Below are 60,948 nucleotides of genomic sequence, written 5' to 3' on the forward strand. Positions count from 1 at the left end.
ACCCTGTCTCGAAAAACCAAAAAAAAAAAAAAAAAAATTAATCATTTTATTCCAGGGTTGGAGAAATGGCTCAGGGGTTAAAAGCATTGGTCACTCTTCCAAAGGACCAAGGTCTGGTTCTCAGCACCCACACAGCAGCTCACAACCATCTATAACTACAATTCCAGGACATCTGCTGGCCACTTGTAGTCTCCAGACACCAGGCATATAAGTGGCACACAGATATACATGTAGACAAAATACTCATACACATAGAATAAAATTCTTTAAAATAAAATAAAAGTGCTATCTTTTCTTTACCATCCTAAGGGCCAGGTTTACTTAGGAGAAAAGCATTAGCTTGGCCCGACAGTGAGAAAGCCGTTCAGTGCTCTTTCTGGTACTGACTTACCTTGAACAGGGGCTCTAATTCTGAAAAGGAATCTTTTTGTATCAAATAAAACCAAACTGTCTTTGCAGACTTTCATGCCAGGGTGGAGCAAGGCAAGTGGTTTGCGTTCTGCCATATGGACATGACGAATGTAAGACCAGAATACGTTAACAGCCAAGAGGAAGGGCCAGGGAGGAGGCTTGGCATACAAAGTGCTTGCCTCCAAACCAGAAGCTCCAAGTTCAACTCCTTCAACTGTCCTCTGGCTTCCCCACATATGTGTTGTGACCTACACATATGCATGCACACGCATTAAATGTCTGAAGAGAAAAAACTGCTGGTAGCATGGCAGTGTGCTCCTTTAAACCAAACAGTAAGGGGATAGAAATGGGAGGAGTTCAAGGCCAGTCTTTGCTACACATTTGAAGCCCACTTGGACCTTAAACAAAACTAAAGTCACCTGTGGAAGTTCTAGGAAGCAGGCCATGGTCTGCTGTCAGCCTCACTGCCTTGAATAGTGAGTGTTCAACAGGCATGGACAGGAATCCATGATAGAAAGCCTAGGATATCACTTATAGATACTAAGGCTCTGCCTTAACCTGAAACTAAAATCTATATGTTCCTAAAGAGGAAACTACTATTAACTAGAAAAGTATGTAGCTAATAAGATGAGCAATTCTGCTTATGGGAACCCACTACAGTAAATGTCTATAAGATGTCGTTTATTTTAACAACTCACTGGAACCTATACAGCTGGGGAGCCACTGGCCTAGAAATGACAATTCTAAATTATGATTCTTTAAAATCACCTTTGTAAGGGCCATAATATCCAAAGGAGTTAAAGATTAGCATTTTAAATTTGGTTAATTAGTTAGTTTTTTAGGTGGGGTCTCACTATATAGCTCTGATTGGCCTGAACTCTCTGCTTTAACTCTGCAGTCCTCCTCCCTCTGACCCCCAAGTGGTGGAATTACAGGGTAGGCTACCACACCCAACCAAAAGGCTACTTTGTAAAGCCCTTCTCAGACTGAGACAAAGTGGAAGGCCTTCATAGTGTCTGCCCAAGCAGGAGCTTTACACATGTCTGACAGAACAGGTACCTCTCTGAAGAGTTTCCTATAACTTGAGATGGTAAGGCAGTGGCCCATTTCCAAGACACTCAAGCCATCTTACTTTAGCAACTGTGTTCCCTGCTGTACTGGCTAGTTTTGTGTCAACTTGACACAGCTGGAGTTATCACAGAGAAAGGAGCTTCAATTGAGGAAATGCCTCCATGAGATCCAACTGTAAGGCATTTTCTCAATTAGTGATCAAGGGGGAAAGGCCCCTTGTGGGTGATGCCATCCCTGGGCTGGTAGTCTTGGTTCTATAAGAGAGCAGGCTGGCCGGGCGTGGTGGCGCACGCCTTTAATCCCAGCACTTGGGAGGCAGAGGCAGGCGGATTTCTGAGTTCGAGGCCAGCCTGGTCTACAAAGTGAGTTCCAGGACAGCCAGGGCTACACAGAGAAACCCTGTCTCGAAAAACCAAAAAAAAAAAAAAAAAAAAAAAAAAAAAAGAGAGCAGGCTGAGCAAGTCAGGGGAAGCAAGCCAGTAAAGAGCATCCCTCCATGGCTTCTGCATCAGCTCCTGCTCCCTGACCTGCTTGAGTTCCAGACCTGAATTCCTTTGGTGATGAGCAGCAGTGTGGAATTGTAAGCCGAATAAACCCTTTCCTCCCCAACTTGCTTCTTGGTCATGATGTTTGTGCAGGAATAGAAACCCTGACTAAGACACCTGCTTCGAGAGAACAGCCTTAAATTAGACACAGTGAAGGGCACTAACAGCTGCCAGCACCGGCCAGCCCCTAAAATGGGAGAGGACAAGAGTACATGCACGTAGTCCCTGTGCCCTAAGTCTTTAAACTAGACCAGACAGGTCACTTTCATTAGATAATCTATGAACTTCCTTGGAAGCTGGGACAGGAATTACGACTTCAGGAGAGTATTTTATGCACTGCAAGCTTGTATCTTAGTAATTCCTGCCTTTAATTTATATGTAATAACCCTGAACTATGTAACTGCTAGGACTACCCTATTACCAAGCAGCCTTTACCTTCCAGTGTAATGGATCTGAAATCAAAGCACACACTCCACATGCCAGGAAACCTCCCCAAACCCAGGGGCATGGGATGAAGGAAACTATTGTAGACAGCCAGAGAGGAGAGGAGACCAAAGCTCCCCCAGCAATGCCATGCAAGGGTATTTGCTGCGAGGTCTCAGGACACCCCCACTTTCAGTTGTCAGAGTAGAGAGAAAGACAGGGTCCTTACCTGTGAACAGGGGGCTGAAGGAGACCGGGGAAAAGGCACTTTGAGTTCTTGTCAACCTGGGTTTCCTGGGGAAATGAACAGACATGCACTTACATCACTAGGACACGGATTCCAAACGTCCTGAACACAAAGCAAACCCTCTATTACAGACATTGGCAACGCTTCTGTACTAAAGCCTGAAATTGAAAGGAGAATGAAATAATTCAGGCAACTCTTTAAATAGATTTGGCTACTAAGCTCACCAGCCTCCACTAGTTGCCGTAACAATCCCGTGGTCCTGACATGCCCAGCGCAGAGGAGTCAAATACCGTGAGTGGTCATCACTCACTAAGTCGACTTCACGAGGACCACAGTTGCATGTAGAGTTGATCTTCATCTGAAAGCCAGCCAAAGGCTTCAGGCCTGAGCAGCTGCCAACCTGGAGCAAGGGCCTGTGCTCAGGACGGTTCCACAGGAGTCAGGAGCCAGGGAGCATAGCCTGGCTGGAGAAGGGCACTAAAGGATACGCTGCCATCTTCAATCACGAACACCTCTCTGCCCATGGCCCTGAAAGGTGAGCTTGGCCATGGCTAACAGGGTTGTCTTAGGGTAGCTCTGCCCCGCACCCAAGTATACCCTCCCCAGGTCCCGAGTCACACAGCTCGGCTTTCCCGTTCTCCAGAAACCACTTTCCACTACACACCAAGGTAACAACTTATCTGTTTCAAGCAGTTTTTCAACAAACAATGAAGAACAAAAGCTGCCAACACAGACTTTCCAGCCAGAAATGTGTTGAAACATGTTTTTATTCACCTCAAGATGACAAGGATCTTACTGAAGAGGTGGAAACAGGCTCATGCTCACAAAGGGTGAGGGTAAGTTCTGATGACTACATACATTTGTCAAAAATCAGTTAGGCCAGACTGGAGAGGTGGCTCAGCGGTTAAAAGCATGGGTTGCTCTTCCAGAGGTCCCGAGTTCAATTCCCAGCAACCATAAACCATATTTATGCTTTTTGTTTTGTTTGAAACAGAATTTCCCGAGGCCCAGGCTAGCCTCTAACCCACTCAGCAGCTGAAGATGATCATGGCCGTCTTTGCCTCCACCTCTCACGAAGTGGGACCGAGAGTCCCTGTTAGTAGGCCCGGATTTACATTTTTAACTGTTTTAGATGAAATTTCATTCACCTTAATTATGTGTAAGTGTCTGTGTGTGTCTGCACGTGTAAGTACAGGTATCACTGGAGGCCAGAGATGGCAGACGCCCTGGAGCTGGAGTTCCAGGGAATCATAATATTCCTGGTTGGGTGCTGGGAAGTGAACTTGGGTCATGTGCTCCTAACGCAAGCCATCTCTCCCACTCCAGCTTTATGTTTTAATATAGACGCCTGAGCTTCCCAAAACACAATTTCAAAACCAGACTAGGAGGAGTTTGGTCAGAAAGCTGGGAACTGGATGTGGCGCTGTGTACTTAGTCCCGGCTGGCACTTGGGAAACAGAAGCAGGACTACCTCCAGTTCAAGGTCTAGCCTGGGCTGCATAACAACACAACTCAAAAAGAAGAAAAAGGAAAAAAACAAAAACAAAAATAAAAAACCCATGCACCTTCAGTGACACAGAGACAGAAATCTGTGAGCCTAGTCTATAGAATGAGTCCCAGGCTGGCCACAGCTACAGAAACTCTGTCTCACAGAAAGAGATGAACCTCGGGCAGCTCCTTTCTAAGAGGTCTGACAATCCAACCTGAATACACCCACAGCGCACACAGCGGACATGGCCACATTCACAACAAGCTACAGCTACACATGGCCTCCATGCATAAAAGTTGCTCACGACCACAGCTTAGTGCCGACAGACAGCCCAGAGGAAAGTCATGCCCACTGGACATGAACTCAGAGCAGCTGAGCAGCTTCCAAGCTCAGTTTATTTGATAACTTGTGGGTACAACATTAAACTCAGCAAGTAGCAACCCAAAGCACTGGCCTTCAAAAGGTTCACACCTCAGCCATTTGGCAGTTTGCCTCTTCTCAAAGGAAACTGCATCACTCTGCCATCTGCCCGTGCGGGGACGAGTGTCCCCGTGCCAAGCTCTGAGGAAGGGCAGTAGCCAAGCACAGTCTTGCGGGGGCCTCTCACTAGAGCTCATCTTCTCTCCCACTCCCACCCCACCCCACCCCGGCATTTTAAAGAAGAAAAATCAGAGTTTCTAGGATCTAGAAAAAGAAAATCTGAATTTAAACCCAGGCCAAATCATCTGAAACTACTAGATGGTTTTTCTTGGCAAAGATGGCTGGCTTGATGCTAACAGGTGAAGGTAAAGCTGCAAGGGCTGCATGGCTGACAACAACTCTGTGTACCTCCCTCTTTCTCGGGGAGACTCTGCTTAACTGAAAGGCCAGCTTCTCCCTCAAGGACCCTGGGAGCACTGTGATGTCGGTCACTCCCTGACTACCTAGAAGTCTGTCTAAATGGCTGAGAAACAGAACAGTGCAGTAATGACACAGAACTGAGAGTGGCAGTGACCTGGGGACAAAACATGCTGGGGAAAGCAATGCTCAGCGTCCAGACAAAGTACAGATGATGCTGTGCCTACTTACTAAGCCTAATGGTGAGAGCCTGGGGGTGTATTTATTACTTTAGTACAGATACTTTCTATCCTCTTTAATATATAGTAAATATCTAGGATGATAACAACTCATTCCTAGGCTGGCAAGATGGCTCAGCGGTTAAGAGCACTGACTGCTCTTCCAGAGGTCCTGAGTTCAATTCCCAGCAACCACATGGTGGCTCATTACAACCATCTATAATGAGATCCGATGCTCTCTTCTGGTGTGTCTGAAGACAGCTATAGTGTACTCATATAAAATAAATAAATCTTTAAAAAATTAAAAAAAAAAAACCTCATTCCTGGGCTGGAGAGATAGCTCAGCGGTTAAGAGCACTGACTGCAGCCGGGCGTGGTGGTGCACGCCTTTAATCCCAGCACTTGGGAGGCAGAGGCAGGAGGATTTCGGAGTTCGAGGCCAGCCTGGTCTACAAAGTGAGTGCCAGGACAGCCAGGGCTATACAGAGAAACCCTGTCTCGAAAAACCAAAAAAAAAAAAAAAAAAAAAAAAAGAGCACTGACTGCTCTTCCAGAGGTCCTGAGTTCAAATCCCAGCAACCACATGGTGGCTCAGAACCGTCCGTAATAAGGCTCTCTACTGATGTGTCTGAAGACAGCTACAGTGTACTCACATAAATAAAATTAATAAATAAATCTTAAAAAAAAAAAAAAAACTTTGGGCTGGCGAAATGGTTCAGCAGGTAAGAGCACTGACTGCTCTTCCAAAGGTCTTTGAGTTCAAATCCCAGCAACCACAAGGTGGCTCACAACCACCCGTAATGAGATCTGACACTTTCTTCTGGTGTCTGAAGACAATTACAGTGTACTTATGTATAATAATAAATAAATCTTTAAAAAAAAAACCTCATTCCTAAATTACTTCGGACCCTCCTGCCTGATCTCCTCAGTGCTAGGGTTACAAGCACGTACCACAATACACATTATGAAGTGCAACATGCTTGGTTTATGAAGTGCTGGGGATTAAACTCAAGGCTTCATTCATTAAAGGTAAGCACTCTACCAACTAAGCTATGTACATCCAGGCCTCCAAATACACATATTTGGCAGTGCTGGGAATTTAACCCAGGGCTCTGAGCAATCTAGACAAGCACTCTACCAATTAAGCTACATCCCTAGCCCAAATGAACATTTCAAATTAACCCTCCCTACTATATTCATGAATTAGTAATAACGTCCCACATCAACTTGAAAAACACTGGGGTAAAAGTTAAAGTACTTTAACTTTGCCAGTGGGCCACTTTCATCTTAGAACAGACTTCCTGGAGAGGTAGGCTAAGAAGGGTTTGATAGGTTATGACTCAAGTCACTGGGACTTTACACAGAGGTCCTTTGAGTCAGTCATGTCACTGCCTGAACTGTAGGTAAGAGAACACCACTATCCATTTCCACTCTGCAAATTTTCTGCGTTGCAACAGATTAATGAGATAAATGGAGTTAGAAGTGATAGACTAAACAGAACAATAGCACATAGATGTAACCGCTGGCCAGTTTTCAAAGTCCTTGGAACCTAAAATACAAACAATACTGTATACCACTCCTATCCATAAATCCCTTTATCCCTAAAACTTACATGTATCCTTTCCTAAGGCACCTTCCAAACTATGATGCCCAAACACTAGTGCGGCTCCAAAACACCTTTGCCCCTGCTAAGGCACTCAGTGCCAAGTCAGGCAGCCTGTGCCATTTCCAGCACGTCACAGCCAGTGTCTGTTCATGTGCTACAGGCACAAAAACCATGTGTTCATTTTTACTTCCAATACACAGACATCTGTGCAGCAAGGTCAGATCCAAAACTCTGTTGTAAACCGACTACAAAACCGACAGAGGAGGAACTCCTGGGGAAAAGCCAAGGGCCACAGTCTAATCCAAAAACCTCAGGAATGACACTGGCAAGAATGTTAAAGGCACAAGAATCAACTGGATAGACAAAAAATTTAAAGCCAAGGAACTTATTCTGTGAGAGCTGACAACCACAAGCAGTGTGTAAGAAGATAGTTTGAAAGGCCAATAGAACATGAGACAAAAACCCAAACACAGCTTACCACATGACAGTATCACCTTGCTTTCAGCATGCCATGTCGTGACTCAAGACCCCTTTGAGTCTGGCTGAAACGTCCACACATGCCTGTGATTCCAGCACTTGGGAGGTGGAAGCAGGAGATTCAGTTCAAGACTAGCCTGGAGCATATCAGAGTAAGTCTGAAGCCATGCTGGGCTGTACAAGACCAGGCATAACGGTATACACATCTATAACCTCAGAGCTCAGGAAGCTGAGACAGGAAGATAACTTGGCTAGTCCAGACTGCATGGTAAGACGGTATCTCAAAAGGACTGGGTAGGGGGGTGGGGGTAGAAAAAGACAAGGGGCTAAGGATGTAAGGCTGGATCAGCTGTTACTTGCTGCTCCTTCCAGAGGATACGAGTTTGGTTCCAGCACCCAAGTTAGGCTCACAACTGCCTGAAATACCAGACCTACCTATGGGATCCAATGTCCTCGTCTAACCTCATCAGGCACCTACATATGTGTGCAAGGACATACAGACATACACATTTTAAATCTTGTTTAATAAAACCAAAAGTAAGAATAAAGAAATAAAATAACAGCCGGGCAGTGGTGGCGCATGCCTTTTATCCCAGCACTCGGGAGGCAGAGGCAGGCGGATTTCTGAGTTCGAGGCCAGCCTGGTCTACAAAGTGAATTCCAGGACAGTCAAGGCTACATAGAGAAACCCTGTCTCGAAAAACCAAAAAGAAAAAGAAAAAGAAATAAAATAACAGCAGTAAAACACACCCTTCCCCCCAGCCCCCAAGACCCAAAGAAACAGTAAGTTACTGCTGTCGGCCAAGTCTACCCACGACAGCAGGGCCCCAAACTCATGCCAAAGCAGCCTTACCATCCAGAATTGCACCTTTTTTCCCGCAAACAAATCAAAAATCACTACAGAACTACTTCCATTTCTCCACTGCACAACCATGGAGACGGCCAAGAACAGCCTCAACTGTCAAGCTCAGTAGACAAGCCCTGAGCAAGGCATCTATTCCCAACCGAGTGTGTATTATGTGATGACTCCACAGGGCAGATACGTGCGAGTCTCACCGACTCTGAAGGGAGACAATCAGCTCAACATATGTGAAACAGACAAGGGAACTCCACTGTTCTTCCTGAAATAGCAAAGTTATATATTATAGCCAGGCCGGCAGGCATGAAGCCCAGCTTTCTGAATTTTGACATATGTGTGGTACAAGGCCTCGCCCAGCTCGCAGGAACAGAAAGCTGATTAGCTGGCAGGCTCAATCCTCCTTCACTTTAGAGTTCTCAGAGTGAACTCATACTATTATTTTTTTAATAGAAGAAACATTTGAAACAGGATCTTTCTATGTATTTCTGGCTAGCCTGGAACTTGTTATATAGACCAAGCTGTCCTCCAACACAGAGATCTGCTCATCTCTGCCTCCTGGGTGATGGGATTAATGGTATGTGTACCACCATGTCCAGCTACATTTATTTATTTTTAAGAAATTGGGGCCTTTAATCCCAGCACTTGGGAGGCAGAGGCAGGCGGATTTCTGAGTTCAAGGCCAGCCTGGTCTACAGAGTGAGTTCCAGGACAGCCAGGGCTATACAGAGAAACCCTGTCTTGAAAACAAACAAACAAAAAAAAAGAAACTGGGGGTGGGTGCAGTCACGTGGAGGTCAGAGGTCAGTGCTCCCCTTCCATCACAGGAGTCGCAAACTGGCTCAGACTCAAGTCTTCAGCTTTGCAGCAAACACCTTTATCTGTTGATTTATCTTGCTGACCCTCATACTACTCTTTTGCTTTTAAAGATTTATAGTGTGTGTGTGTGTGTGTGTGTATGTGTATACATGTGTGTGTAGATGTGTATATATGTATGTGTGTGTGTGGATGTGTATACATGTGTGTGTGGATGTGTATACGTGTGTGTGTGTGTGTGTGTGTGTGTGTAGATGTGTATACATATGCCTACTGAGATCAAAAAAAGACATTTGATTTCCCTGAAGGTGGAGTTACAGATGGTCAGGAGCTACTGACCTGGATGCCCAATCTGTGTGGGGGGGAATCAAATGCTGGGCTTCTACAAGATCAGCAAGTGTTCACATCTTCTAAGCCATCTCCAGTCCCCCCCAGACCTCCTTACTACTCTTAGGACGTGTATAGCTAGGCAGTTCTACTTAAGAAACATCCACTGCTAAGCCTTTTGTTTTTTGTTTTGTTTTGTTTTTGTTGAGACAGGGTTTCTCTGTGTAGCCCTGGCTGTCCTGGAACTTACTCTGTAGACCAGGCTGGCCTCGAACTCCGAAATCCTCCTGCCTCTGCCTCCCAAGTGCTGGGATTAAAGGCGTGTGCCACCACTGCCTGGTCCACTGCTAAGCCTTATAAAAATGACTGTTAGGAACATCCCATCGAAATCGATAGCTGTGGGAACCACAAAGATGGGAAAGGTAGATGCTGAGCAGAGCAGAGAGAATTATGCCTAGAGGCTACCGTAAATGCCCCAAATTACATAGCAAAGACAGCAGAGCCCATAATTACCTTCAAGCAGCTCAGACACAGAAGCCTCTTAACTGGCAAAGGGCTGAGTCTCCTCAGAGCTTCAGGTGCCACCATTTAAAGCCAGAGACCAAGTGCAAACTCCAAGCCACTGCTCTTCCCAACATGAGAGGACATGCTTAGGAGACACAGATCTACAGAAATCACAACTACCCTGGCCAGACTTACCACAGTTCTCACAGCCTAGAGGCTGCCAGGAAGACTGGCACAGAGTAAGTGTGGAGAAGACAGCAAGCAGCACCAAGGCTCAGCACAGAAAAAAGACCCAATTCAATCTTAGAACTTCTCCTCCAAAAAGCATAAAATATTCCATACAGTTTTCACATCTTCCCTCTACTCCTGTAAGGACATGAACAGGACAAGTCACAGCTATCCCACTTCACAAATGAAAGGGGAGGACAAAGATGACAAGTCTGCCCTCCATACCACAGCTAATGCTCAACTTCCAGACAGAAAGAATCCAGACTTTCCTAATTCTCTATACAGCATGCTGCCTCCAAATAGCAGTCAACCAAAATGTTTACACACAGATACCTAGCTCTTCTCCAATCCATCCGAAAAAGCTCTTGGACCAAGAACTGTATTTCTTCACTGCCCTGAACAACGCGTCTTTGCAGAGGCGCAGCCTGATTTGCTCTGCAGCAGAAATCTGTATTGTGCTTAGAGTAAGGGTTGGTGACAGAGCAGCCAATGGCCATTAAATTCTGCTTCCAAGGCAAAACACCATACAATGGTATATGCCTTTTCCACTTCCTAATCTATTAGACGCAGCAGCTAATTTCACGCCACACCTCATACTTGTCGTCTTGGGAATCTTAGAGCAAGTCCTGGTCAATGTGGAACAAAGGCAAGACAAACCACAAGAAAATTATCAATCCATCCTATGCCATTATCCACAGCTCCAACCCTGCCCTCACCCTCAGCTAGTGCAAATTTCATCCACATTGGCAAGTGGAGCATCAAATACAGAACCTACCACTGTGGGGGATGGGGATTGTTTCAGTAACCACACACTTTTCAAGACCTAAGCTCTCAGCAGTAATTCATTCTCTCTCTCTCTCTCTCTCTCTCTCTCTCTCTCTCTCACACACACACACTAATAAAAACAGGCCCTACCTAAAGGGGTAGACACAGGGACAACAATCAAGGCAAGGATCTGGGTTTGGCCCATGACACAGATGTTCAGAAATGGCAACAAAGCCAAAATAAGCCCACACCTTTTATCTTGGAGAATTCAAGTTCCCTTGAAAATCCATGTCCAAGAATGGGTGGTTTGTGAACGAGGGTAAACTAGGAAGCTTTAAAAAAAAAAATAAAATTGGGCCCAGATATACTTATCTTTCAACATCCCCTACCCTCCAAGATTCTAGTGCTCAACAAAGTTATCAATGTATCTGCTCTTTGCGCTTGGTCTGTCACTGTCTGTATGTTTCAAGACTACATCACAGAAACCATACCAAGACCAATTTCAGTCAGGCACAGGGGCCGCAGGCCTGGTCCTTGGGAGGAGGTAGGAAGAAAGAGCAAGAGATCCAGACCAGTCTGCTACACAGTGAATTAAAAGCAAGCCTGATCAACATAATAAAAACCTTGTCTAACAAAAAAACTAAACAAAACAAAAGCCACCAATTCAAGTTTAAAACAGATTCAGAACTACAACTCACAAAGTTATACCACAAGGTAAGACTCATTCATGGCTGCAAAAGCTGACAGCTTTCTAAACTGACACTACAGAACTATGACAGTCAAAAGTCTAGCCACTTCTTAGAAATTCAGGGGAACAACTCACCATTTAGTTTGAAATTGCCATTAATTGGACTAGAAGTCACTGTGTATACCTCACCTAGAACTCTCACCTCCGTGTGAAAGTGAGAGAGTAAGAACAATGCCATTCAGAAAGTGGTCAGCACACAGGCTTTAGACAGCAAATATCCAGGAACAACCAGAATATTAAGAAGGGAGCTGCCCAGCTAATTGCTGGCCAGACTCCTCGGGCTATTTGCAAGCATGTACTTGCGAAGAGAGTGAAGGCAGGTGCACTGAGAGAACAAGCAAGATGATCAAGATAATAACAGGCAGGTGATTGACACCAGCTTTTCGGCCCCAAGGCCACACATTTCCAGCAACCTCCAGCAAAGGTAGTAATAACAGACATGGGAGGGGTGCTTAAAAAGTGGGGCCGGTACAAGGGATGGAAGGTGAGGCCGGGTTTCAGATCATTCCCAGCAAGAGATGCTAACCCACTGAGAAGTGTCACAGAGTGTGAACTCTCCGAGAGTTGAAAGCTGTTTCCACAATTAGCTCTGATCTAATGCGAGATGTCACCACCTTTAATCCCAAGTGTCTGCTTCCTCCTGAAGTCCACAGCTCGAGAACTAACAGTATCGTGTTGGCAGTAGGGGAAAACGAGGGAAATGAAACAAGAAATGGAACTTTGTCGCCTGCCCACCCCCAACCCCCAAGCCAATCTCACCTCCCCGAATCCAGCTCCCGGACCGCTGAGCCTCCCATGTCTGTCAGGCTCGCAGCTGAAGCTGCCAGATCTCCCGAAGGCCTCTTGCCGGTCCCATCCCCGCCGCCCGAGCCGCCGTTACAGCTCTTCGTGCGAAACAGGCGACTGAGGCGGATTTTGAAGGAGCCCTTCCGAGAAGGGCCTGCGAGGGGCCGGAGGGGCCCGGGAGGCGGCGGCGGTGGGGGAGGTTGCTGCTGCTGCTCCCCTCGGCTCAAGCGCCCTGGAGGGACCAAGTCCTGCAGCGGAAAGGGCACCGGGGGTAGTTCGGGACCCGGAGGCTGCAGAAGCAGCCGGCCACCCACTCCTCCTCCTCCACGGCCGGGGCTGCTGAGCTCCTCTTCCGAGCAGCTGTTAGTCTCCAGGCTCTCGGCCTCCGATTCCAAGCCTTCCAGAACCAGCAGCGCGTCGCTCGTCTCCGTCGGGTCCTCCCCGGCCTGCGGGGCGGCAGCAGGCGGCGGGGGTTGCGGCGGCGGCGGCTGCGGGGGACACGGGCACGGACAGCAGCCTCCGCCGGCAGTCTTGATCCCCGGCCCCGCCGGCTGTCCGAGCCCCAGGGCCGCCAGCTGCGCCTCTAGTCCAGCCACGGGACCCCAGGTCCGCTCGAGCGCCAAGCCCGGCGGGAGGGCCTTGGGATCCAGCGCGCAGCGGTGCCGGGGACACAGCAGTTCCGAGGGTCCTGGCTCCCGGGCCGCCTCCGCGTCCTCCTCCTCCGGCGGCCGCCCCACGTTGCGGAACACCATCAGCTGCGGCGGCCGGGCGCCCCGCGAGCCGGGCCGCGCGAGGAAGGGTGGTGGCGGCGACGGGCCATGGCCGTGGCCCGGGGGCGGCGGCGGCGGCGGCGGGCCTGGCTCGGGGGCGGCCTCTCCATAGCCGAGGAGGCGGCTCAGGACCCGGTACGAAGCGGCCGCCGCCGCCGCCTCACCGTCCCGGAGCTCGGCCCCCTGCATCGGGGTGGCGAAGGGAGGGCGGGCGGCTGGGAGCCGGGCTGGGTGGGGACTAGGCCGGGCCCCGCCGGAGCCCCGCCCGCCGCGGCCCCCGGAGCGACAGCGCTAACGGCCGCCGCGGCCTCTGCCTCATAGAGGGGGCGGGGGGGGGGGGGGCGCGCGGAGCCCAGCGCGAGCCCAGGCCGCGCGCTGCCGCCGAGGACCGCCCCGAGACGTCACTTCCTGTCCAGGGTCCGCCCCGTTCCCCTAGGGTACGCAAGCGTCGGTCTCCACTCTGCCTGACGTTTCTCTCGGCACTGGTAGCTATTGGCCGACCGCTGCATCTGGGGCCTCCGTGGTCTCCGGCACCGACCCCTGCTTTTTCACTTCCTGGGCGCCCGGGCCCTGTCCACCATCCTGTGTAGAGCAGTGCAGGCCTCGGGACCCGGGTCTGGACCTGGGAGAGGGTCGTGGACCTTGGCACTGTCTCGGGGTCTTGTCCTGTCCATGCTGCCTGGAGTGTGTGACCTTGGCCAAGTCATTTCATTACATCTGCATCCTCTTTCCTAGCATCCGATGAACTGTGGAATGACTACATGAAAATGGGTTGTAGAGCCTGAGGTGTGCTCTTCCGTGCCAAAACAACTGATTCTTTGAGAAGACAAGAGTGTGTATATAATTAGCATAATCTCATCATGAATTTGAAATGAAGAATGGATATACACAATTCCAAGAAATGAAGATATACAATAGCCAATTCTGTACGACTGATGGCCAAATACATCCTTCCACTGATTGTTGTCATAGTGTATGTCATGTTGAGGATAGAATCCAAGACGTGGCACGCTCTAAGCAACAATTCCATCACCAGACCTCATTCCCAGCCCTTCCCAAAATGAGGACAAGTGACCAAGGAGTGCAATTGTAACAAGAATTTTTACTAATATTTTCCTCTGTTGATGAAAGAGAACAGTGAAAAAGCAAAACCTGATCAAATCATCAATCATGGGGGCAACTTTGCTGAGTCAGAACTGGTTTCAGTGACGGGGAGAGTTTCTTCCAACCTTTTTGTGCCATTGCTAATGTAACGCCTACAGATAGATGTACAGGAGATGTAAATCAGAATCGCTCTCATAATCTCCATCACTTAAAAAGATGTATGTGTATGCATGCACATATGTGTGCAGAATCCAAGAAAGGGTATCAGATCCCCTAGAACTTAATTATTAGCTGTCGTAAGTCCCTGGACATGGGTGTTGAGAGCTGAGTTCTGACCCTCTGCAAGAGCCGAACAAGCCGTTATCTGCTGAGCTAGCTCTCTAGGCCCCTCCATCTCTTTCTTTCTTTCTTTCTTTCTTTCTTTCTTTCTTTCTTTCTTTCTTTCTTTCTTTCTTTCTAGACAGGGTTTCTCTGTGTGGTCCTGGCTGTCCTGGAACTCATTCTGTAGACTAGGCTGGCCTCGAACTCAGAATCATATCTGTGCTGGGAATGAAGGCATGTGCCATCACCACCCAGCTCCCCATACCCCTTTTGTTTTTCAGACAGGGACTCTCACAAGTATCAGGACTTAAGTTTGGATCCCCAGCACAGTATAAAAGCCAGGTAGAGCAGCATGTGTCTGTGATCTTCGCACTTGATGTGGGGTGGATCCCGGAAGCTCCCTGACCAGTCAACCTAGCCAGATTGATGAACTCCAGAATCAATGAGGAACAGGCACATTGCAGATCCATCTTCCCAGCCCAGTGGGGTCATTCTGAAGTAGAAATTTGCTCACAGCCTGTGATTGTAAAGATGTATTTACATATATTTCTCTGCACACCAAAAGACAGCATCAGACCCATTACAGATGGTTGTGAGCTGCCACGTGGAGTCCTGGGAATTGAACTCAGGACCTCTGGAAGAACAGCCAGCACTCTTAACCACTGAGCCATCTCTCCAGCCCCACAGCCTGTGATTGTAGTTGTTCATGCTTTCTGTATTCTTAGGATGGAGAGAAAACCCTCTATGTGACATATAGGGCCCTGATGGTCTTGCCCTGCCTACATCTTACTCTTACACATTCATTGCCCACCAAGCTGTATCTTGTCCATCCCCTGCTGTTCAGTTCTGCTAACACTGTTCTTTTTAAGATTTATTTATTATTATACATAAGTGCACTGTAGCTGACTTCAGACGCACCAGAAGAAGACGTCAGATCTCATTAAGGGTGGTTGTGAGCCACCATGTGGCCGCTGGGATTTGAACTCAGGACCTTTGGAAGAGCAGTCAGTGCTCTTACCTGCTGAGCCATCTCATCAACCCAGTAACACCGCTATTTTCAACATTCATGGGCATTCTTCTGTTATTTGCCACTGCTACCCCTTTTTTCTCCAGCAGTGTCAGGACACAAATCCAGTGTTTATATCTCCAAAGCAAAGCTGCAGCTTGACCAGTGGCCAGCATCTCCCGCCTAACTAAGCTCCTTTCTCAGATAAATTTTCTCTCGGTTTGTGCTTAGTGAACTGGCCAGCCTTCAGATTGAACTCTCTCCTCACCAGACCGGGGAGATGTACGTTCTCTTTCAACTTCAAGACCCAGTCTTTGTTACGCTTAATTGCACATGTGTGATTTGATTAACACTCTGTCCAGATTAGAGAGATGGCTCAGCAGTTATCACTGACTACTCTACCAGAAGACCCAAATTCAATCCCCAGCTCCCACACTGGGGAAGCTCACAGCCCCCTGGAATCCCAGTCCCAGGTGACTGCATCCCTCTAGCTTTCACGTGGGCATGCCCACACACAGGTAACTAAAAATAAAATAAGTTATGGAGCTAGAGAGATGTTTTAGTTAAGAGCACTGCTTACAGTTTGGAGAGATGGCTCAGCAGTTAAGAGCACTGACTGAGTTCAAATCCCAGCAACCACATGGTGGCTCACAACCATCTGTAATGAGATCTGATGCCTTCTTCTGGTGTGTCTGAAGACAGCTACAGTGTACTTAGATATAATAATAAATCTTTAAAAAAAAAAAAAAACAGAGCACTGCTTACTCTTCTTGTGGATCCCAGTTCAGTTGCCAGCACCTACACTGTGGCTCACAAAGGTCTAATTCTTGCTCCATGGGATCAGATGCCCCCTTCTGGACTCCTTGGGCATCGGACTCACACATGGTAAATAGACAAGCAAATATGTCAGCCATCAAAGGCATAAAAAAGATAAAAACAAAAACAAAAACAAAAACAAAAAAAAACAACAAAAATAAAATAGGGTATGGTAGTGCACACCTTTAATCCCAGAACTCAAAAAGCAGAGACAGGTGGATTTCTGTCTGTTCTAAGCCAGCCTGGTCTACATAGTGAGCTCCAGGACAACCTGAGCTACATAGTGAGACCATGTCTCAAACAAACCAAAGATAATAACAATAAAATATAAATCTTTAGGGGCTAGAGAGATGGCTCAGCGGGTAAGAGCACCCACTGCTCTTCCAAAGGTCCTGAGTTCAAATCCCAGCAACCACATGGTGGCTCACAACCACCTGTAATGAGATCTGACTCCCTCTTCTGGAGTGTCTGAAGACAGCTCCAGTGTACTTACATATAATAAATAAGTCTTTAAAATAAATAAATAAACACATCTTTTTTTAAAAAAAAAAATCTGGGGCTGGCAAGATGGCTCAGCGGGTAAGAGCACTAACTGCTCTTCTGAAGGTACTGAGTTCAAATCCCAGCAACCACATGGTGGCTCACAACCATCCGTAATGGGATCTGACACCCTCTAAAGACAGCTACAGTGTGTGGAGTTTTAGTCCCAGCAACCACGTGAGGGCTCACAACCATCTACAGTGTACTCGTATACATAAAATAAATAAATAAATCTTTAAAAAAAAATCTGCCTCCTCTAGTAAAATATAAGCTCCGGAAGGCAGTGTTTGTTCTCTGTCCCTCACGGCCTCTCTAATGTCAGAAGGTAACGTCAATGACTGACATGAAGTAGGCCCTTGATATAGAAATACAGAATTGTCAGACAGCCTTAAGCCTCATGAACGACCCACGATTCAAATCCACCTCGAATTCTGCAGAATTCGCAGCCACTCTTGTAAATGAAGAAACAAACTGACATGCAGGGAGTGACTCAGCTATGGTTGATCGACTCAAAACCATGCCATGGAATTCACAACTAGTTGCCTGGCTGCAAAGATTTTCTTCTCTATCCTTGCTCCCTCTGCTCCTTCTCATCTCACTCGAGATTTCTAGAAGGAAGGGAAGAAGAGAAAAGAAAGAAGATTGAGAGAGAAAGAGAAAAGGAAAGAAAGTTAGGTGCTATAAAACCCCAGAACACTGGCTGCCTAAAATAAAAACCAGAATCCCTGGCTCAGGCAATGGAGGCAAGGAACGCAGCTCTACAGCGCCCTCTGCTGTTAGGTTGGTTTATTTGTACCCCAAGAGGTTGCCTGTGTCAGCCGTGGGGTAACTGGGTTTTACAGTTCAATGTAAAATAAAAGAGGGCGAGGGAAAGGAGAGAGGGAGGAGGGAGGGAGGATAGAAAAAGGAAATATCATCTCTCTCTGTTTCCTTAATAATCCAGGCCTAAACCTTTTGTTTGGGAAAACTATTTAAAAAGAAACCTTAATTTAATCCTAGCACCCTGGAAGCAGAGACAGGTAAGTTTCTGTGAATTTGAGGCCAGCCTGGTCTACATAGTGAGTTCCAGGATGGCCAGCGATACATAGTGAGACCCTGTATCAAAGATAAGTATATAAATAATTTAAAAAAAATCTTTTGTGTGATTTCCATTACAGTTAAGTTGGGCTTTGTTTTGAGGTCCATCTCCCTATGCAACTAAGACTGGCATTGAACCCATGATCCTCCTGCCTCCAAGACTCCCAGCTAGAAGTGTTTCTATGCCTCATCAGGGTTCTCTGGAGGAACAGAACCAATAGAATATTTAATATATATATATGTGTGAGTGTGTGTGTATCATATATGTATATATAAAGAACAAAATAGTAACAGCAGTTGTCTCACTCCTGAGAGGCTGAGAACCACATACCTGCTCAGTCCTTGCGGGGCCTGGGTACCTAAGCAGTCCCAATCTTGCACCAAAAACTCAGTTAGCTGTTGACCAGTCAATGGCAGAAGCCTAGAAATGCTAATTCAAAATCAGCCAAGGAAACAGCAAACAGAGCAAATGAACTCAAGAGAAGACAAACTGAGCAAAACACAAATCTTCACTCAGCAATGCATCCTTCTTTTTTTTTTTTTTTTTTAAAGATTTATTTATTTATTCTCCAGAAGAGGGAGTCAGATCTTGTTACAGATGGTTGTGAGCCACCATGTGGTTGCTGGGATTTGAACTCCTGACCTTCGGAAGAGCAGTCGGGTGCTCTTACCCACTGAGCCATCTCACCAGCCCGCAATGCATCCTTCTAATCTGGACTGCTACCCGAAGGAGCCACGCCACGTTCTGGGTGGGTGGGGTGGTTCTCTCCCACATCAGTGATGGCAATCTGGACAATTCCTTAGGTGAGGCTCCCACACGGTAATTCTTTTTTTTTTTTTTTTTATAAGCACACAACTCTTTTTTTTTTTCATTTATTTATTTATTTATTTATTATACGTAAGTACACTGTAGCTGTCTTCAGACACTCCAGAAGAGGACACCAGATCTCGTTTCGGATGGTTGTGAGCCACCATGTGGTTGCTGGGATTTGAACTCTGGACCTTTGGAAGAGCAGTCGGGTGCTCTTACCCACTGAGCCATCTCATCAGCCCCCACACGGTAATTCTAATTTGTGCCAAATCAACTTTGAAAGCAACCATCACACCTTCACCTCTTTTTTGTTAAAGGATATATACAAGAGGGGGCTGGAGAGATGGCTCAGTGGTTAAGAGCTCTAGTTGTTATTCCAGAGGTCCAGAGTTCAATTCCACCAACCACATGGTAGCTCATAACCATCTATAATGAGACCTGTTCCTCTCTTCTGCCATTCAGGTGTACAGGCAGATGGAGCACTCATAGACATATAATAAATCATTTTTTAAAAGGCTATATAAGAGCCTCTTTTTTATAAGCCAAATATGGTGGTACATGCCTGTAACTCCAGAACCTGTGGAGGCTGAGACAGGAGAATTGTAAGTTCTAGGCCAGACTAGACTATAAATTGAGACCGGGATGTGTGTACTACAGTGGTTGGAACCTAGTACTTTAGTTAAAAAGTTTTAAGTTTTAGTTAAAAAGATTTAGAGATCCTACAGTAAGTCTGAGGTTCACCTAGTCCCTTCTACACTGGCCAAGGTTCATGATACAGCACACTGTCCCTGTCTCTCTAACCATTGTGGCTCATCTGTGTCTAATGATCCAAGGCTTGGAGATATAAGACCATTCAAGCATACAGGTTTCTGCTGAAACAGTAAAATCATTTGAACCCAAGGGTTCAAACCCAGCCTGGACAATATAGCCAGACCTTACTCCAAAAATAATAACAAACAAAGGCTGAAGTAATGGCATACTCCTTTAATCCCAGTGGCTGGGAGGTTGAAGCAGGCAGATAGATCTCTATTAATTCAAGGCCAGTCTGAGAGTTCCAGACTAGCCAGGGTTCCACAGTGAAGCCAGACATGACAATACTCACCTCTAATCTCAGCACCGGAGAACAAGAATATCAAGAGTTCAATGCCAGCCTGGGCTACACAGTGAGAGTCTGTCTCAGTTGTCACCATCTCTGGACTCCTGTACCATTTGTAAAAGTGGGTCAGTCATAATCGCACTCTGACAGGGTTTATGTGGGGATTAGGTGGGGGGAAAAATAAAAACCCTTGACAAATTATAAAACACTATACAAATGTTAGCTTCTCTTAGAAAAAAGCTTTTAAAAAGAGAAAAAGCTCCTCGGGGGAGGAGCATTAACTGAATCTTAGGCCTGCTTTCCTACCATCTAACTGCCAGTGATACCAAGAAATGGGATGAGTCTCTCATTACCCTCTTCTCTATCAGCACACAGAATCAGAGGTCTCATGAACACAGACACAGACATACACACACACACACACATACACATGTACACACACATACATGCACATACACACACACACGTACACACACACATGCACACACACACGCACACACACACACGCACATGCACACATACACACGCACACGCACACGCACACGCACACGCACACGCACACACACACACACACACACACACACACACACACGCTCGCACGGCAGAGGAACCTTAGAGAGGCCAAGAGAAGAGCTATGGATGCCCAGTACAGGATTCTGCTCCCAGCAGTGTTATCTGCTGCTTAATGGCCTTGGGAATGTCCCTTACAGGTTCTCAGGGTTTTTTTCTTTCCTTCTTTCTGTTTCTGTTTTGTTTGTTTGTTGTTGTTAATTTATTTTATGTATGTGAGTACACTGTCTGTTCTCTTCAGAAACACCAGAAGAGGGAATCGCATCCTATTACAGATGGTCCCCGTTATAGATGGCTGTGAACCACCATGTGATTGCTGGGAATTGAACACAGGACCTCTGGAAGAGCAGTCAGTGCTCTTAACCACTGAGCCATCTCTCCAGCCTGAGTTTCCTTGTTTTTAAAGAAAAGTCTGGACTGGGCATGGTGCCTAACACCTATCATCCCAGTATTTGGGAGGTTGAGGTAGAAGAAATTGAGGCTGATGCAGGCTACAAAGTGAGACCTTGTTTTAAAAAACAAAGGGGCCAGTGGGTGTGGCTCAGCTGTTTTAAATGCTTGTCCAGCATGCTTTAAGTACTAGGTTAGGTCTCTAGAAGTTTGTAACACTGGCCAAAGGGGGGCATGCCTGTAATCCCAGCACTTGAAAGATAGGAGGAGGAAGAGGTCTTTTTTAAGAAACGTACCAAGTTCAAAGCCAGCCTGTTACGTATATATGCATTATATGATGTTCTATCAAAAACAAAGGAAGGAATAAAGAAATGAAGATTGTCTAGGTGATGGGCCACAGAGATTCCCGGAGAGTTTGGTCTCTAGTGCCCTTCTCTCCCAACACCCCTCATGTCCCCACTTAATTTGCAAAGCAGAATTGTTTGCAGAGCAATCCATACAGGAAGAGAAGTTTTAGCAAGAAGTCCCCCTGACTTCCTACACATGCAGGGATCTGGGGCGTCAGAGTGTGGGGGAGCAAGGCTGGAAGAGAAGGAGCCAATAGGATTTAGCCTCAGGTGAGAAACTTATCAATGTTGGTATGTGATGCCATAGAGCTTCTTTCAAGAATCTACACCAGGAGACACACGCACTCAGGAGGCAGAGGCAGGCGGATCTCTGAGTTCCAGGTCCACCTGTTCTACAGAGTGAGTTCCAGGACAACCAGGGCTACACAAGCAAGGCTACACAGAGAAACGTCATCATGAAAAAACAAAACAAAACAAGCAAACAAAAAGAATCTGCTCTGTCATAGACCCTAAGGAAGCTGCCTCAGACAGCCCTGACTCTGGACAGCCAGTTATGGTCACTGAATGGGGAAAGGAGTCCTGAGAGATGGCTCAACAGGTAAAGGCAGTTGTCACCAAACCTGACGACCCATATTCAATCCCTTGGGTCCTCAGGGAGGAAGGAAAGGACTGACTCCCACAGTGGTCCTCTGATGTCCATGCGTGCATCCACATACACAAATACACATATAAAATAAATAAATATGATCATTAAAAAGAAAAAACTTGCCGGGCGTGGTGGCACACGCCTTTAATCCCAGCACTCGGGAGGCAGAGGCAGGTGGATTTCTGAGTTCGAGGCCAGCCTAGTCTACAAAGTGAGTGCCAGGACAGCCAGGGCTACACAGAGAAACCCTGTCTCGAAAAAACCAAAAAGAAAAAAAAAAAAAAGAAAAAGAAAAAACTTGAAAAGGGGGAAACACAAATCGTATGAAGTATGAGAAAGACAAGGTGCCGGGCGTGGTGGCTCACGCCTTTAATCCCAGCACTTGGGAGGCAGAGGCAGGCAGATTTCTGAGTTCGAGGCCAGCCTGGTCTACAGAGTGAGTTCCAGGACAGCCAAGGCTACACAGAGAAACCCTGTCTCAAAAAAAAAAAAAAAAAAAGAGAAAGACAAGAAGAGCTACCATGGCAGCTCACACCTGTCATCCCAGTATTCAAAAGGCCGAAGCAGGAGACTCTCTGTGAGTTTAATGCCAGTTTGGACCATAGAGAGAGCATGAAACTACACACACACACACACACACACACACACAGAGAGAGAGAGAGAGAGAGAGAGAGAGAGAGAGAGAGAGAGAGACGTGTAACAGGGTTAGCAGGATGTCTCAGCAGGTAAAGGCATTTGCCACCAAACCTGTCAGTCTGAGTTTAAACCCAGGATGCACACGGTCGAAGGAGAAAACCAACTCCGGCAAGTTTCCTCTGACCTTCACACATCACACGCATCTGTGCTCCACTTTCTAATACATAACCAATGTTAAAACAAAGAGGGCAGGAAACTTCGGAAATGTCTCCATGGCTAAAGTGCTTTCTGGTTCCAATGCTCAGTAAAAAGCCAGACAAACAGGAGAGGCCCTGGGGCAGGCAGGCTGGCTGGCCATCCTGTCTAGCCGACCCAGTGAGTTCCAGGTTCAGTGAGAGGCTTTCAAGATTAGGAGGAGAGGGGCTGAGGAAGACACCTGCTATTGACCTTTGGTCTCCACATGCCCCCATATACATCTTCATTCACAAAAAGGTAACAGTGAAATGTTATTTGCTTGTTTTTGAGGCTGGGTCTCTCTATGCAGCCCTATCTATCTTGGAACTCACTGTGTAGACCAGGCTGACTTCAGAGTCACAGAGACACACCCTCCTCTGCCTCCCGAGTGCTGAGATTAAAGGCGTGCACCATCTATTTATGATTAACCCTCTGTTTCTGTTTCTCAAGGAATGGGCTATGCCCCGCCTGTAACTTTAACTACAAATGGTTCTGTACTGCCTGTTCCAAGAAAAGGCAACACTGTCTTTATGACCATGTCTTTATGACCATCTTGCAACCCTTCCTTTTGTGTCAAAAGATTATTATAACTACCTTGTTAGGCTTTTGCTACACTATTTGGTTGTTTGATTGTTTGTTTTTAGAGACAAGGTTTCTCTTTGTAACCTTGGCTGTCCTGGAACTCACTCTGTAGACCAGGCTGGTCTCAAAGATCTGCCTGCCTCTGTCTCCCAATTGCTGGGATTGAAGGCATTTGTTACCACTGCCTCATATGTTCTAGTTCTATAACCACCCCCCCCTTATTTTCCCACCAAATCCCTCATGGGATTCATTGAGATTACATGCAGAAAAAACATTTCAGGAACAGCCAGTCTGTTAACAGGCCTATTCTGGCTCTCCTGGGCACTCTCTACACCACCTTTGCCATTCCCATCTCAACACCATTAAGCAGCAGTGTCAGGGGTGCAGGCATCAGGAGCAGAGGACACTGCCAGGACACACACGCAGCCAGCTCTTTATTATGCTCATTGCAGTTGCTGCCAGGAGGCCAAGTGGGGCAGAGGGGTAGAGAGAAGGACCTGGTTTCATCTCTGGTTGCTATGGTGCCCCAGGCCGGATTTGCCCATCTCTCCTAATGGAGCAAAGGGGGGGGGGGCGGGTAGAGAGAGAACAACTGGTCCCCTCCCTTCCCCTCTTCTCTCTCTGGAGCAGATGTGGGCTGTGTGCCAGTGTACTGGATCAGAGGTAGAGAAAAGAGTAGTATGCCAGGATTTAGAGGTTTGGAGATGGGGCGACACCCTGAGTGAGGAGGGGCAAGGCCCTCATACCTATATCTGGAAGCTAACTGATGACATTAGAGAGGGGGGAACACAAAACAAAACAGGCTTCATGGTACTAGTGACAGGGGTGGGGGGAGGGAGGGGAGAGGAGGAAGGGAGGGAGGGAGGGAGGAGAGAAGGTGTGGAGTCAGACTGTATGCCAGCCTCTGCCTGTTTTCTTCTGAACCACCCAAACTCTAGCAGCCTGGACTCCAGGGATCTGAAAACTGCTGAAGGATGGGGGCCAAAGCAGTGGTCATTTCTTCTGTAGCTTGGGGGCTCCTGAGCTGCTGTTTCCTCTGTAGTGGGGCTCTAGGGAGCCAAAGGCCCTTGCGCTCTCTGCCTCCACTACCGTCCCAAGCCAAGCCAAAATCTGGGCCCATGTGGATGCCCCCAAAGGGGGCTGAAGCAGCCCTGGCCTTTCTCTACTCTGGAGACGTTCAACGGCTGTCAGGAGCAAACTGCAGCGAGAAGTATGAAGTCCGTGGGGCGGAAGGCAAAATCGGGGTCCCCCCAGTCCTACAGAGAGCAGCGGGCACCCTGGCCCAGGCTGCCAACTTTCTCAACATGCTCCTACAAGCCAACGACATCCGGGAGTCGAGCGTGGAGGAGGACGTGGAGTGGTATCAGGCGCTTGTTCGCAGTGTGGCAGAGGGAGACCCGAAAGCCTACAGGGCTCTGCTGACCTTTAACCCTCCACCGGGGGCCAGCCACCTTCAGCTGGCCCTGCAGGCCACTCGGATGGGGGATGAGACCGTCCTTCAGGACCTGTCTGGGAACAAGGTACAGGAAGAGACTCCAGGAGAGGATCTGGACCATCCTGTCCTCCAGAAGCGAGTACTGACCAATGACCTAAGGAGCCTTGACAGTCCCAAGTGGCCACGGGGGGATGGATACGTGGGGGACATACAGCAGGTGAAGCTATCTCCCCCTTTCCTGGAATGTCATGAGGGCCAGCTCCGTCCTGGCTGGCTAGTCACAGTCTCTGCCACGTTCTATGGACTCAAGCCAGACCTCACCCCAGAGGTCAGGTGAGTGAGATTGGGAAGGAGTTGATGGATTTGTAAGGCTAAGGGGTCCACAAGTCTCCCGCACTATGCAGAGACCATTTGGCAAGAACATGTGAATGTCTAGGGGGCACAGATGTGTGTGTGTGTGCATTCAGCTATGTCTATTTACAGCTGGCACTGGGAATCTGTAACTATTAACACTCTCAGGTGTGCGTGCTGCGTGTGAACCAGACAATTCATGCATACTTATCAGGACATCTATTGGTTTGGTTATTGTTTTATTTGTGTGTGTGCGTGTGTGTGTGTGTGTTCATTTTATTGTGTCCTCTAATAAGACAGTTTCTCATGTAGCCAAGGCTGACCTGTAATCGTGATCCCCCTGCCTCCACCTGCAAAGTGTAGGGTTGCAGACATGTGCCTGGGTATCTGTTGATGCTGTCTAAATATTAAGTCTGTAAGAATGTCTATGAGCATGTGTATCTATGGGTAAGTACACATACATCTATCTGTGTGTAAGCGTGTGTGTGTGTGTGTGTGTGTGTGTGTGTGTGTGTGTGTATGCGCGCGTGTGTGTGCAGATGGAGGAGCACAGACAAGGACAGGTCTTGGTTCTCAGGCCTGAGGTACAGACCAAAGAGTTAGGACCTGAGACCTTGATGACAGTAATAATATATGCTCCACATGGACTCTCCAGGAGGCTTCCCAGAAGAGAAAAAATTCTTGGACAGGGGCTTGGAAGCCGTGCCCTTTCTTTCTGTCCATGACTTGGCTGAGTCCCCAGCGTCATTGCTAATGACAAGATTCTTGGTTGAGCAGGCCCCATTTTCCTATCTAGGCTAGCACAGTAAGTACTTTGTGATATTCCTCAAAGAACTGTCGCTGCCTTTAGCTAGAGGAAAGGGTCAGCTACCTCCCTGGGAGGCAGGCAGCAAAGGGGCATAGCAAGGCCAGGCCACAGCAGGCAGCCTTGCCTTTCCAGGCCTCTGCCCCCACAGAATGTTCCCAGCAGGCATCCTGGCTCCTTGCCAGAGCTCTCTCAATTCAGTCACCACAGAACTCCTCCCTTCCAGGGCTCCCTCCTTTGCTGTGATCAGTTCAGACCTGGCCTGGGCAGAGTCAAGAGGCGGTAAACAGCTGGGCTGCATGTGCTGAGCATGTGTGTGTATGTGTGTGTGTGTGTGTGTGTGTGTGTGTGCGTGCACACGTGCATGCACGTGCGCTCATAATGCATGCTAGTGGGAGGGGGATTGTCATCACAGAGACAGGATTCATGGCACAAGGAAGATCATCATTGTGTGTGTGCCCTCCTGCCTCTGTGCTAATGTGTGCAAACAAAGACCACACTGCCCCCATAGTCTGGCAATCACCTCAGCATCTCCACCATGACCCTAACTGCCAATTTGCTGCCCTAGGGGACAGGTGCAGATGGACATCGACCTCCAAAGTGTGGACATCAACCAGTGTGCAAGCGGCCCGGGCTGGTACTCAAACACACACCTGTGCGACCTCAACAGCACCCAGGCAAGAAGGATGGCTCCACGGAGCCCTACCTTCATTCCCCTTTCTTATCACTGCCAAAGCCACCCGAACCTCTTAGGGCTTCAAGGCAGTACCAAGTGATTGGCAAAGGTGCAAGGGCGGGCTTTGGTAAAGCAAGGCCAATGTACAACCTAGTCCATCCCTTCTACTTCTCTCCCCAAAAGCTACCCCTCCTGCCTGTGAAACCTCAGTGTGCCTCCCTGCTGCCCTCCATTCTGGTACTCAGCACTCCAGGATTCCTCTTTTAAAAAAAAAAAAAAAATTCATGTATGTGAGTACACTGTAGCTGTCTTCAGACACACCAGAAGAGGATACCATTCTAGATGGTAGTGAGCCACCATGTGGTTGCTGGGAATTGAACTCAGGACCTCTGGAAGAGTAGCCAGTGCTCCTAACTGCTGAACCATCTCTCTAGCACCCTGTAGAGAGAAGTTCTTTAAACAAAAAGATACACAACTCAAAATAGCTTCAGGAAGTTCCTGAAACTGATCAGATTCACTAGACTCCTCCCTGCCAAATACATGCTGAGAGTCCCTTTCAGAGAGGTGAAGCAGAATAGCAAAGATTCTCAGAGAAAAGCTGCAAAGACCACTCTGAGACCAGACCAGCTGCCTGGAAGATGCAGGAACCAGCTGAACTCCCTGGAAGAGGTTTAGGCCCCTGGAAAGGTTGAGCTGCCTGCAGGCTATGCAGTGTGTTTAGCCATCTTTCCCGGCCCCAGGATTCCTCTTTAGGGCAACTTCTGAGCCAGGAGCTTTCCCTCTCCTAGACCACCTGCTTCACAGCTCTGAGCTCCTCATGGTACACAGAGGATGCTCCATTGGTATTCACGGGAAGTTAATAGAATTGCTGGCGGGTAGAGAAGGAGGCTAGCCACAGCTCAAAAAGGTCTGGGAGTGTCGAACGTGACAAACCAAGCCAAATGCAGGCTCAAAGCCCTTACCTCTGAGATACCTGTTCTCAGCCACTGACCTCAGTCTTCCCTGCCCAGCTCTGAGGCCACAGCCATGTGCTATTCCCCCTGCTTAGCGAACATCAATAGGGGGGAGGGAGAATAAAGAGCTGACTTTGCCATTCCCCCAGCCTGGTTTAAGGCTGAGAAAAGCAGTCCTATGTTTAAAGCCAGATAGGTCCTGATGGACGTTGACCCTCTCTGGGGAGGTCTTCTTAAACTCCCCTGGGATACTGTTGTGATGACACATCACGACCAAAGCAACCAGAGGAGGAAGGGGTTTAGTTCACTCTTACTTCCATAGAACGGTTCATCATTAAAGGCAGCTCGGGCAGGAAACTCATGCAAAGCAGGAACCTGGAAGCAGGAGCTGATGGTTGCAAAACCCATGGCAGGGTGCTGCTTACTGGCTTGCTCATCATGGTTTGCTCAGCTTGCTGTCTTATAGAACCCAGCACCACCAGCCCAGGGATGGCCCCACTCACATCAATCACTAATTAAGAAAATGCCCTTCAGATGGATCTTATGAAGGCATTTTCTCAGTTGGGGCTCTGTTCGCTTTTGATAACTCTAGCTTGTGTCAAGCTGACATAGACTGGGCTGGAGAGATGGCTCAGAGGTTAAGAACATTGTCTGCTCTTCCAGAGGTCCCCGAGTTCAATTCCTAGCAATCACATGGTGGCTCACAACCATCTGTAATGAGATCTGGTGCCCTCTTCTGGCATGCAGGCATACATGCAGTCAAAATGCTGTATACATAATAAACAAATAAGTCTTTAAAAAAAAAAAAAACTAAGCCGGGCGTGGTGGCGCACGCCTTTAATCCCAGCACTCGGGAGGCAGAGGCAGGCGGATTTCTGAGTTCAAGGCCAGCCTGGTCTACAAAGTGAGTTCCAGGACAGCCAGGGCTATACAGAGAAACCCTGTCTCGGAAAAAAAAAAAAAAACTAACATAGACTAGCTATTACATCATCTGTGTGTACCAAGTGGGATGGGTTATGGGAACCTTTTGAAGCAGGGTGTAGGTACACAAAGTGTGATGGAGCTCTGAGCTCTCTCTGTCTTTACTCCCCCCAGTAAAGAGCTAGGCACCAAGAAATAGGACTTGAGGTCCCTGTTACTAACAAACAGTCTGAACAAAAGAGTTAGGTATCCTGTACTCTTTTCTTGGATAACCCTTTAAAAGGCCTAACGGCAGAGGTGAGAAAGTTTCCAGAGGAGGAAGAGCTAGGCAAGAACCAGAGGCAGCTTCTGGTGAACTCTCCTAATGTATTCACAGAAGCCATGGAGGGAGGGGGCTCTTTGCCACAGCACGGAAAGCTTTTGGGGAAAAAAAACATCATACAAACAAATGTCATTTGTCATCCCCACAGTGTGTCCCTCTGGAGAGTCAGGGTTTTGTCCTTGGCCGCTACCTCTGCCGATGCCGACCTGGATTCTATGGAGCTAGTGGTTCTGGGGGTACGTAAGTGTGGAGAGGGCTAAGCAGAGGTTTTGTGAGCCAAGGTAAGTTGAGATGGAACATCTATGGAAGAAAGGTGGGCTGAAGGTGACCCTGGGAAGAAGTGGGGACTCGACAGGCGGTAGTGGCTCACGCCTTTAATCCCAGAACTTGGGAGGCAGAGGCAGGAGAATTTCTGAGTTCGAGGCCAGCCTGGCCCACAAAGTGAGTTCCTGGACAGCCAGGGCTACACAGAGAAACCCTGTCTTGAAAAACCAAAAACAGGGGGGAGGGTATGGGGGACTTTTGGGATAGCATTGGAAATGTAATTGAGGAAAATACGTAATAAAAAAATATTAAAAATTTAAAAAAAGAAAAACCAAAACCAAACAAACAAACAAAAAGTGGGGGCTCAACAAGAGAAAGCCAAGAGGAGAGGCTGGGTGGGGTGGTGCAAACTTGTAATCCCAGCACTTGGGAGGCTGAGGCAGGAGGACTGCCATGAATTCAAGGTCAGTTTGGGCTGCAAACTGAGATCCTGTCTTGAGAGAAAAAGAGGGAGAGAGGAAGAGCAAGAGATAGAGACCAGCAGCAGGGCATTTTGTAGGTGTCTTCCTTCTGAGAACAAATGAAACACATAGATATGAGACAAGTTAGCCTTACGTCTGGAGTCACTTCTTCCTGTCCTTCCCGGGACATACCCCTTCATTTTTATTCCTGGGGTCATAAGGTACAGGAGGGCATGGAGCCTTCAGGACCCAAGGCTAGACCCTCAGGTGTCCCCAGCCAAGCTCTCCTCCTTCCACCCCTTTTATTCTTTGCAGGCTTAGAAGAGAGTGCAACACAAGCTGCAGGGCAATTTGGGTCCCCACAAGGCAGCTTAGGGAAGCTGCTACGGTGCCATCCGTGTCCTGAGGGCTGCACCAGCTGTCTGGATGCCACACCGTGCCTGGTGGAAGAGGCCCTGGCACTGAGGACGGCAGTGTTGGCATGCCAGGCCTGCTGCATGCTGGCGGTCTTCCTGAGTATGCTGCTGGCCTACCGTTGCCGAGGGAGCAAGGCAAGAAGGCCCCCCACTTCTCCTCAGCACACACATCCAACCCATCTCAGCTGGAGAACTAAATCCTGGGGAAACGAATGCCAGTCTTGCTTCTTTACATCAGAATGTGTGACATTAGGCAGTGACCTCTCTCTATCTTATACCTGCTTCTGCCTCTGCAACATTGTATTTGATTCAACAAATACCCATTGAATGCCTACTCACTTCAAAATACTACAGAGGCACTCTGCAAGAGAAGCAATGTGACCCGGGTGGCAGGGAGGAAGCAATGAGACAGGGCAAGGATGGAGGTGGTCGCCAGGTGTGGTAGGAGCTCAGAGAGGAGACCCAGTTATTCTGGAGGAGACAGCATGGTAGAGAGTGTGAAAAGTGATGTTGGATTCAGGCTTGAAGGTTAACTGGTTTTTACAGCGAGGAAATGGGGGAATCTTATTCTAGATAAAGTACCCAAAGCTTGGAGGAATGCCAGAGGCCCTTTCTAGCTTCTGCAACCTCTGCTGCTAGCCCAGCAAGTGTAGCTAGACCCTGGGGTGAGACTGGACAAGTGGCTGTAGACAGAGGGTGGAGCTAGTGCTGATGGGGAAGCCCAGGGCCAGAGTGAGCATCCTGACAGACCCAGGCCAGGCTTGGTGCTCACACCCCGCTCACACCCTGCTCACACCCTGTTCACACCTGTCTCCCCTGGGCTAACAGAGGATCCGGGCATCTGGAATCGTCCTGCTGGAAACCATCCTTTTTGGATCCTTACTTCTCTACTTCCCGGTGAGTCTGCGACCTGTAGTCTGTCTGTCTGCAGCAGACATGGAGAAGTAAAAAAGAGGGCGGGGGAGGAACTGCATCCTGCCAGAGCTCAGTGCTATGGGCAGGGGAACTGCTGCATGCTCTCTACGTGGCCCAGATGGGCGTCTGGCTGTGGGAAGCCACAGAACCCCAGTCCAAGGGGATAGAGAGGGAGTAGTCCGGGGTCTCTGGGGTTCATGGAGGCCAGAGACTACAGGTTCTCAGTCTTGTACATCCCAGATGTTGCAGTATGTCTCCGAAGAGCTGAGGACAAAGTGAGGGCCCGTGGGGGGGGGTTCAGTCAGCCCCCGGGGCCAAAGGGAGAATAGGGCAGGGGGAGAGGGGGCGCTGGGTGGTTCCTACTCGGGTGAGAGCCCTTGGTCTGGTCCATGGCTGGAGCGCAGGAAGGCCTTCCAGAGAGAGGTTAGACACAGCTCTTTTTTTTTTTCTTTTGCCACCCCCCTAGACGCAGCTTTTTAGAGGAAAGCGTGCTCTGTTGCCCCAACATGGCGAGTGCCGATGAGTAGAGACAGTCCATGGTTTTAGAGCTTTATTGTAGAATGTCAGAGAGAAGGTAGAAAGAGAGAAGACAGCCATGGCCAAGTGGAGAGAGGGGGGAAGGGAGGGGGAGAAGGAGAGCTAGAGATGAGAATGAGAGGTAAGAGCTAAAGAGAGAGGGGTGCAACCAAGTCCCTTTTATAGTGGACTGGGTTATCTTGCAGTTGCAGGATAACTGTTGGGAGGAACATACCTGGTTATTGCCAGGTAGCTGTGAGGGTAGAGACTAGCCAGAATGCCAGGAGCTTGGGACTTTGTCTGCGTGACTGATAAGTCACATGATTATGGCGTTGGGGGCTCCTTGGTGTCAAGCGCCTATGTCTGGGAACATGGCTCACTGTTCCGTCCCTTGTAGAGTTTTCTACTGGGTTTCCGGAGTAAGCCTCGCTCAACCAAAACACAGGCTGCCTTTCACGGTCCCACAGTAGTCGGCCTCTCTTCTTAATACCCCCACTCCTGTGGTACTGGAGAGGTGGTTCAGCGGCTAAGAGCACTGACTGTTCTTCCAGAGGTCCTGAGTTCAATTCCCAGCAACCACATGGTGGCTCCCAACCATCTGTAATGGGATCTGATGCCCTCGTCTGGTGTGTCTGAAGACAGCTACAGTGTACTCATATACATAAAAACAAAAAACAAAAAACAAAAACCCACGCCACACCCCAACTGTCTTTTTCCTTCAAAATCCTTCCTTGCCTTCCTAGGAAGATTTGGCTACTTTACAATCCCTCCCCCCACCTCTCCTCTCACAAATGTCAGGCTGACCTAGTGAGCTCTGCAGGCAGAGACCCACACTGGAAAGAGTTTTCTGACCTGCTGTGTGTTTTAGGACACGTTTTGTTTTGTTTTGTTTTGTTTTAACTCTGCACGAGGGACATGTGAAGCCTCTACCGTGGGGCTGCCTGGAAGATTGGTCATGTGACACGGTTCTAGACTGGAATAAGAGCGCAACCGTCTCTGCCCCTTTGCCACCAGGTGTTCATTCTGTACTTCAAGCCCAGCGTTTTCCGCTGCGTCGCTCTCCGTTGGGTCCGGCTGCTGGGTTTTGCTGTCGTCTATGGGACCATTATCCTGAAGCTTTATAGGTAGGGCCCCGACAGACCTCGCCACTGCTCTGCTCACCCCAGGCCACCCAGCTCATTCACACAGTGCAGATTTTCAAAGTCAGACCCTCCCCGGTACCACCCTTTCCCCAAAACTCAGTCACTCAGCTTTTTCCGTGTAGCTTTTGGAAAGGGCACTAAAGGTAACACGCCACGCGGGGGCGCTGGGGAGCAATGGACAGAGTTCTGGGCTCTGACCTCATCCTCCGTGTACCTTACTCCCCTCAGGGTGCTCCAGCTGTTTCTGTCTCGAACTGCCCAGCGGGTGCCACACCCAAGTAGCGGGCAGCTGCTGCGGCGTCTGGGGCAGCTCCTGCTGCTGGTATTGGGTTTCCTGGTTGTGTGGACAGCGGGCGCCCTGGAGCCAGGCACCCAGCACACAGCTCTGGTGACCCGGGGTCACACTCCCACTGGCCGCCACTTCTACCTCTGTCACCATGACCACTGGGACTACATCATGGTTGTGGGTGAGCCCCTTCTCCTGACCCCAGCCTCCTCTGGCTCCTGACTAGTCACCTCCAGGGGATTCCTTGTGCTAGCTCACCCCGGGTCTGGGCTACCCAGCACACTTGGTTTTGGAGAGGGTCAGCAGACTGCTGAAGTGGTAAGGGATTTCTCTCTCTCTCCGACCCCCACAGCGGAAATGCTGCTGCTTTGTTGGGGCAGCTTCCTCTGCTATGCCACCCGGGCTGTCCCCTCAGCCTTCCACGAACCGCGCTACATGAGCATTGCCCTGCACAATGAGCTACTACTCTCTACCGCCTTTCACACCGCCAGGTGAGATGCAGCCCTTCTTCCTGAGACTCCTCCCACCCGGCCCATGTTCTCCACCTCCCGGTGAGGAGGTACGTCTCACAATAATCCCAGCAATCCTGCTATACCTTTCCTATACCCCAGATCTCCGTCAGAAGAAATACCCAATCCACAAGAGGAGGTATGTCTCCTTCCTAATTCCTTGTGTGTCTTGTGTCTTGAGCCTTGTGTTTTTCCCCCAAGCCCTTGCTCCCTGCTTACTCCTTAGCCTTTGCTTCAGAGCAGCAGGCCTGCTGTGGGCCCTGGGCCTGTGGTGGACAAAGGAGCAAATCACAGGGTGATCCCTGAGTGCAGTGCTATCAGTGGAATGGAATCTCTTAGGTGGGCGTCCCAGAAAATGGAATTAATGGGAAACCTGGGATTATATCTGTGATCCAGAGAGGGAAGAAATCGTGTGTTCTGCTGGTCACTGCCAGGCAGGGCTGGGGCTGAGGCAGGGGCAGAGAGTCAGTGAGGTGAGGCAGGCAGGCTGCTCCCACCTACGCTGATGGTCACCTTGTCCCATCTGGCCCTCAGGTTTGTGCTGGTTCCTTCCCTGCACCCAGACTGGACACTTCTCCTCTTCTTCCTCCATACCCACAGTACAGTCACAGCCACACTTGCTCTGATCTTCATCCCTAAGGTAAGGTCCTTTCCCTACTGCATAAGGTAGGCCCTCGGCCCCTTGGTAAAGAACGCTGTGGCCCTGACACCTTGCACTCTCTCCAATCAAGAATGATGAGCATCCCAGGCAAGGACATGGTTGGGAGAGGAGCTGTTCCCTGCTTCCAGTTCCCACACAAGCAACATAGAGCTAGGAGTGGACAAAGAGCATTTGGGGGAGTTTTGTTGCTGTTGCTGCTGATGCTGTTGTAGGGTTTGGTTTGGTTTGGTTGGTTGGTTTTGGGGTTTTTGGTTTTATTTTTTTTGGTTTGGTTTGGTTTAGTTTGGTGGGGTTTTTTTGTGTTTTTGTTTTTGTTTTTGTTTTTTGTTTTCTTTTGTTTTGGTTTTGAGACAGGGTTTCTCTGTGTAGCCCTGGCTGTCCTGGAACTCACTTTGTAGACCAGGATGGCCTCGAACTCAGAAATCCGCCTGCCTCTGCCTCCCAAGTGCTAGGATTAAAGGCGTGTGCCACCACTGCCCAGCAGTTGGTTGTTTTTTTTGAGTCAAGGTTTCTCTGTGTAGCCCTGGCTGTCCTGGAACTGGCTTTGTAGACCAGGCTGGCCTCAAACTCACAGAGATCTGACAGCCTCTGCCTCCCAAGTGCTGGGAGTAAAGGCATGCGCCACCATGTCGGGTATCCTTTCAATCCAGCCGGTAGACTCTGAAGGTATGGAGTGCAGTTAGCTCACAGAGGCGGATGGAGAACTGAAGGCCATGCCTAAGGTCACTGCTGAGGAAGAATGGCAGGGAAGCCTTAGTGTCCAAACCAGGAAGGGGTGGGGGTGAAGACTCACGAAGGAAAGGCAGAGTACGTTTCCCTCCCAGCCCCTCCACCTGTCTTGGACAGTTCTGGAAGCCAGGGGCACCTCCCCGGGAAGAAATCTTGGATGAAGTGTATGAGGATGAGCTGGACCTGCAACGCTCAGGCTCCTACCTCAACAGCAGCATCGCCTCAGCATGGAGTGAGCGCAGCCTGGATCCAGGGGACATTCGGGTAGGTTTCCCCTCCCCTCCCCCAATGTCTTTGATATCACCTTTTTTAAAAAAAAAGATTTATTTATTTTATACATATGAGTATTCCACTATTACTCTCTTCAGACACATCAGAAGAGGGCATCAGATCCCATTACAGATGGTTGGGAGCCACCATGTGGTTGTTAGGAATTGAACTCAGGACCCCTGGAAGAGCAGTTGGTGCTCTTAACCGCTGAGCCATCTCTCCCTCCCTCCCCTTTTTTAGTATCTCTGTGTCTCTGGTATCAGAACCCTGGCAGTCCTGCTTTGTAGACCAGGCTGGCCGCACAGATATCTGCCCGCCTTTGTCTTCCAAGTACTGGGATTAAAGACATCATACCCAGCCTTGAGATCAACTTTTAAGGACTGAGCAGAGGAACACAGCTGTGCTACCACTGGCTTGGGGTACCGCTGAATCACCCCCAAGGCCTCCTTCCCTCCCTCTAAGACTGTACCTCCCTTTTCTGCTAGCCTGGACTCCCCAAAACCCAAATGCCCAGGCCTAGCCAAGAGTACACTCTTAACCCCATGTCATCATGGAGTGGAGACAGACTAGAAAAGCCTTGAGTCTCTAGCAAAATGGAATAACTGAAGACCGTAAGGGTGAGCTGTAAGACTAGGAAGTTTCAGCAGCCACCAGGATCCCCTTTCTTTCAGTGGGCCTTAGGAAAAAGTGGCTTTCTGGAGGTTAGCTCTGTAAGAAGCTTATTTTTCTTCTCAAGGGCATTATATAGAGTCAGGGGTTGAGAGAAATCAGGAGGTCATGTGGTTTTATATATAACCCAAGGCAAAGAAGCCATCTTGGGAAGCCACCCACCTACCCTTCACATCTCCCAGTTCCTCATTCCAACAACCTCTGCAGGTCTTCCCGCAGCCTCCTCATCTTCTGAGCTCTGCCTCGTCTGCCATGGCACTCCTCCCTGAACTAAGAAATCAGAGCACAGCCAAAGCCTGATGAAGGGCAGCCTGGCCTACAGAGTGAGCTCCAGAACAGTCAGGGCCACAGATAGAAACTTTGCCTCAAAACCAACAAACAAAACGGAACAAACCAAAACCCCAACTCTACAGAGGCACAGAGAGAGGGCAATAAGATAGCTTTGAGATGCAGGTGGGTTAGAAGTTTCATGCCCAGCCCGTCCCTTCATGCTGGACATCTCCCCAGAGATCACAGTGCCGCAGAGAAGTGAGAACACTCTAAACCCTGAGGGCTAAATAGAGCCAGACCCAGCATGGCTCTGGTCCTACAGCAACAGAGTGGTGAATTCTGAGTTTAAGAAACAAGAAAAGGCTGGGCAGTGATGGCACACGCACCTTTAATCCCAGCACTTGGGAGGCAGAGGCAGGCAGATTTCTTTTTTTTTTTTAAAGATTTATTTATTTATTATATGTAAGTACACTGTAGCTGTCTTCAGACACACCAAAAGAGGGAGTCAGATCTCATTACAGATGGTTGTGAGCCACCATGTGGTTGCTGGGATTTGAACTCTGGACCTTCGGGAGAACAGTCGGGTGCTCTTACCCACTGAGCCATCTCACCAGCCCGCAGGCAGATTTCTGAATTAGAGGCCAGCCTGGTCTACAGAGTGAGTTCCAGAACAGCCAGAGCTACACAGAGAAACCCTGTCTCAGAAAAAAGAAAGGAAGAAAAAAAAAAGAAAGAAAAAGAGAAAAAAGGACTGTGAGATGGCTCAGAGGGTAAGAGCACTGACTGCTCTTCCAAAGGTCCTGAGTTCAATTCTCAGCAACCACATGGTGGCTCACAACCATCCATAATGAGATATGACAGCCTCTTTAGATAGTAGTGTCTGAAGACAGCTACAGTGTAATTACATATAATAAATAAATCTTTAAAAAAAGAGAGAAAAGAAAAAGAAAGGAAAGGAAAGGAAAGGAAAGGAAAGGAAAGGGAAGGAAGGAAGAACGAAAGAAAGAAAGGAAGAAAGAAAGAAAGAAAGGAAGGAAGGAAGAAAGAGAGAGAGAGAGAGAGAGAGAGAGAAAGAAAGAAAGAAAGAAAGAAAGAAAGAAAGAAAGAAAAGGATACAACTTGGTGGAGAAGTGATTCCCCAGAGAGAATAGTTTAACTGGGTAGGGGAGTGTCATGGAGGAGAGCACTGTTGGTGGCGGGATGGACTCAGCCATCTCAGTGGTGGTCCCCTTCCTTACAGGATGAGCTGAAGAAACTCTACGCCCAGTTAGAGATCCGAAAGACCAAGGAGATGGCTGCTAACAACCCCCACCTGCCCAAGAAGCGGGGCAGCTCGCGCCAGGGATTGGGCCGCTCTTTCATGAGATACCTGGCCGAGTTCCCAGAGGCCCTGGCTCGGCAGCACTCTCGGGACTCGGGCTCTCTCGGCCTCCGCAGCCTGCCAGGCTCTTCCCGACGAAGGCTCCTCAGCTCCAGCCTTCAAGAAACGGAGAAACCACCAGCCCTCCGCAAGACCCGCAGCACTTATGACCACCACAGGGAACATAACGCTCTCCCCTTCGACTCCACGCTGAGACGGACCCTGTCCAAGAAGGCTTCCCCCACAGACGGCCGAGAGTCGTTGGCAGATGGGCCCCCAGCCCTGGGCTTCAGGTCAGCCAGTGCTCACAACCTGACAGTGGGAGAAAGGCTCCCTCGAGCCAGGCCCATCTCCCTGCAGAAGTCACTCAGTGTGGTGGCTGGCTCGAGGGAAAAGGCGCTGCTGGTGGCCAGTCAGGCCTACCTGGAGGAAACCTATAGGCAGGCAAAAGAGAGGGAGGAAAGAAAGAAGGCTGAGGCGGCCATGGTGAGCCCGGTGCGGAGGCCATCGACCAGGAGGCTGGAATGGCCTCTAAGGGCTCCTCTGTCCGCCCCACCTTCTCCTGGCAAGAGCAGCAGCGTGGACAGCTCTCACACCACTGCGAGGCCTCATGAAGAGGCTGGGAGAAGGCTGCCTCACCCACCCATCAGGCACCAGGTCTCCACACCCGTCTTGGCTCTGTCCGGGGCCTGCCTGGGAGAGCCAAGAATGTTGTCTCCCACCCCAGCCTCCACATTGGCTCCTATTCTGTTGCCGGCTCCCGCCCCAGCCCCCGTCCCCACCCCTGTTCTGGCACCAGTCTCAAAACCCCCCCAAAGCCCCACCCTTCTCACTTTCATCTGCCCCTGGGAGAATGCAGAACTGCCAGGCAAGAAAGAAAATGTGGTCCAGGAAGACCCGGCAGGGCCAGAGCGAAGCGGCCACTCGCCTGCCTCGGCTCGTACCAAGATCTGGAGGGCCCTGTCTGTGGCAGTGGAAAAAAGGGGGACTGGAGACAGTGAGGCACTCACAGAGGGTGGACATGTCCAGGGGGAAGCCGATGATACAGATGAGGAAAAGCCCAAGGTCTTCTCAAAATCCCACAGCCTCAAGACTCCTCTGCAGCAGGGTTCCGTGCGCAGCCTGGGCCTGGCCATCAAAGCTCTGACCCGGTCTAGGAGCACCTACAAAGAGAAGGATGGTGGGGAGGGCACCCCGGAGACTGAGAAGGGAAAGCCTACCGAGGTGAGCACGGGGGCTCCACCCCGATCTCCCAGGCTAGGCCGGCCCAAGGCAGTGAGCAAGCAGGTTGCCCTCGCCCCCTGCGAAGATGAAGAGTCCCTCCAGAACCAACAGAACGCTCACACCAGCCGCATGCTCCACGTTTGTCAAAAGGAGGGCAGCCGAGAACAAGAAGATAGGAACAAGAGAGCGGCCCCGGGTCCAGGGGAGCGGAAAGTTGAGAGAACTGGTAAAATAACGCTGACCACACTGAGGCAAGTTTTTGGGGAGAAAAATGCTGAACAAGCGAAGGAATCCCCCACGGGATACCAAGAGGTGCCCAACCCTGCCCTCCAGTCCCTGGGCAGTGCTGACCACAGGGTGGCAGAGGTGTGCCCCTGGGAAGTAACTGAATCCGAATCAGGAATGGACCCGCCAGAGAGTGTCAACAAGGCCAAAGTCTACTCCTGGGAGAGGACTGAGGGAGGAAGCCTTGAGAAGAAACCATCAAGACAAGTCCTAAGTAGGTCCTGGGAAGAGAGAGAGAAAGTCCTAGCAGAGTCAGAGACCGAAGGTGTGGGTGCCATTCCTCGGAAGAAGCCGGAGAGGCTGGTCCGGAGCCAGGAGGCTGTGTGTCCCTGGGAAAGCCCCGACTCTGGAGGTCTGTCTCCTCAGTTGGTGCATCAGGAGTCTGACAGAAGTGGGGGCAGGTTTGTGGTAGTGAGCAAAGGAGACGCACACCCAGAGGCTCTTCCGCCCCATGCTGCCAAGGCAGAACTGTGCCCGTGGGAGATGAGCGATGTGGGGGAGGGGACATCTGCTCAGAAGGTACAGGAACTCCCTGAAGAAAGGCAGAAATCCCCCAAGAAGGCAACCTTCTGGGGAGAACGGAATCTGGGCGGAGACCTGGTGTCTCTCTGTCCGTGGGAAAGTACTGATTTTCGGGGCCCTTCAGCCGTCTCACTTCAAGCCCCAGGAAGCTCAGGGAGTTTGGGCAGTGGTATTGCGGAGGTATGCCCATGGGAGGCAGAGAACATAGCTAATGACAAGAAAGCTGAGGTCTGTCCCTGGGAGCTGGGGGAGGAGCTAGCAGGTACAGAAGGACTGAATCAGGGAACAGATGGGGAGCCTCTCCCAGGAAAGGAGACTCCCTCCAGAAAGGGATGCTTAGCAGAGTTGGGGGAGCAAACTGTGAGGGCAAAGCCCAGAGTCCCTCAAGGACAGGAGTCAGTATGCCCTTGGGAGGATGACGCCCCTGAGCGGTCCAGCCCACAGCCAGACAACGCTTCCTCCAAGGCTGGTGAGAAACTCCTAAGCCATGGGGGCAGCCAGGTACTGCAAGTGTGTCCTTGGGAAGCAGTCAAGCCAGAGGAAAAGCAAGCAACACCTTCAACAGCAGAAATCTGTCCCTGGGAAGTAGATGGACAACCAGAGACCAGGACATCAGAACACGCATCAAAAGAAGGAGAAGTTCACAAAGATGAGGAGAAAATGTCCGGGAGAGCAAGGATCCAAGCACAGGAAGAGGCTGAGGGGCGGATCCAAAAGCAGGAAGCAATCTGCCCCTGGGAGAGCATGGACCTGGGTAGCACCCCACAAAGAGACACAGCGAAAGCCCAAGCCTCTCTCCAGAGGCAAGGCAGCATGGCAGGCAGAGCTGCTGAGATCTGTCCGTGGGACGTGGAGGAAACAGCTGAGAAGGCCAAGATCTGTCCCTGGGAAGTGGGGACTGAGGTTGGAGGGGAAAGGACTGTCAGAGCCGAAGCCTCTGAGGCCCGTCCGAAGGATGCAGGCCACGCGTCTACAGATTCTGGATCCAGGCAGGTAGCTGCCAGTGCTCCAAAGAAGTCAGAGAGGCTTGGTTCGGAGAAGGAGGTGGTCTGTCCCTGGGACAGCTTGAGTCCGGGGGACCCCTCTCAGCAGCCAGACACTCTGAACACTGAGAAACTAAAAGATGAACTCCAGGAACACGGGAGCTCCAGGCCCATAGAGGTGTGTCCCTGGGAAGCCGAGGAAGTTCCTACCGGTGAAAAAGCCAAGATCTGTCCCTGGGTATTGAATGAAGGGACCGTGGGAAAAGGACTGGAGCGAGAGCCGGGGAGTGAGCCAGAACGGCAAAGGAGACAGAATCTAGAAGAGGCAGGACTCCCCTTCCAAGAAGAAGGCACGTCAAAGGGCGACACAAAACTCTGCCGGGAACAGGAAGGGGAAGCTATCTGTCCTTGGAAGCCACCTGCCCAGGTCCCCAAGGTCTCAGACTTGCCCCTCAGCACCGTTGGTCAGGGAGCAGAAGGACAGTCCTTGGAAGCAAGCGACAGGGCATCAGAGAAGGGAGAGCCGAGACAAGACCTGAAGATGGGTTCTCTCCCAGAATACACAACCCAAATGGTTCCTGTCGATGGGGGAGGAGCAAGCTCGGAACTCCAGCCTGTAAGCCTGCAGGAAAGTATGGTACTGGCAGGCTCTTCCTCCCATCCACACATCCAGTGCCCTGACCAACCTAGAGTCAGCTCCCAGCCCCTGGTCAGCACCGGGGATGGGGCTGCTGAAGTGTGCCCATGGGATGCTCCTGACAGTGACACCAAGGTTGAGCCCTGTGCCCAGAAGGTGACTGGGAGAGTTACAGAGACAGAGACGTCAAGACAAGATGAAAAGGAGAAATCTCAAGAGGAGAAAGAGCAAGCCCCTGAAACACGAGATCATGAAGGTGTGGCCGTTCAGAAAATACCACAGACCAGCAACTTTGAGAAGCAGGAAGCTGTGTGTCCCAGGGAGAGTCAGGACTTTGGGGTGCAAGCAGCTACAGATGCTTCTGATGGGAGCAAAGGCGGTTCTGAGAAAGTGTGTCCTTGGGAAGTAGAAGAGGTCCCTTCTACCAAGGAAGCTGAGATCTGCCCCTGGGAGGCAAGTCCAGGAGCCGTGGGGGAGGGGGCGCTGGACCTGGGGCAAGATGGAGAGTCACAGGGGGAGAGAGGGGTTGAAAGACATCTCTTGAAGGCAGCAGAGACAGTCTGCCCCTCAGAAGGCACAATGTCATCAGGGCTCTTCCCCCAGGAAGACGTGGTGAACACAGACCTCCCCAAGGTCGGTCTTCATGGAGCAAGCAGCCCAGGGAAAGGGCTAGCAGAACTGTGTGTGTGGGAAGTCACAGACCCGGAAGGAAATAAAATCAAGGGTACCATGGCAGACATCTGTCCGTGGGAGGAGACTAGAGCCCAATCTGATGAATCTGGCCCCCTGGCTTTACCAGTAACCCAGGCAGATGTGCCAGCTGCCCCTGAGAAATCAGTCTGTCTCTCGGTACACAGACCGTTGGAGAGCTTTCTCCCAGAGAGCAAGAGTGTCCGCCCAGACATCAGCAAGCCACTTGGCTCTTTCCCCCCGGAAGGTGTCAGAGAGCAAGAACCTTTGGAACTTGAGACTGGAGCCAAGTCAGTTCCAAAGCCAAGTCCCACAGAAAGAGAGGTTCCAGAGTCTTTGCCCTTAACTGAAGACCAAGGACTAATGGCTTCTGAAGGAGAGGCTGGAGAACTCAGCCCTCCCCCTGACTACCCTTGGGAATGTGAATGACAGCACCCTACACCTGACTACCCTTGGGACTGTGAATGACAGCACCCTCCCCCTGACTACCCTTGGGACTGTAAATGACAGCACCCTGGTGGGTGTCAGAACTCCTTCAGGACACTTCCCATGTCCCAGTGTTCCCAAAGAGCTGACTCAAAGATAGCTTGAATACTTCCTGGGCCCAGGAGGCCAGATGGCAACCCATTCAGAAGGAAGTGTAGAAGAAGGGTTGGACCCTGGGGGACATTCTGTTTTCCCCACTTCTCTCTCTGCTTCAGGAAACAGAAACTAGACCTTGATCTTCTAAACAGTTCTGCCATTCGTCCAGAGTACCCTACACAGTTGTTCAAATTGGAATTCTCCCAAAGTTTACCCAAGGTAGCAAAACAACTAGACCACTTAAGGGAGTAGCAACTGGGGTTGTGGGCAAGAGAAGGCTATAAGGCCATGTAGTTCAGGATGAAAGATGGGGCTGGAGAGATGGCTCCGTGGTTGAGAGCGCACGCTGCTCTTGCACAGGACCCAGGTTTGGATCTCAACAGCCAAGACAAATCGGCTTATAACCACTTGCGACTCCAGTTTGGGGGGTGGGGGGTGTTCCTCCAATTTCTTCTCTTGGTCTCTGAGGCTACCTACATTCATGTGCACATATCCCCACAGAGACAGACAGATAGAGAGACACACAGACATATACACACAAAATTAAAATAAATATTTAAAAGATGAAAACTAAACCAGAGGAAAACAAAGACAAAAATACGTGTCTGGAAAAAAGCCTCATAGGCCTAGACCTTGCCCCTCTCCCCACCCGTTTCCCTGACACATGGTCCCATGGAGGCCGGGCTGGGACATCTAAAACTCAGGATGTAGCTATGGCTGAACTTTATCTTCTGGTCCTCCTGCCTCCACTTCCTGGGGTCCAGGATCACAGGTGTGCAACACCATGGCCAATTTACTCAGAGGTCACAGAGTAAACTTCCTGTGTGCTAGGCCAGCACTCTGTCACCAACTACATCCCCAGCCCAGCCTTTGTCTTTCTGTGGGTACCTGTGGTGCTGGGAACTGAACCCTCAGGAATACTAAGCGAGTACCCTGCCACTAAGCCACACCCTCAGGGCAAGGGGCGTGTCTTTTGACCTGACTCTTCCGTTTCTGCTTTCCTACTTCTCATGTGTACCCTGACTGTTGGCTGACATAGCAACAGTCAGACACTCTGACATTTATGTCACGGCTGGTATCCAAAGTGACAACAGAGAACAGAGAAGGAGAGACGCTTTCTCAGGGCCCTCCCACCCTGGACAAGGTGTTCTTCCTTCCCGATGTCTCTGGAAGCCTCTCCCCATCTTCTGCCCCAGCTCTTGCCACGTCCAGGCCCCACCTCACTGCCTCCTCCTCCTTGTCTTTCTGTAGTCAGCAAGCGGACCCTCTTTTTAGTAAATGTAACTGGTGCCAAGGAGGAATCTCTGGTTCTCAAGCAAGAACCACTCTAACTCACTCAGATCTCTTCCCAGAGGAGCCTGGGAAAGAAAAGAGGTCCTGTTCAATCCGAATCCCAACCACTCTCAGAAAGAGTAGCGTTCCCCAGGGCTGGGAAGGGCACCTCGTGAGTACAAAGCCTCTTTCTTAGCCGTCCGCCCTCAGCTTGGCTCTCCTCTCCACCATCAGTTTAGGCTACCTTGCTTAAGCAGTGCGAGATGACAGGGTTGGTGTCAGATGATGTTTACCAGATGGAAACTAAGAAGGAGAAAAACTTATACAGAGGTTCCAGCTTGAGAGAGGGAGATGGGGTGAAGACAAGCAGGCTAATGTGGCAGAGCCGGCAGGGGCGTTAAAGACAACAGTGTAAGTCCCAGCCTCTAACCGGAGTGATACAGGTGCTGTTTAAGAGGTAGAAAGCCTCAAATGAGACCAAATGCCTGGTGAGAGAACCAGGAGTCTATATGCAAAAACGCTGAACAGGTACAGAGCCTCAGAGAAAAGCAACCGAATGCTCCACTTCTGGAAGAGAGTCGCCTAGTCTCCTTTGGGGGCCAGTGGCCCTCATTCCCACACTGAACCCTCCTACCTACCCAGCTCTCCTGCACCGGGTTTCTACAGCTGTACTGTTGTTCTGCAGCTGTGGTTACTTAACCCCACAGCTTCTGAGCTACGGCAGACTTCACTAACTGTGCACCCTAGAGCAATCCCACTGGGTCTGTTCCAGCTGGGAAGAGCATCGTTATCCCCATATTACTGTTATAAATAGCCACCTAGGAAAATAATAAAGAATGCTTGTTCTCGGCTCCTGTGGTTGGCTCCAGCTTATTGATACTGGTGGTTTTCTTTGTCAACAGAGGGACAGCAGACAGAGCAGTGCCTGCTCCAAGGCCTGCTCCCTGTACCTGATAGGACTTGGGATGCAGTGGTCCAGCTTATTCTCTGCCGTGCTAACAGATGCTCTCTGCCTTACTCTCCAAGCCAACCCTTCACATCTGGGCCCATTTGCTCAACTGGATTTGGTCCCAGAGGAAATGAAATTGCACTTATCCTTTGGCTTCCTGGTGGCAGCTATTGCTTAGTGGAGATTTAGGATTAGGCAGAGGCCCCCGTCAGATCCATGGCCATGGGATGAAATAGCTCATCTGAATCACTGTTTTTCATACATTCAAGAGAAATCAATGTTACCATTTACCTATTGAGTGAGTTCTTTTGTCTCTCTGCTTCTCTTTCCTGCTGGGATTAACTGCCTTCCTTCTTACTCCCCAGCGATGGCGATGGATCCAGCTCAAAGCGCTTATTTTGCCTTAATCCAGGGCTCAGGCAAATAGGATGTGTCCAAGCCTCACTTGGACAGTAATGCTGCAAAGTGATGCACATTTTAAGCCTGGAGAGTTGAGACTAAACAGGGTGAGACTGGCTGCCTCAGAATAGACACACACACACACACACACACACACACACACACACGCTGTTATGGAAACACCAGGGTAAAACTATCTGTGGTGCCAACTTAACAAAAATTCAATTCCTAGAATCCACACTAGAAGGCAAAATCTGTCCTCTGACCTCTGTCTGAAAGTTGGTTTGTGCACACATTCACACTCAAACACTCTTGCACATTTAATAAATAAATAAATGATAACTAATAACATTGATTAATAAATGATAACATCCCCCACTAAGGCCTCTCCTGTTTGCAGCTTCTCTGAGAAGGCAGGTTTGGAAAAACGACAGGTCATTTATTTCTGACCCAACTCCTGCTTCTTTTACCCTACTCTAGACAGACTAACTCTGACCTGAAGTGACAAAGAAAATTTTAGTCTGGAGAAAAATTAAGTATGAGAACTTAGGCTCTCATTTTTACTGTGTTGTTGAACCTAGAGCCTCATACACACAGAAACCAAACCAAACCAAACCAAACCAAACCAAGCCACTCTACCTACTAAGCTGTATCTCCAGCAGGCCCTGTTTTTAAACAAGAACTCAAAAGCACTGTGAAGCAAGCCTGTGGCTGGAAAAGTAAGATTCCCCTTGTCGTGCCCAGATATCCCAGGACACTGAGCATCAACCCCCGACCCTCTTCTCCAATCAGCCCCAGCGGAACAAGGACTAGGCTGCTGCACTGCAAGCTGGTCCTGGGCTGGAAGGCATAGCCAGCATCTTTGTGAGGTACAAGAAATCAGGACCGAATCTTACTGATTTCCCCTAAGAACCAACCCTGGCTTGTCCTTGCTTCCTCCTAAACTTCCTGCAGCCACCCAGTGTTCTTTTCTCTTTAAGATAGGATCTCACTGGGCTGGAGAGATGGCTCAGTGGTTAAGAGCACTGGCTGTTCTTCCAGAGGTTCTGAGCTCATTTCCCAACAACCACATGGTGGCTCACAACCATCTGTAATGGGCTCTGATGACCTCTTTTGACACACAGATGTACATGCAGTTAGAGCACTCATACATTAAATAAATAAATCTTTAAAAAAAAACAAACAAACAATCTCACTGTATAGCCCTGGCTCTCCTGGAACTCCTCATATAGACTAGGTTAGCCTTGAACCCATAGATCCACCTGCCTCTGCCTGAATGCTGGTACTCTTCCTTGGTAGTCTAGTCTAGCTGGGCTACAAGTCCAATACCTAACAATGAAATGCAGGCTGGGCATGGTAGTTCACACCTTCCAAGAGAAGGATCACTGCATGTTTAAGGCAAGCCCGGGCTACATTTATCAAATTTCAGGCCTTATCTCAAACAAAACAGAATGCATAAAAGCTGAAGGACAGTCAGGCTTGTTAGTGCACGCCTTTACTTCCAGCACTCAAGAGGCAGAGGCAAGCAGATTCCTCAGTTCAAGGCCAGCCTGGTCCAGGACAGAGAAACTCTGTCTGTGGCAGGGGTGGGAGTGGGGAGCTAAAGAACAATCCCCCCCACACACTTTGATTTATATATAAAATAAGATAAAGCAATTTTAAGCTGGGTATGGTGTAGCACTCCTTTAATCTCAGGCAAAGGGGGAGGGAGGGAGGGAGGCAGATCTCTATAAGGGAGGCTAGCCTGGTATACAAAGCAAGTTACAGGGATGCTACACAGAGAAACTTGAAGAAAAAAAATTAAAACACCTATATTAAAGAGATCTTTTAAAGTAGTATTCTGGGATGGAAAGATGGCTCAGTAGCTAAGAATACTTGTTATAGGCTGGAGATGGTTCAGTGGGTAAGAACACTGACTGCTCTTCCAAAGGTCCTGAGTTCAGTTCCCAGGAACCACATGGTGACTCACAACCGTCTGGAATGGGATCCTCTTCTGGTGTGTCTGAAGACAGTGACAGTGTACTCAGACACATAAAATAAATAAATCGCCAAAAAAAAAAGAATACCTGTTGCTCTTGTAGAAGACACAGATCCAGTTCCTAGCACCTACGTGGTGGTTCACAACCATCCATAACTCTAGTTCCAGGGGATCTGACACCCTCTTTGAACCTCCAAGGGCACCAGCCATGCGTGTAGTACATAAACACAGATGCAGACAGAACACTCAGACAGAAGATTAAGTGACTTTTAAACTGTGTGTCGCCAAGGATGGTATCTAGCTCCTGGTCCTCCTCTTGCCCCAACTTCCCACGTGGCAGGACTGTAGCAGGGTGCCCCAGTTTGTAGACACTCTAAGGTCTTTCCATCTAGGGTTCCTGGAAGCCGCATCACTCATAACCACACTGCTTTCCCATGCCTGACATCACGGACCCGCTCCGTCCCAGTCTGAACCAAGGAAAATGTACAGGACACACAGTTTATCCAACTCTTTGACAGTATTTTATTCCAAATGCTGACTCGGACTAGAATTAGAAAAAAGAAAGCTGTGGGTCTAATGCCACAGTTTGCTGCTGCTGGGAAAAGCCCAGCGTCGCGTTTGCTCTCTCTGCTGCTGCTTCTCATTTCACCTCAGAAGCTGAACATGGCTGTAAACAGAAGATGCTCCAAGGCGGGTCACCCCAGCCACCACCCGGCCACACAATCAGCCATGACTGTGAGGGGTTTGGGGGGCTGCTGACCCAGGCAGGACAGGAGACAGCATGGAGTCTTCGGGGTACAGGTGACTTTGCAGCCCCATCCGAACACCTCAAGAGTCTTTTTGTCTTTTTCCTTTTTTTTCTTTTTGTTTTTGTTTTTTCTGAGACAGGGTTTCTCTGTGTAGCACTGGTTGTCCTGCAACTTGCTCTGTAGACCAGGCTGGCCTTGAACTCACAGAAATCCACCTGCCTCTGCCTGCTGAGTGCTGGGATTAAAGGTGTTCACCACAACTGCTAGGCTCCTCAGGAGTCATTCACGCCATCAGGCTAGCTGAGGCTTCTGGGCCTCCCCCTGTTTCTCTTCGTACTCCTCGCAGGGCTTCAGTTGAGGACCAGGAATCATCAAGGTCTGAAAAGAACAGGAGGAACTCAAGTTACCTACCAATCCCGCCTACTTTTACCCAGGATGTCCTCCTCCGCAGCAGCATCCAGGGAAAGTTCCCCTTCCCTAGAGCTGCATCACTCCGTCTCGCCACTAGGTGGAGCCCGAGAAGAGCGTTTGAGCTTGACAAGGCTATCTACACACAGCTTCAAGTTTGCTCTTAGAGCATGCAAGCAGCCTTTCTTACCTTGAGGATGGGCTGCTTAGGGGGCGCCCACGCGGGCACAATCTTGGCATGCATTCTCCAGCTCCCATACGGGTTCATCAAGTGTCTTTCAAACACCACATACTCCAGGACATCCTTGGGTACATCTTCCTGTCCATACATCAATCTGCCAAACCGATCATAAATGGCCAAAGTCTGCAGTGAGGAAATAAAATCTGGCCTGTCAGAGGATTTTGTCTTATTTTATTTTGCCATACAATTGTTTTTGAAACAATCTTAACAAAAAATTTTTAATTAAAGAAAATTAAAAAATTATTTAAGATTCTTAATTTAGGGGGCTGGCGAGATGGCTCAGTGGGTAAGAGCACCCGACTGCTCTTCTGAAGGTCCAGAGTTCAAATCCCAGCAACCACATGGTGGCTCACAACCATCCGTAACGAGATCTGACGCCCTCTTCTGGTGCATCTGAAGACAGCTACAGTGAACTTACATATAATCAATAAATAAATCTTTAAAAAAAAAAAAAAGATTCTTAATTTAGAACCAATCAGTTGTTGACATATTGTTCCTCAAGGTCCCCTGAGATCACTTAGCCTGCAATCCTATTTTGCCCCAAGCCTGCTTAAGTTTCACTAGCCTTTAAGAGAACAATGTAATTCATGTCTTGGACTTCCCATATAATCTGCTTTTTTTTGTTTGTTTTGTTTTGGTTTTTCGAGACAGGGTTTCTCTGTGTAGCTCTGGCTGTCCTGGAATTCACTCTGTAGACCAGGCCGGCCTCGAACTCAGAAATCCGCCTGCCTCTGCCTCAACCTAGGCTAACACATAGTTATGTACCATGCCCCTGACCCAGAATACTGTATACGTACACGTATGCTGTGGTAATGATTTACTGAATGCAACCGTATACAACAAATACCCCCAGATACCCTAGAAGGAACCTTGATAACATGTCTGCTCTACCATTTACTTTTCTGAGTGCTTCAGGGTCAGCTGGGGTCAGCAAAGTTTGTTCCCTTGTAAAACTCTGTTAAAGATCTCTCTCAAGACTCCATCATCTCCTTTCTATACCATTTTCTGTGCTATTCAATAAATACAGAGTAAAGCCCTTTGTCAGGGACAGACACGGTGGCTGTCAGACATCAGCTGGCATACAGGAAGGCACAGACACATTCAACAGATAGACCATAGACAGGCCAGGAACCAAGTAGAGAATTCCAACCTGGGATTGCTTGTTCTTGATCATACTCTCCAGGAGGAAGCCTGAGATCTCACTGCTTAGATCTCACCGATGCTTTCTGGTATCCCTGAGGCTGTCTTTACTGTACTTCACACGGAGTAAAGAAAGGCCGGAGCGAACAGTGACCCTACCTGCCGAGTGTGTAGGCGCACGGTGACCTGGCCATACATGTTGCTCTGGTTCACCAGGCCTGAAAAACGGACATGAACCACTTGGGCTGGCTCTAGAGATTCCACAAAGCCCCAGCGTACAGTCTTGTACTTGAGGTCCCAGACCATGTCCTGAGGGAGAAGAAAAGAGTTCACTGGGGTTCCCCTCCTGTGAGGCACTGCCCAGACATTGCTGCAACCAACAGGAAGTGCCTCCATTCTTTCTCCCATTTTAGGGGTGGGAATGGAGTGGAGACAGGGTCTCAGTCTGTAACCAGTAGAACCTCTGATTCCGTCTTTCAAGCACTAGAATTATAGATGAAAGCCAGTAGGCTCAGCTCTCTGCCCAAGTTGCTATGAATTTATTTTTAATTTTCTATTTTATGTTTTTATGCACATAGATGTTTTGCTTGCAATAAATGTCTGTGTATCAAGTGCATCCCTGGTTTTCGTGGAAGTCAGAAGAGGGTGTTAGAGGCCCTGGAACTGGAATTGCAGGCAGTTGTGAGGTGCTGTGAATTGAATCTATATTCCTTTGGAAATTAGTTAGTGCTTTTTAACTACTGAGACAATCCTCAAACTACTCACTGTGTTTTTAACTTTTCCATTTTTTTAAAACTTGTGTGTGTGTGTGTGTGTTGTGTATGCTGCATGTATCTATGTTCCCACCAACACTATGGTGTGGGGTTCCCTGAGGCTGGACCTACAGGCATTGTGAACCACCTGACTGACATAGGTGCTGGGACCACTGTCTGAAACCCCTGTTCCAGGGAATCTAACACCCTCCCACAGACATATATGCAGGCAAAACACCAATGCATATTAAAAATAGATAGATAGATAGATAGATAGATAGATAGATAGATAGATAGATAGATCGATCAATAAATAATTAAGTAAATAAGGCTAGAGGGATGGCTCAGTGGTTAAGAGCGCTGGCTGCTCTTCCAGAGGTTCTGAGTTTAATTTCTAGCAACCACATGGTGGCTCACAACCATCTGTAATGGGATCGGATGCCCTCTTCTGCTGTGTCTGAAGATAGTGACAGTGTACTCACATAAAATAAATAAATCTTTTTTATTAATTGATTAATTAAAGAGAAAATTATATTTTAAAAAATAGGGGAAGGAAGAAAGAAAATAAGACTTCCCTTCCAAAGCCAGGGAACTGGCATATAAATGCAATCTTAGTATCAGGGAGGCTGAGGCAGGAGGACTATTAATTGGTCATAGTGAGACTCTGCCCCATCCCACCACCACTACCACCACCCCAAAAAAGGAGAAAAAGAAAGAGGAAAACAGCAACAAGGGCTGGAGAGATGGCTCAGCAGTTAAGAGCACTGACTGCTCTTCTGGAGGTCCTGAGTTCAAATCCCAGCAACCATATGGTGGCTCACAGCCATCTGTAATGAGATCTGATGCCCTCTTCTGGTGTGTCTGAAGTCAGCTACAGTGTACTTATGTATAATAAGTAAATCTTTAACAAAAAGCAGCAACAAAAGGGAGCCCAGCAGCGGTGTCTAGACTTCACCTGTTCAGCCATCCTATCTTTCTAAGAATGAAAACCTACCGGAAAACAGTGTTCAGTTACCAAGGTATGAAGACGGTCATGGTCTGAGCTAGAAAAGAGAGAGAGAGAGAAAGTTTTATCATTGATTCCTACTTTATGGTACCTTCTGTAAAACCTGAAAACGGGCTGAAAAGAAGGCTCGGTGACTAAAGGAGCCTGCCACCAAGCCTGCAGGCAGCGTTCAGTTCCCAGAACCACAGGAAAAAAACTGACCCTTCAGGGGCTGGAGAGATGGCTCCACAGCTAAGAGCACTGTCTGCTCTTCCAGAGGACGTGGGTTTGAATCCTAGCACCTACTTGGTGGCTCACAACCATCTGTTCTAGGGTGCCCTCTTCTGGACTCCAAAGACAATGCATGCAAATGGTATACAGATATGCAAGTAAAACACTTATACATAATATATGCATAAATAAATCATTAAAAAACAAAACAAAACTGATTCCTGAAAATGTCCTCTGACCTCTACATGTGTGTCATCTGTATTCCTACTCACATATATACCAACAAATAAAGTATAAGGAGAGAAAAACTTTTTTTTTTAAAGTTGAAAATGGTAGTAGTACAAGCCTTTAATCACTTAGATGCCAGAGGCAGGCAGATCTCTGAGTTTGAAATCAGCCTGTTCTACAGAGTGAGTTCTAGGATTCAAGGCTACACAAAAAAAAAAACCTATCTTAAGAAAGGAAAAAAAAATTTATTTTTAATTTAAAAATGGTCCTGAAGATAAGAGAAATAGTTCATCTATTCAAACGTTTTCTGTATATGTAAGCCATAGAATATGTTAACTTGTGAATTATCACAAAACTTTGACATTTAATAGCAATTAATACTTTATATTTCTGGAGCAGGAAGAAATTTCTCTGAAATCACATCTTTTTGTTTGTTTGTTTGTTTGTTTTTCAAGACAGGATTTCTCTGTGTATCCCTAACTGTCCTAGAAATTATTCTGTAGACTAGGTTGGCCTCAAACTTAGAGATCTGCCTGCCTCTGCTGGGATTAAGGGCATGTGCCACCAGACGCCCAGTCAAAGATCACATCTTTTAGGTGGGCAAGGATATCCACTAAGACTTAGAGCTGATAATTGCTCTGCACTGGTAGAGGGAACATAGTCCAACACTCTACAAGAATTAAAAGTTCTTTATCTCTGCAGCGGTGCCAATGAGCAGCCTCATCATACACTGTCAACTTTGACTCATAAAGCACGGCCATGTGTCTTTTCTGACCTCTTCTCCCCATCTCTGGGCTTCTGAAGTGCAGGACGCTGGACTTAAATGCTATGTCTCTCCAGAGAGTCCTGAATCACCAAGGAAGGAGTGGAAAGCCAGCCCACCAGGACACAGATGAAGGGCTTTCTCTGCTCAGATCTCAGTGTGAAGTGAAAATGAAAACTGAAGAGAGGAAAGAAACGAGACAGCCTCCTCCCCTGGGCAGGGATTGTCACAGATGAGAGTGCACAGCGACCATGGCAGTCCTCTGGGCATGGTGGGACCATCATGTCCATGAGCTCACAGCAGCTGGGACTGCAGCATAAAATCCAGCCAGTTGTCAGGCAGTGGTGGCACACGTGCTTAATCCCAGCACTCGGGAGGCAGAGGCAGGTGGATTTCTGAGTTCGAGGCCAGCCTGGTCTACAAAGTGAGTTCCAGGACAGCCAGGGCTATACAGAGAAACCCTGTCTCAAAAAACAAAAAACAAAAAATAACAACAACAACAAAAAAATCCAGCCAGTCACCATTCTGAAACAGCTTAGGGAGGAGCTTGGAAGCTCCATCCCTAACTGAGGAGCCAGGGAGAGAGACTGAGTCTCCTTTAAAGTAGGTCAACTACACTGCAGTGCCCAGCCCTAGACTCATGCACACACATGAGCAGTACAAGCTGAACTTGGCGGGTTATCCAGAAATGGGGTGTGGACCTGAGAGGAGCTAGAAAGACCAGTGGGGGATGAACATGGCCCAATCCTCAAAGCATTAATAAAAACTTAAAAAAAAAAAAAAAAAAAAGGAAAACCAGGGGCTGGAGAGATGGCTCAGAGGGTAAGAGCACTGACTGTTCTTCCAGAGGTCCTGAGTTCAAATCCCAGCAACCACATGGTAGCTTACAACCATCTGTAATGGGATCTGATGCCTTCTTCTGTTGTATCTGAAGACAGCTACAGTGTACTTTTAAAACATATATTTAAAACTGTAAAAAAAAAAAAGTTGAAGGAAAGGCTGGGCTGCATCCTGAGCTCCGCCTCCTGAAAGTAAAAGCCAGCAGTGGGATACACCCATAGTCCTAGCAGGTGGGAGACAGAGGCAGGTGAACACTGTGAGTTCGAGGCCAGCCTGGTCTACAAAGAGAGTACAGGACAGCTGAGGCACACAGAGAAACCCTGTCTCAAACAACAGAGAAACCCTGTCTCAAACAACAACAGCAACAGCAACAGCAAAGACTATGGGGAAGCAGGGAGACAAGAACCACCGTCTTCCGATAGTGCTTCTCACTCAGACGTTCTAGATTCCTTACCTGAAGACAAAAGGGGGAGGGGGACGTGCCTAGAACAGCCGCGGAAGAGACTGAGTGCACATAAGATGGGGCTGGGGTGTCTACTTACTTGTTTAGACAAAGGTGAGCTTCAATGAAAATATCCTTAGCTTTTTCAGGGAAGTCTTTCGTTTTAAAATTAGCATCAAATTCTCTTATCTTTCGGATTCTGTAAAATTGAAGCAAGAAAATCATCCTAAAGATGATGTCACAGCAGATAAAGGTGCGAACCACCAACCCATACAACCAGAGTTCAATTTTAGGAACTCACATGGTAGAAGGAAAAGACTGACTCCCACAAGCTGTCCTGACCTCCACATTTGTGCTGTGTGAGGAGTGAGTACACATACACAAACAAACAAATAAATAAACTGCAATAAAGTTATGAAATCTTCATATAATCTCCATAACTCACAGTTCACACTAATCCCCCATGTCCATCTTCCCATTTAATGATTACTGTCTGAATGTGTCTAGACTATAAATTCAACTCTCCGTTACAACAAATGTAAAGAAAGAACAAGCAGGCAGGGTGCTGAGGTGCATGGGTGGTGCCTTGAAGAGGGGAGGCAGCAGGGCCGTGGGAGCACAGCCTTTAATCTCAGGAGGCAGAGGCAGGCAGATCTCTATGAGTACAAATCTAAGCTGGTCTACATAGTGAGTTCCAGGCCAGCCATGGCTACATAGTAAGACTCTCCCCAAAAAATAAAACAAGCTGGGTGTGGTGGCGCACGCCTCTAATCATAGCACTAGGGAGGCAGAGGCAGGGGTTCTCTGAGTTTGAGGTCAGCCTGGTCTATAGAGCAAATTCTAGGACAGCCATAGGCAGAGAAACTCTGTTCTGAAAATAAATAAATAAATAAATAAATAAATAAATAAATAAATGTAAAAACAAAGAAAAAATAAAGCAACAAAAAGTCAATCTTAATAAACCAAGTCAAGATGCTAGGAACACCATCACTCAAGAAGCTGAGAAAAAAGGAGTGCCAAGTTCAAGGACAGCCTGGACTATATAGCAAGACCTTGACTCTAGGGTCCAGAGAGATGGCTCAGTGGTTAAGAACATTTGCTGCTCTGGCAAAGGAGTGGGTTTGGTTCCCAGTACTGATATATGACAGCTCAAAGCCACTTTTAACTCTAGCTTTAAGAGATCGGATGCCTTCTTTTGGCCTCCACAGGCACAGCACACATGTGATACACTTACATAAAGGCAAAAGTCATAAAAATGGAGAGAGGAAAATCAATATGATATAGCATATCACACAATAAGAATTAAATATCGCATGTTTTTCTCAGCCTAGAATATTGAAGCCTAATTGTCTCAGACACGTACGCCAGCTGTGATGCCACATTCTTTCTCAATCGCTCAGTTCTCTGCGTCAATCCTTCCTTTGAAAGAGATGACATTCGAGCATCACCCTCTGGTGGAACATAGGGATCAAATATACCAGCTGTGAGGAGAGAAGAAAATTAAGAAACCATTGAAAGACTGAGACATCATCTTGTGGTCATACAAAGTGGACTAATCAGGTAGACTTGCACACAGAGGAAACTTTGTGACACTGGTGCAAGTACCAGGAACTAAGTACTGCACTATTGGGACATCTTTTGTTCTGTTGAGGGAAAAAAGGAAGAAAAAAAACAAGAAGGGGGGGGGGGGGCTGGAGAGATGGCTCAGTGGTTAGGAGCATTGACTGCTCTTACAGGGGTCCTGAGTTCAATTCCCAGCAACCACATGGTGGCTCACAACCATCTGTAATGGGATCCTATGCCCTCTTCTGGTGTGTCTGAAGGCAGCTACAGTGTACTCATATATAAAATAAATAAATCTTAAAAAAAAAAAAAAAAAGAAGAAGAAAAGAAAGAGTACTTTAACTTCTCCTAGAGTCTGTTTCTACTTCTACAAACTAGAGAAATTTCATTCTTTCTAGAAGTGTAAAAACAAGATCAAAGCCGGGCGTGGTGGCGCACGCCTTTAATCCCAGCACTCGGGAGGCAGAGGCAGGCGGATTTCTGAGTTCGAGGCTAGCCTGGTCTACAAAGTGAGTTCCAGGACAGCCAGGGCTATACAGAGAAACCCTGTCTCGAAAAACCAAAAAAAAAAAAAAAAACAAAAAACAAGATCAAAAGATGACCTCATGGGGCTGTTGAGATGGCTCAGCGGGGAAGAGCACTGACTGCTCTTCTAAAGGTCCTGAGTTCAAATCCCAGCAACCACATAGTGGCTCACAACCACCCATAACGAGATCTGATGCCTTCTGGTGTGTCTGAAGACAGCAACAGTGTACTTATTTATTTTATTTATTTATTTATTTATTTATTTTTTGAGACAGGGTTTCTCTGTGTAGCCCTGGCTGTCCTGGAACTCACTTTGTAGACCAGACTGGCCTCGAACTCAGAAATCCGCCTGCCTCTGCCTCCCAAGTGCTGGGATTAAAGGCGTGCGCCACCACGCCCGGTTTATTTTTATTTTCAATTGAAGATTATATTATCTTATACCCAATGTTCCCAAAATTTGACTAGAAAAATTGTTCAAGTTATCCATAATTTCAGCAAAGTGCTATGATACATAATTGACTTACAAGATTTACCAGGCTTTTTTATAAAGATTTATTTATTTATTTAATGTGTGTGAGTACGCTGTAGCTGTACAAATGGTTGTGAGCCTTCATGTGGTTGTTGGGTATTGAATTTAAGACCTCTGCTCACTCCAGTCAGCCCCACTCATTCCTGTCAACTCCACTTGCTCAGTCTCTGCTCACTCTGGCCCAAAGATTTATTTACTATTATACATAAGTACACTGTAGCTGACTTCAGATACACCAGAAGAGGACGTCAGATCTCATTAAGGGTAGTTGTGAGCCACCATGTGGTTGCTGGAATATGAACTCAGGACCTTTGGAAGAACAGTCAGTGCTCTTACCCGCAGATCTATCTTGCCAGCCCAAAATTTACCAGTCTTTTTTTTTTTTTTTTTTTTTGATTTTTGAGACAGGGTTTTTCCGTATAGCCCTGGCTGTCCTGGAACTCACTTTATAGACCAGGCCGGCCTCGAACTCAGAAATCCGCCTGCCTCTGCCTCCCGAGTGCTGGGATTAAAGGTGTGCGCCACCACGCCCAACTTAATTTACCAGTCTTAATACATATGAGTAACAAGCATGTGAGAAAGAGATCATGGGTACACTCTTCTTTCTAGATTCTCAAATAAAATATTTAGGATATACACAATAAAAGAGGTAAAAAAAAAAACCTACAACGAAAACTTTAAATGTGTAAAGAAAGAGATTAAGAAACATACTAGAATTTGAAGATCTCACAAGCATATAGCTTGGTAGAATTAATATTGTGAAAAAAGACCTTCCTACCAAAACAATTTACTGATTCAGTGAAATCACAATCAACATCCTAATCTCATTCTTCACATAAATAGAAAGAAAATCCTCAATTTTATGTGGAACAACAAAAGACCCAGAAAAACCAGTTAGTCCTAGATAAGTGTTTGTTTGCATGCATTCTGTTCATTTTAAGTGGTAAGTGTACCTGTCTAAGACCCTAACTTTTATACATCTGTTTCTATTGAATCGATTTTGTTTGATATTATAATGGCTACTCCAGCTTGTTTCTTGGGACCATTTGCTTGGAAAATTGTTTTCCAGCCTTTTACTCTGACGTAGTGTCTGTCTTTGTCACTGTTTCCTGTGTGCAGCAAAATGCTGGGTCCTGACTATGTATCCAGTCTGTTAGTCTACATCTTTTCATTGGGGAGTTGAGTCCATTGATGTTAAGAGAGATTAAGGAAAAGTGATTGTTACTTCCTGTTATCTTTGTTGTTAGAGGTGGAATTATGTTTGTGTCGTTATCTTCTTTTGGGTTTGTTCAAAAATTACTTTCTTGCTTTTTCTAGGGTGTGGTTTCCCTCCTTGTATTGGTATTTTCCATCAATTATCCTTTGTAGGGCTAGATTTGTGGAAGATACAGTGTAAATTTGGTTTTCTCATAGAATATCTTTTCTTCATCTATGGTAATTGAGAGTTTTGCTGGGTATAGTAGCCTGGGCTGGCATTTGTGTTCTCTCAGGGTCTGTATCACATCTGCCCAGGATCTTCTAGCTTTCATAGTCTCTGGTGAAAAGTCTGGTGTAATTCTGATAGGTCTGCCTTTATATGTTACTTGACCTTTTTCCCTTACTGCTTTTAATAATCTTTCTTTGTTTTGTGCATTTGGTGTTTTGACTATTATGTGATGGGAAGAATTTCTTTTCTGGTCCAGTCTATTTGGAGTTCTGTAGGCTTCTTGTATGTTTGTGGGCATCTCTTTCTTTAGGTTAGGGAAGTTTTCTTCTATAATTTTGTTGAAGGTATTTACTGTCCCTTTATGTTGGGAATCTTCGCTCTCTTCTATACCTATTATCCTTAGATTTCGTCTTCTCATTGCGTCCTATATTTCCTGGATGTTTTGTGTTAGGAGCTTTTTGCTTTTTGCATTTTCTTTGACTGTTGTGTCAATGTTTTCTATGGTATCTTCTGCACCTGAGATTCTCTCTTCTATCTCTTGTATTCTGTTGGTGATGCTTGCATATATGACTCCTGATCTCTTTCCTAGGTTTTCTAATTCCAGGGTTGTCTCCCTTTGTGGTTTCTTTATTGTTTCTATTTCCATTTTTAGATCTTGGATGGTTTTGTTCATTTCCTTCGTCTGTTTGATTATATTTTCCTGTAATTCTTTTTTTTTTTTTTTTTGGTTTTTCGAGACAGGGTTTCTCTGTATAGCCCTGGCTGTCCTGGAACTCACTTTGTAGACCAGGCTGGCCTCAAACTCAGAAATCCACCTGTCTCTGCCTCCCAAGTGCTGGGATTAAAGGTGTGCGCCACCACAGCCAGCTCTTTGTTTGTTTATTTATTTATTTATTTATTTATTTTTAATGCTTATGTTCTTACACTTGCCTCCTGCCATCTGGTTATTGCTAGTGCTACCTGCCCTCGATATATCTGACTGGAGCCTGTCCTTCCTGTGATTCTGGTTGTGTCAGAACTCCTGAGTCCAGCTGTCTCTGTGATCCTGGGATTCTGGGATCCTGTGATCCTGGGCGTGTTAGAGAGCCTGGGAGTGGAGCTTCCTCTGGGTGTTGTGAGACTGGCTGCAGAGTTCAGGCCCCACTTATTTATAATAATAAATAAATCTTTGGGCCTGAGCAAGTGGGGTTGACTGGAGTGAGCAGAGGTCCTAAATTCAATTCCTAACAACCACATAAAGGCTCACAACTATCTGTACAGGTACAGTTTACTCATACACATAAAATAAATAAATAAATCTTTTAAAAAAAAAAAGATGACCTCATGAGCAGGATTAGAAGTACAGCCCTAGGTCTCAGCTACTATTTATGTAGGAGGATCCACCTGTGTCAAAGGCAAAAGGAAAGGGAGAACAGGGGTGCATAGCTCAGCGGTAGACTGCTTGTTTAGTTCTATATCTAACCCCAAGTTCTGTAAAAACAAAACAAAATTGACTTTATGAAATATAGTTTACAAAAGTAAATCATTACTGAGGGTGAACTTGGTGGTTAATTTTTTTTTAATCTTTCTAAAAAAGATTTACTTATATGAGTACACACTATAGCTGTCTTCAGACACACACCTGAAGAGGGCACTGGATCCCATTACAGATGGTTGTGAGCCACTAATGGTAGTGAGGTTTCTGGGAATTGAACTCAGTACTTCTGGAAGAGCAGTCAGTACTCTTACCCACTAAGTCATATCTCCAGCCCCACTTAGTGGTTAATTTATTGCTGTCAATCAGAGTCTAAAGCATACACCAGACCCCTGACAGTAGAGAACTGAATCAGGATCCCAGAAATGGTTCCTTACCTGTACAGGCCAAATGTATAGGGCGCTCCAACCGTTCTTGTGGAATGACCAATCCTGCTTTCCTGGCATACTCCAAAAACTCCTTCTCTGTTTTGTACTTGGGTTCAGGAGTTGGGGGTCTAAAACGACTTTTGGTTTTAACTTGAACTACAGTTGTGGACCGAGTCACCAGAATGGGCTGGGAGATGAAAAAAAAAAGTTAGCTTATAGGTGATTTGGAAAGAATAAATCTATCTTGAGCAAACTGTATGCAAAGTCTTATAGAAAGACATCCCATTAAAGAATGCTTCAGGAGTTATGAAAAGAAACGATATTGCTTTTTGAACACCTAGGGATGGCTTTTGCCACAAGCCAATTAATAACCTGTATTAACATCAGTCAAGAGTAAAAACTTTCCTTTAATACATTCTGCAGTACTACTGTATACAGAGATGATTAAAGCAGAGGTCCTAGTGCCAAAGAACTTTGAGTTTCATAGTAAACCTCACTTAACCTGTTTCTGAAAAGAGTGGAATGCTATTACTAAAGCATTAAACAAGATCTCCCTGACATTTCCCCCACACTTCTGTTTTGCTTTTTCAGAAGCAAATTGCTTCTAGCTCCTAACTGACCAATAAACTTTTATGAAGTCAGGTGACCTTTTCCCTCCAGGATAAGACAAAACCCCTATCCTTCCCAAAAAATTTTTAAGAATGTGAAAGAGCTGGTTCATCTTCCAAGCCATTACTTTCCTTTTAACATCTTCTCTCCAAAGACTAGAATTAATGTAGAGAAACTTAATGCTCAGCCTCGTCTAAGCTGTCTAGAGAGACTTGGGGGTGGAGGGGGATCACATACACCTCAAATTCTTCTCCAGATGAAGTCTGACTCGTATCGTCCAAACTCAGCAAAGCCCACAGTATGATTATTCCCCTCTACTCTATCCTCCTCTTTGTGTCCCTAAAAATTTCATTCACTTCACTTCTACCCACCTGCCGAGACCACCATCCCAAAGTCCTGTATAAGGAGGACAAGCCCCGAGGTACGGGGGCCGCCATTTTGCTCGCGCAAAGGCCGCCGGGATGCTAGCTTAGCCGCAGATCACCGAGCCCGAGAAAAGGCGCAGAGGGCGGAGCGAGCTGGGGAGTGGAATTTTCCAGGGCGCGCGCCCTAGGCCGAAAGGTGAGTCGCGCGCACGCGCACGCTCTCCATGGGGAGGGGCGCGCGGGCACGCGCAGTGGGTTCGCGCGTGCGCAATGAAACCATTTTGGAAGTAGGGTAAACCGCACGGCTGTCACGCGCCAGTCGGAGACTGGGGTAGAGCCAACTGCGCCTGCGCAGGAGGCTTCTGTGGGACTCAGGGTGCTGCATTCCTGGTTCCTTAGCACATTGTTACACCTTATTTACATTCGGTGAAAAAAACGAAAAAGTGCTTCCCTCTAAAATCAGAGGTCTTTAAGATAAGTGTTTTCTTTCATTACAAGGAATTCACTGGAGGTATTTAGGGCGAAAATGATAGTTTCTGGGTGTGTTTCTGACCTCAA

At 47.9% G+C, this 60,948-nt stretch overlaps 3 protein-coding genes across 4 annotated transcripts in view; 1 reads left to right on the forward strand and 2 right to left on the reverse strand.

The window, feature by feature from the left end:
- The window catches only part of Socs7 (suppressor of cytokine signaling 7), a 36,161-nt gene extending 22,741 nt beyond the window's left edge, over nucleotides 1-13,420 (reverse strand). For both annotated transcript variants that reach the window (XM_029483627.2, XM_021176739.3), the window contains exons 1-2: nucleotides 12,328-13,420; nucleotides 2,680-2,744 (exon numbers count right to left, since the gene is read on the reverse strand). In XM_029483627.2, the coding sequence (XP_029339487.1) occupies nucleotides 2,680-2,744; nucleotides 12,328-13,313 (1,051 nt within the window). In that variant the 5' untranslated portion in view covers nucleotides 13,314-13,420. The remainder of the gene's footprint in view (nucleotides 1-2,679; nucleotides 2,745-12,327) is intronic.
- A 10,854-nt stretch (nucleotides 13,421-24,274) lies between these two features.
- Gpr179 (G protein-coupled receptor 179) lies at nucleotides 24,275-42,057 on the forward strand. Its single transcript, XM_021178365.2, has 11 exons — nucleotides 24,275-25,068; nucleotides 26,460-26,568; nucleotides 28,912-28,999; nucleotides 29,804-30,039; nucleotides 30,733-30,801; nucleotides 32,350-32,459; nucleotides 32,706-32,944; nucleotides 33,116-33,254; nucleotides 33,807-33,912; nucleotides 34,780-34,926; nucleotides 37,112-42,057. The coding sequence occupies exons 1-11, from the start codon at nucleotides 24,275-24,277 to the stop codon at nucleotides 41,999-42,001; spliced, it is 6,927 nt and encodes a 2,308-aa protein (XP_021034024.1). The 3' UTR covers nucleotides 42,002-42,057.
- A 4,836-nt stretch (nucleotides 42,058-46,893) lies between these two features.
- Nucleotides 46,894-60,507, reverse strand: Mrpl45 (mitochondrial ribosomal protein L45). The gene is made up of 8 exons (XM_021177214.2): nucleotides 60,397-60,507; nucleotides 59,426-59,603; nucleotides 54,895-55,012; nucleotides 53,632-53,730; nucleotides 51,037-51,085; nucleotides 49,450-49,599; nucleotides 48,100-48,273; nucleotides 46,894-47,879 (listed from the first exon to the last, which is right to left on the reverse strand). The coding sequence occupies exons 1-8, from the start codon at nucleotides 60,460-60,462 to the stop codon at nucleotides 47,793-47,795; spliced, it is 921 nt and encodes a 306-aa protein (XP_021032873.2). The 5' UTR covers nucleotides 60,463-60,507; the 3' UTR covers nucleotides 46,894-47,792.
- Between the last annotated feature and the right edge of the window lie 441 nt (nucleotides 60,508-60,948).

The sequence above is a fragment of the Mus caroli genome, unplaced genomic scaffold (assembly GCF_978045245.1).
Source record: "Mus caroli unplaced genomic scaffold, Mus_caroli_1 scaffold_13, whole genome shotgun sequence".
Lineage (NCBI taxonomy): Eukaryota > Metazoa > Chordata > Mammalia > Rodentia > Muridae > Mus > Mus caroli.

What these genes read in the sequence shown, in the direction of transcription:
- Gpr179 (XM_021178365.2), top strand. Translation starts at nt 24,275, where the DNA reads ATGGGGGCCAAAGCAGTGGTCATTTCTTCTGTAGCTTGGGGGCTCCTG. An exon ending in GACCTCACCCCAGAGGTCAG is followed by an intron (nt 25,069 to 26,459) that starts GTGAGTGAGATT and finishes TTGCTGCCCTAG; the next exon opens with GGGACAGGTGCAGATGGACA. An exon ending in GCGACCTCAACAGCACCCAG is followed by an intron (nt 26,569 to 28,911) that starts GCAAGAAGGATG and finishes TCATCCCCACAG; the next exon opens with TGTGTCCCTCTGGAGAGTCA.
- Mrpl45 (XM_021177214.2), bottom strand. Translation starts at nt 60,462, where the DNA reads ATGGCGGCCCCCGTACCTCGGGGCTTGTCCTCCTTATACAGGACTTTG. An exon ending in GCTCACCTTTGTCTAAACAA is followed by an intron (nt 51,086 to 53,631) that starts GTAAGTAGACAC and finishes TCTCTTTTCTAG; the next exon opens with CTCAGACCATGACCGTCTTC. An exon ending in TGCGCCTACACACTCGGCAG is followed by an intron (nt 48,274 to 49,449) that starts GTAGGGTCACTG and finishes TCCTCACTGCAG; the next exon opens with ACTTTGGCCATTTATGATCG.